The sequence below is a fragment of the Squalius cephalus genome (genome assembly GCF_949319135.1).
Source record: "Squalius cephalus genome assembly, chromosome: 18".
In the NCBI taxonomy this organism is placed as follows: domain Eukaryota; kingdom Metazoa; phylum Chordata; class Actinopteri; order Cypriniformes; family Leuciscidae; genus Squalius; species Squalius cephalus.
This window is the reverse complement of record NC_137139.1, coordinates 30579798-30651886: the sequence shown is the minus strand read 5'-3', so window position 1 is coordinate 30651886 and position 72089 is coordinate 30579798. Positions and strand designations below refer to the sequence as shown.

The following is a 72089-nucleotide window of genomic DNA, read 5'->3' as shown; positions in this document are numbered from 1 at the left end:
AAACTCTGCCTTCTTGCTGGCGTTAAAAAACAAGATAAAAACAATACAGCAGACATCAAAGCGTGATATATTATATACGCTTTGATGCAGAATTTAAAAATAGAATAGCCGCGGGTACAAATGAGTGTCTATACCTATTTGTTCTAATTTTGGGAAGTGTCATTCGTAGTCCAGATGGCAACATCTGAAATTCAGACTGCAGGGGATGCGAGTTGTCTGGCAGAATAGATTTAACCCTATTTAGCATCTGCAGCTGATAAAGTTCCTCCAGACCCTTCTGCTTAGAGCCTGTAATACTACTGCTCACCTTAATTACCCTTGAAAGGGAATGTTTTTGTTTTATAGTCGTAGATCCGTACCAGCAGATTAAAGAAAAGGTGACAACTGACTCCACAAATGACCTGTAAAACAAGGTCATCAGGGACTTGTCTACATTAAATTTTGCCAGCTTTCTAAGACAATACAGGCGCTGCTGACCTTTCTTACAGAGCAAACTAGTATTTGGCTCAAAGCACAACTTGTCGTCAATAATTGATCCTAAGTACTTGTACTGTTTGACAACTTCTATTTCCTGATCATTTATTTTAGTTGTAACAATATTAGGGATGTTTTGCCTGAAATCAATACACATGTCCTTATCTTTGATGCGTTCAGTTCAAGAAAGGCTTCCTTGTACCAACTTACAAACTGGTCAATGACCGGACCGTGTGAATTTTCCTCATTGTTTAACAAGCTGACAATCACCGTATCGTCAGCAAATTTCACGAAGTGTCTATTTTCAATCTTAGAGCGACAGTCATTTGTGTACAAGATGTAAAGGAGGGGGGAAAGAACACACCCCTGCGGTGAGCCAGTTGATATATTTGTCCGGTCGGAAAAATTGCCATTTACTCTGACCCGCTGAGATCTGTTTGTGAGGAAGTCTAATAGCCAGCCCACAAGGTTGTCCTCCAGTTTAAACTGGTGCAAAAGCTTCTCAGTCAACAGGTGGGGCTGTTTTAGTAATTTTCATATATATCATTATACATACCATATCAGCTATAATTTTTCTTTTATTTTGTGAAAATTAGTAAAAATAGACTTATATAGGCTACACTATATATTTCATGAATATATTTATTAAAAATAATATATATTTAAAATGTTATTTTATTTTATAGTTATTCTGTCAGTTTTTTTAAGTATATTTAAAATGTGTGATGCACTAAAATACAGTAAAAGTAGTTTTTAAAATTATATTTGTAAATAAATATAAATTTAAAAACTATTTTTACTGTATTTTTTATAAATAATTATAAATGTATTATTACATATTACATATATAATATATTTATTTATATTAATATCTAATTAATCGAATTCATTTTCTAATTAATCAATATGTAGGCCTAATCTAATTATTTTTAAGAATTACCTTTCACTATTAATAATTTGCCACTATAGTTCATGAATATATTAAATAAATAAATATTTATAATAAATAATACAAAATATACAAAATTATTGGATAAATAGACCAAAAAAAATATTCATTTTAGGCTATACATTTCGCATAAGACATTTAAATTGAGTTTGATGTTGTATCATCATTGTTGATTTTGTAACTCAGTCTTGACACGGTCTGTGACCTGTAGGGGGCAGCATATAAAAGAGTTTGACTGTGATTACTCTGGTTTATTTTAAGTCCCTCACATGGTCCGGGCCCTGGCGAGCTTAACTTCAGAAAAGAAAAATGCAGGACAATCGTGGTTCTTTGCAGGAAAATAAGGGACACTCAAAATATTTGTAGACTGTATCACTCAGTATATGTCATTTCAGGTTCGTAGGCCTATGTGTTTAACATTTTCTCAGATATAAACACATTTGTTTTGCTTAACCTATTTATGTACAATTTAATTCTAAAACGAATTTTAAGGTCACACAAAAAAAGTCACATTAGGCCTACATACAAACCATAGTTCAAAATAATAGCATTTATCTAAAATAGAAAGCTTTTGTAACATTATACACTATTTTAAAGAAATTAAAGAAAGTAATAGCATACTTTTCCCTCAGGAAGATTTCATGTTTTCTTACGTGGCTGGATGTTGGACTCATGAACAATAATTACGTTGTTTGAATTCACCAAAACTGATTTGCCGAAATCAAAACCCGGCCGGACAGTGAAAGGGATTTGCCGTTAGCGCGAGTCCGGATCGAACCGGGAGCGACCAGACAGCAGCAGATTCTGTTCGCAAATCAAACAATAATTTGTCCTAAAAGAATAATTAAATCTCAATTTAGAGTTTGTTATTTATTCGTATGGTCTGATGCGCGTGAATGTGGGCTGTGATTGGATGATGCGATGTCGTGATCATTCTCAAGTGTCGTGTTGCTGTTGTATCAGTCAGTGGTTAGATCAGTGTGTTGCAGTCTATTTAATCAGGACAAGGGAGGTCCCGTACGGGACAAATAAACTAGACCCAAAATACGGGACGTCCCGGCTAATTCGGGACAGTTGGCAACCCTATGGCGAGCTCTCAGTCCATCCCCATACGCTGATTTCACGCAGCCGTTATTTTGAAGCCGTTAGATCCAAGATGGCGCCGCGGATGGCTGCCTCGGTGTTGAGCTCTCCAGTTGTTACACTGTTTTTGTTAGTTTGTCCTGTTTTATGTTTGTCATACGCTATCAGTTATTCCAGGGACGAACTGCTGAACATTCGGCAGCGCACACCAACTGATCACCAACCAGTTTTTGATTCTTCTGGCGTTTTGCGGAACATTGTCGTCGGTTGCGCCGCTGCACTGTGGAAACAGTATAAGACGCGCAGGCGTGGGAAGCGAGCCGGCGCACTCGTTAAGCTCAGGCAGCGCGAATTCAGAACGGCGCTGCCTAGCATCCATCTGGCGAATGTCCGCTCTCTCCCTAACAAAATGGACGAACTACTTCTGCTCTCACGCAAAAACAAGGACTTTACCAACTCTGCTGCTCTGTGTTTCACGGAAACCTGGCTGAACGAAGCCATTCCGGACAGCGCGTTACATCTACCGGACTTTCAGCTGTTCAGAGCGGATCGCGATATGGAGTCAACGGGGAAAACGCGCGGTGGTGGGACATGCTTTTACATCAACAGAAGGTGGTGTACTGATGTAACTGTGTTAAGGAAGATGTGCTGTCCTGATGTGGAAGTGCTTTTCATTAACTGTAAGCCGTTCTACTCGCCGCGGGAGTTTTCCTCGCTCGTTCTCATCAGTGTTTACATTCCACCGCATGCACACGTGAGTACGGCGCTGCAACAGCTGGCTGATCTGATCACAGAAACAGAACAACAACACCCGGACTCTGTTCTTATCATTCTCGGAGACTTTAATCAGGCAAAACTCACATGTGAGCTGCCTAAATTCAAACAGCACATTACATGCCCCACCAGAGACAATAATATTTTGGACCATTGCTACACCACAACAAAGGATGCATATCGCTCCGTCGCCAGAGCAGCTCTAGGACTTTCCGATCACTGCCTGGTTCATCTTCTACCAACTTACAGGCAAAAACTTAAAACTGCTAAGCCAGTAATAAGGACTGTAAAGAGATGGACCAACGACACAGAGCAGGTCTTACAAGCCTGTTTTGAATGCACTGACTGGAGTGTTTTTGAAGCTGCTGCCAGCGATCTGGACGAGCTCACAGAGACTGTAACATCATACATCAGTTTCTGTGAGGATTTATGCATCCCTACCAGGACTTACTTATCATTCAACAATGATAAACCATGGTTCACACCAAAACTCAGACAGCTTCGTCAGGTCAAAGAAGATGCCTACAGGAGTGGGGATAGGATCTTGTTTAATCAGGCCAGGAACACACTGACAAAGGAGATTGAAGTGGCTAAGAAGAGCTATGCCAAAAAGCTGGAAAACCAGTTTTCCTCCAACGACCCTGCATCAGTGTGGAAAGGCCTGAAAGACATTACCAACTACAAGACATCATCCCCCAGCACCGACAGCAACAAGCATCTTGCGAACGAGCTGAATGTCTTTTACTGTAGATTTGAGACCCCCGATCAGACACCCCACACCCGCCCTGACCATCTCTCTACACAGCCATCAACACCTCCAGTCATCCCCCTCCCCTCTCCCCCTGCACTTCAGATCAGTGAGGATAATGTGCGTCAGATCTTCAGGAAACAGAAGAGAAGGAAAGCACCAGGCCCAGACGGTGTTTCACCAGCCTGTCTGAAAACCTGCGCTGACCAGCTGGCCTCTATCTTCTCACTGATCTTCAACAGATCACTGGAGCAGTGCAAAGTCCCTTTCTGCTTTAAACGCTCCACCATCATCCCAATCCCGAAGAAACCAAAGATCACAGGACTCAATGACTACAGACCTGTTGCCTTAACATCTGTGGCCATGAAGTCATTCGAAAGACTGGTGTTAGCATATCTGAAGGACATCACTGGACCCTTGCTGGACCCCCTGCAGTTTGCCTACAGAGCAAACCGGTCTGTGGATGATGCGGTCAGTATGGGACTGCATTACACCCTGCAACATCTGGACAAACCAGGGACCTATGCAAGGATTCTGTTCGTGGACTTTAGTTCTGCCTTCAACACCATTGTCCCATCACTGCTCCAGACCAAACTGACCCAGCTCTCTGTCCCTAGCTCCGTCTGTCAATGGATCACCAGCTTTCTGACAGACAGACAACAGCTAGTCAGAATGGGCAAAATCACGTCCGACAGCCGCATCATCAGCACCGGTGCTCCACAGGGATGTGTTCTCTCACCACTGCTCTTCTCCCTGTACACAAATGACTGCACCTCTAAAGACCCCTCTGTCAAGCTCCTGAAGTTTGCGGACGACACTACTGTTATCGGACTCATCCGGAACGGTGACGAGTCTGCGTACAGACAGGAGGTGGAGCAGCTGGCTCTTTGGTGCAGTTATAACAACCTGGAGCTGAACACGCTCAAAACAGTGGAGATGATCGTGGACTTCAGGAGAAACCCCCCTGCACTCCCTTCACTCACCATCATGGACAGCACTGTGACTGCAGTAGATTCATTCAGGTTCCTGGGCACCACCATCTCTCAGGATCTGAAGTGGGACACTCACATAGACTCTATTGTGAAGAAAGGCCAACAGAGACTGTACTTCCTGCGTCAGCTGAGGAAATTCAACCTGCCACAGGAGCTGCTCGTACAGTTCTACTCAGCTGTCATCCAGTCCATCCTCTGCACTTCCATCACCGTCTGGTTCGGCTCTGCAACCAAAACCGACCTCCGTAGACTACAGCGGATAGTTCGGACTGCTGAGCGAATCACTGGCACTACCCTTCCCACACTCAAAGAACTGTACTCATCCAGAGTGAGTAAAAGGGCTCGCAAAATCACTCTGGACCCGTCACACCCAGCACACTTTCTGTTTGAACTGTTACCGTCTGGTCGACGCTACAGAGCACCGAGCACAAAAACAACCAGACACAGGAAAAGTTTCTTTCCCCAGGCCATCTACCTCATGAACACTTAAATGTTCCCCTACTGTGGAACAAACATGTGCAATACTTCCCTCAGACATTTCATTATAGCACCTTATAACTTTACTTTATATATATTTATAATTTATAATCTTTTATTTTAATTTTTTTATTTATACCTATGTTACTTGTCACTTGTCTTGTCACTTTATATTGTATGTGTACTGGAAGCTACTGTCACCAAGACAAATTCCTTGTATGCGCAAGCATACTTGGCAATAAAGCTCTTTCTGATTCTGATTCTGATTCTGATTCTGAAATCGAAAGCGAGGCTCCGGTGGGAAGAAAACCGGAAGTGTCGCCTTTAATCACAGGAGAGTCGTGAATGCGATGGCGTATTGTTGTGTTTAATGTTTTCTTTTACTGTCTATGGTTTAATGATGTTGTGTCAATTCTAAAACTGTACATTCATTTCTTTCTTACATTCACTGTATATACTTTAGACTATATAGCCTACAGTGAAATTCATAAATATATTTTTTTTTAATATAATTCAGAAAGTAAAAAAAGAAGCAGGAATGAACTATATATACATATCCTATATTGATTATTAACATCCAATTGTGTAAATCGCGGCAGCAGCTTCAGGTTGGTAGTCCAAAGGCATTGTTGTTTATCTTTACTTCCGGGGTTTTTCCCACCGGAGCCTCACTTTTGATTTCAAAATGGCGGCTGCGTGAAATCAGCGTATTCCTCAAGGTGCTTCAGGCCAGGAGCGGGTCGGGAGGAACAGGCAGTCCTCTGAATGTGTAAGAAACAAGTCAAGTCAAGTCACCTTCATTTATATAGCGCTTTTAACAAGACTGTTTCAAAGCAGCTTTACAGTGATAATAGGGAATTAAAGTAACAGAGATTGTTTTGGCTTTACAGCAGCTCTAGAATAAAGGTATTGTCCAGCTAAAGTTCGTTTTGACTGATTCACTTCCGCCAACAAAACCCTTTACTGGCAGCTGTGGCTGGGCGATATAGATATTTTTTTTTGTCAATATTTGTACCTATCCCTTAAAACCAGGGTTCGTAAGGTGCTTAAAGTAGGCCTAGGCCTACTTGAATTTGACTTTTTGAAATTTAACTCCTAAACCATTGAAAACAGTCATATTTTTGAAGAGGTACTTGAAAAGTGCTTGAATTATTAAAAATAGGGATGCACCGATACCGAGCTCATGTAGCCTACTCGTACTTGTAAAAATGCCCCGATATTTTATTATAAATTTTTATATATTGATAATTCCACACCGTTCTCTTTCAAGTAGGGCTGCACGTTTTCAAGTTTTTCATTAACCGTTAACCGAGGCCCTTAGCGGTTAATACCGCAACCCCGAGATACAGACACACGAGAAAGGGGTAGTTCATTTTTAACACCTTTAATAATTGGTTGGACCACATTTGAAACTAAATTAATTTATAGAAATAAAACGCAGTGGTAAGGACAGAGCAGTTAAAGTAGGTCACTGACTTTTGCGCTCGCGGCCTGTGAACAAGGCCCTAGAATTTAATGCAGTCATATTATAGCACACTTTTTTTTTTAGAAACTTTGTGCAAAGAAACAGTCAAATAAATGCGTACAACAACAACATTTATCTACACCCATTTTTAACAGTAACAAAGTGAGTTTTGTGCCTATAGCTTACACTGCAACAAAGGGCAAATTAAATACAAAATTGATTGAAATAATTAAAACACAAGAGCATAGACCCACATTTTTCTTTTTTTAAATAAAAATCCAAAAAAATAAAATGACCAAATATGCATTTTTAGGGAATAAATTACCCAAATTAGGCACCAAATTAAATCAGGCTGCTCTACAGAAATCCTTGTATTCGAATTGCTTAGTTTTTATTAAGAAATATTAACATGTCAACGTGATCGGGAGTGAGACTGGTGCGCAGTCTATTTACTGTAAGTCCAGTCCAATAATCGTCTGGTACCTACCTTCATTCTTTCAGACAAGGAGTTTCGGACTTTAGTTTTAAACTCCACCAGAACCCTGTGCGCGTCGCCTTCGCTTTGTAGGTGTGCATTTATTAGTCCAAAGGTGATGGGATAGGTGTTTGAGATGGACACTTCCCTTTCTGCAGACATAACTGTAGTTGCACACTTGAGCGCTTTTAGAGTTGGCACAACATCTTCAATAAGCTGCCAGTGCGCGTCCTTTAACTCCAAAATCCGTGCATCTTGAACTTTCGTTACAGTGCGATCTGACAGCACCGCAGTAACTGCCCACCGCTGTTCCAGTAGGCGCTCAAACATGTCACAGACGCTGTTCCACCTGGTTTTACAGGACTGTATTAGTTTGTGGGGTGGCAGTTTCATTTGTTGTTGTTTTCTTTCAAGCGCTTTTGTTGCCACTGAGCTGTGGTTGAAATGGCTCACAAGCTTTGCAGCAGCGGAGATGACGCGGTTCAAAAAAAGAGAAAATCCATCATTTATAGCGAGCTGAAGCGTATGCGCAAAGCATGACACAGAATGCCAATCAACGCCTCTGTTAGCAGCCACAATGTTTTTTGCGTTGTCATGCACACAGGCAATCACTCATCCTGTAAGAGCCCACTTTTCCACGGACTCCCTTAACTTCTCTGCTAGGTTATCAGCTGTATGGCGAACGGGCAGGGCTTCAGTTAAAAGGATGAATGATTTTAAAACCCAATCTTCGTCAATGTAATGGCTCGTAATAGTTATGTAACTTTCCGTGTTTAGAGCAGTCCAGCAATCCGTAGTGATGGCAACTACATCAGGTGACTGTAGATCTTCTTTGAGCGAATCTCTTTTTGCCTCATATCGTTTTTCAATGCGGCGTGTGATTGCCAAACGCGAGGGGATTCTGTAGCGGGGTTGAACAATATTCAGCAGTTCTTTAAAGCCTTCGCCCTCCACCATTCTAATTGGCATCATGTCCTTTTCAATCATTCTGCAAATCCCCTGTGTTATGGATTCGGCTTTAGCACCACTGCACATGTTTTGCGCTAGCATCGTGGGGATGGTAGGCTGGGTGAAGGTACTTGCAGGCTCCGTGGCCGCCTCTCTAATGATGCCCGGGTGTTGGCTGTTGAGATGGTACAACAACGAGGTTGTACTTGAAGTATATCTAAGCACTGCATTGCAATACTTGCATTTTGCCCCGTCATTCTCGATTTTAAAGTGCTCCCACGCTGTGCTTTTCTTTGCCCGCTTCATATTAGAAAACTGGTCATGAATACTTCTTGTGGACATGTCTGGGAGCGCTCTGGCGGTCTCTGGTGGTGCAAAAATGTATTACAACTAAATTCAATGCATGCCATTGACGCCACTTAACCGAGCAAAATGTTTCACTCGGTTACGCAATTTTTAACGATTAATCGGTTATCCATGGACACCCCTACTTTCAAGCATACGTTTCGGTGTCTCACTATGGGATACACCCCTTCCGCGGATTCCTCAGAAGTCCTATTACATTACGCCAGCCCCAATTGGCTGGCAGACATGACGTAGTGTCTGGGAGTGGCTACCCCACCCCTCAGTATAAGAGGAGCAGCACTACGTCATTACGACATTCAAAAACCTCTTCTCGCTTCACACCAGAAGCCTACAAACTTTTCTACGAACTTCCGGACGAATTACTGGCCACCACGCCGTTTTTCGCCTGGCTCCTTCGATTAGCATTCCAGCCGATTGCAAGGATTGTTCGACACTACGATGGCTGCAGCAATGCAGACTATCCCAGCTAGTGAGGGAGATTCTGCGCGACTCTGTTCATGCGGGAACAAAATTTCATGCAAGGACACACACCAGGTCTGCTCTGCATGTCTCGGGCTGAAACATGCTCAATTGGCTATCGAGATCCCCGGTTTATGTGAGCACTGCGCACGCTTCACCATGAAGAGCCTTCGTCGGAGGCTAGCACGCCAAGCTAGCCTGTCGGGCCAGGATCCCCACATGACACCTAGCCCTGCGCCAGCTGCCACTCCACAGGTATCCATCCCTGTAGAGCTGCCCACCACGGCAGCTCTATCTTGGAGTGAGCAGCTCGATGTGTGCATGCCTCTGCCCAGTCTGCTCAGCACGGACGAGGAAGAGGACGCACTTGATTTCGAGGAAGAGGGACAATCGGACTTCCTTCTCTCTGATGAAGAGGAAGACTTCGAAGACTCTCCATTCCTCCCCCCTGCACAACCGGCACAGCTCCTAGCTGCGGCGGGATCCACGGAAGAAGCGGGCGGGCCACCATCCTCCCCGCTTGTCAATGTTGATCTGCAAGATGTGTGCAAACGCGCTGCAGGGAAACTAAATATTCCGTGGTTGACCGTGGTAGCAGAGACTGCAAAGTCTCGCTATGAGGGGAAGAGGCTGCCAAGTGCAAAACGGGCAGCACGACAGCTCCTTCCTGTTTTCCCAGAGCTCCTGGAGGAGGTCGCGGTTACGTGGAAGGACAAGCCGTTTACTAGCAAGATGCCAGTGCAGAGTGGCTCCGTTCTCGATGTGGAGGGGATGGAAAAGGATGCCTCCGAATGCCCCCCATGGAGCCATTAGTTGCCGCACACTTGCAACCGAAGCGCATGGCGGCTGCAAATCCGACCTTGCCATCTAAAGCTGACCGTTTCCAGTCGAACATGACGGAACGCGCTTATAAAGCAGTCGCGCTCTCTGTCAGGGCTATGAACGCGATCTCTCTGCTGACCGCATACCAAGCGGAGCTGCAGGACGAAGTGTCTACCATACCAGGTCAGACACACTGGGAAGAGATCTGTGTTGTCGCGGATCTCTCTCTGCGTCTTCAGAGATGCGCGGTTCAAGCTGCTGGGAAAGCCATGGCCACAATGGTTATCCAAGAGAGAGGACGATGGCTTAATCTGGCTAATCTCTCTGACAGGGAAAAAGAAGCCATCCTGGATGCTCCGGTTGTTGCAGAGGGCATTTTCGGCTCAGCTCTGACACTGAGGCAAAAGAGATGCGAAGAGAAAAAGAGGGATGACGAGGCCTTGCAACTCTGTATGCCGAGAAAGACACAGACTGCACCCCCTCCGCCACCCCGACAGACCTTCGCGCAGGTTACGTCACCCACCTCCCAGCTTTCGCATTCCGAAACGGCAGAGACCTATCGTGAGTGCAGTGGAGGAAGAGGAGGAAGAAGAAGGCAGTTTGACAAGGTCTTCCCCAGGGGAGGGAGTCAACAGCCCCCCAGTTTGCTAGCTCCCGACCCTTAGTCGTTCAGCGTTCGACAAGTCACGAGTTCCTCTGTTCACAGATGTTCTGTGGGGAAAACAGCGCGGTGAAAAGGAAAAGACATGGTGCAGTGGTGCACATTTATGCGTTCCCACCGATAGCGTTAATATTCCCAACACTCTACAGAGTGAGGGAGGAGGGATTAAAGCTGATATTAATAGCTCTGAGGTGGCCAGGGAAATACTGGCTGGCGGAGATCATACATAAGTTGTACGAAGACCCGTGGTCTCTCCCGTTACGCAGAGATCTACTGTCACAGGCGTGGGGGGAAATCTTTCATCCCCATACAGAACGCTTGGCACTATGGGCCTGGCCTGTGAGTGGTTCAATTTAAATACAACCGGTCTGTCTGACAATGTCATCAGAACCATACAGAATGCTAGAGCTTCGTCGACTAGGTCTCTCTATGAATGCAAATGGCGCATGTCTGAGTGCTGGTGCGCGGCCAAGCATGAGATTCCTTTTCAGTTCTCAGTGGAAGTAGTTCTATCATTTCTACAGGATTTGATAGACCAAGGGAAAGCGTTTTCAACCATAAAGGTGTATTTGGCCGCTATTTCTGCTTGTCACATTGGGCAGCATCCTTTGGTGTGCAGGTTCATGAAGGGTGCGCGTCGCGCTTTGCCAGTTTCAAAACCGTTTTCCCCTTCAGGGGATTTAGCACTGGTACTTGATGCTCTCTCAATGTCCCCATTTGAGCCACTGGAAAGGATTGATTTTAAAATAATGTCGTTTAAGACAGCGCTGCTGTTAGCCTTGGCTTCGGCGAAGCGCGTAAGTGAGATTCATGCGCTTTCAGTGCATTCAGCATGTATGCAGTTCATGCCCGGGGATGCAGGGGTAGTTCTGAAGCCTAACCCTGCATTTATGCCCAAAGTAATTAATTCTGTCACTCCTTTTGAGCTAAAAGCTTTCTATCCACCACCTTTTGCTTCATCAAAACAACAAAAGCTAAATGAGTTGTGCCCTGTGTGTGCTTTACGCATTTACACGGAAAGAACCAGAGGGTTCAGGGAGAGTGATCAGCTGTTCGTATCTTGGATGAAACCAAGAATGGGGAAGCCGATTACTAAGCAGCGCTTGTCACACTGGATAGTGGAGGCAATTTCATTGGCATATTCCAGTAAGGGTCATGCGCCCCCAGCTGGTTTACGTGCACACTCAACAAGGGGAATGTCAACTTCGTGGGCTTTCTTTAAAGGAGTCACGATACAGGATATTTGTGAAGCGGCGAGTTGGTCCTCGCCGCATACATTTGCAAGGTTCTATAAACTGGATGTTACAGCTCAAACTTTAGCACGTGCAGTATTGAGCGTTGGAGTTGAGTCATAATTCGGGACTCATCCAGCCCTAGAGGCGGTGCTGTGGTTGGCAGGAGACTTTGAGACAGGGTATCTGGCAATGCGGGAGTTAGAATATCCCATAGTGAGACACCGAAACGGATGCTTGAAAGAGAACAATAGGTTACTTGCGTAACCCTGGTTCTCTGATAGCATTAAGTGAGGTGTCTCACCAGATCACCCTCCTTACTGTGTGAAGCGAGGAAGTGTGCTTGTTTTGAATGTCGTAATGACGTAGTGCTGCTCCTCTTATACTGAGGGGTGGGGTAGCCACTCCCAGACACTACGTCATGTCTGCCAGCCAATTGGGGCTGGCGTAATGTAATAGGACTTCTGAGGAATCCGCGGAAGGGGCGTATCCCATATTGAGACACCTCACTTAATGCTTTCAGAGAACCGGGGTTACACAAGTAACCTATTGTTCTGTGAAGGGAAATGTGAGCGGTGTCGTTGCGGTTGTGTCGTCACTTCAGCACTCACATTGACGTCTGACAGTCTCAGTCACAAAAGGGGAAATCCGCCGTCTTGTTGTTCACAATGGTAACCGGAACCGAGCCCCCATCCATCGTCTTTTGCGCTCCATTTAAACCTTTTTCCACCCCCAGTCTCTCAATATACAGCTCCCGCCCCGGTGTTTCTCATTTCTCAATCAGTCTCATTAATTAGTTGCCAAGACAATATCCCAAAACGCATCACACATTACAATATTTTTCACCAGCCGCCACTGCGCAATATAGTAACACAAAGCTGTGGGGGTGCGCGAGCTGATAAGAGAAAAACGCGCTGTGGATTGAGCACGCAGTGGGCACAGACGCGCGAGCTGGTCGAGCGCATCCCTTTAAGCAATCAGTGGAAAGTTTGTAGTTCAGTCGGATATCAATGGCAAAGAAAATAAAACGAATTCACACAAAATTATACAAAATGCTCATACAATGCATTTTAGCAGGCTTAATTAAGCATGAAAATAACTGAAGGAAATATTAACAAATTAAGCCAACTACTATGATTTATATTCTTTTAGTTTATCTACTAATACATTTAAAAATTACAAATGCAGTGAAAATTCAGGGATCGGTTACGGTATCGGCGAGTACCAAAAATTAAAGTATCGGTATCGGACTCAATCTGCAAAAAGTGGTATCGGTGCATCCCTAATTAAAAATATAAATATATATTTTTTGTTGTTGAAAAAATACAATAGTTTTACGCAAAATTAACGCTGCAGCCCCTCTGAGATATAGAGCTATTTCGCATGGCTATGAGCATGATATTACATATATGATAATTATATAATACAACTTTCATTCTTCAGGTCAATCATAGCCTGGATGCCAGCCGAACATAGCCCCGCCCACAACATTTTTAGGTCGGGAAGTTCGGTCTGGACTCGATCTGTTGAGGAGCTATTATGCCCGAACAAAAATTGTTCGGACCAATCAAATTGTCAGGGTGGGCTTTATACGATGATGGACAGATGAGCAACGGTCACGTAATCATCCACGTCATCAAAGTGCGCTTGGGTTGAATTCGTTTACAACAAAGATGACTGCTGCTGGAGAATTGAGATTTCACGAGTTCACACTTACAAATAAGTCAGATAGAATAAATGCATATTTGGCGTGCTGTCCGAGGAGAGGGCTCCGGGCTCGGTATTCGGCCCGAACCCAAAGTACTCCCCCTGTATTCCAGGCTGTGGAAGGACAAGCCGAGAGTGAGTAAAGGGATGCTGAAAACTGTCAAGGAATGTTAGGTGAGTTGACAGAGTGAATAAATATATGCTTCCTCTCATGTTGATAGGGTAGACAGTAATTATTTGATGACAAGTTGATTGGATTGATTATGTGAACGTGCTCCTCCTGAACTTTGTTTATAAAACATCATGTGTAGATTCCGCCATCGCGTCTGTTATAGAAGATATCGACAGCGCATTCATTTTAAAAGAGGAACAGAGAACCGCGATCAAGGCATTTGTCGATCGGAAACATGAATGAAAAACATACGTCACTTACTCCATTGCTCTGATTGGTTGTAGGTCTATCCAATTGAGTGCAGAGGCATTTTCCTTCCTGGTTCGGTTGAAACACTCCCCATAATCACAGCCCAATGGAGCAGTATCAGACTCACTAGAATCTGAGTATGACGACGTCAGGCTAGGTCAATCATATATTCATGGGGAAAAAAATCTGTTTCAATATCCTTTCAATGGTTAAAGTCCCTGTAAAGTCAAAATTAAGTATGTGTTCTGAGTTTGTCACACAATAGAAAAATGTGTTATTAGCCACCCAGCCAAATTTGAATGATAAAAAAAGCCGGCAAGTACATAAAATAAGCAATCAAAATCTCAAAAAAATGAGCAGTAGTCTCTGCTCTCAAATGTTGGGGGCGTGTCCGCTGGCTACGCTGAAACCATGCCCACTCGCGGGAAAGCTGCCATCACCACACTCAACTGTCACTGCTACAGCTGGAATGGATGCCCCTAGCAGCTTAATTGGCCAAGGCGGGAGATAGTCGGTTCGGCCCCATTCACCAGTAACAGCGGATTATCAGCGAATCCCAGTTGTCTCCGACGAAAGTTTATAAAACTATCCTGTGTAAAATGATCACTACAGAGGCGGGTTTTGGCGGTGATCCTCAGCTCTCCATCAAGGTGGCTCTTCACAAAATTAATCCACCTCTTCTTGATGTGATCGTTTTTCGTAAAATTTAAATAAGGACACTGATCTGTTTTGTACGTGATCGCATCCAGGTAGTACGCATTTCCGTGACGAAGGCATAGCTAGCTAGCAAACTGTAGGCTGTAGTAACTAATAGTACTGACAGTAACTTGCGATTGAGCGGCAAACTGATGTGAATGTGCTCTATTTATATTGTTAGGTGAGGGGCCAGCCTCAGTGGCTCCAGTGCGTCATCAAGTAGGGGCGTGTCCAGGAGCTCAGGGACTCCTGTGCGTCATCGAGCCCCTGTTTTAGCTCTGTCCAAAAAATCCGTAACACAGCGATGGTGAAAAACTGTTTAACGGTCTAACTCCACAATTCAGTACTTCAAAGTTCACAGTCTTTGTAATATGTTTTAGCAATACATTTCTAACATTTATAATGTGTTTAGAATTTTTTTTAGAATTGCCTTTACAGGGACTTTAAGGGAATTTTCCCATGCCTGACAGCACTGGTCAATGGATTGATCTCTATGAAGTGAAACAACAGATACCATATATATGTAATTTGAGTAAAAAAATAAATAAAGATATCGTTTGATAAGTGCTGATTGAAGTCCTTGAAATCCAAAAAAAGTAGTGCTTAAAGTCCTTGAAATTCCTGGAATTTCATTTTACAGAATCTGTACAAACCCTGTTAAAACTCATCTTTGATCTCCAAAATGACATTGAAAAAAAATCTTCATTCCTTAAAATATCTTGAATGTAACTCAACACCCTTGCCTTGTTTAGTATACGCGGTTCTATGAATATGCAAATTAGCCCCGCCTCCAATCACTCACTCAGCTCAGAGATCCACTCGTTGACGATCACACATTGATCTGATTGGATACAAGGTAGTTTGTGACGTCAGAAACACCAGCGATTTCAAACCGCATTTTTGAGACTGCCTTTGGTTCACTGCAGTTTTAAGGAGAAAATACTCAGCAATGGTGTCGACTTATGAATTTGCACATGGTTTGTCTTAAAGCATATTAAAAACACTACAGAGACATATAAACAACATTAAAAGCTTGATTTTCAGCACAGGGTGACTTTAACTATAGCCTTTTAGCAAAAGTCAGTGTTTCTCAGTATTTCATTGTGTTCTCTGTAATTAATTTCTTTCGTCAGTCAATTGAACCTTAACATTGTAGGGGAATTATAGTTAGACCACATAAAGAGACCAATATGCTCAATGAAGGCCATTCAAGGTCAGTCAGTTGACAGAGTTCACCGTCATTTCTACTGCTTCTGATAGGTTAACAGTACAGATAACTTTTAGCAACATCCAAACATGGTATTCTGTTATTTACTCAAATTAGGTTATATAAGGACACAGTCTTTGACACACCTATATACGTAAGAAACTCTGGTAAGAGTCACAGATTAGTCATAGATTTCAGAATGACTCTTCGAAGGCGAAGGTTGAGTTTTTATCAGGAATTCACTGAAACAGAAGAGCACAGAGCACTGAAAAAATCTTCTACACACGATTCACAGTCATATTTTAACATATAGTGATCAATGGTACTTTAAACCCTAAAAAGAATTAAACATACTAAGTATGCATATGCGTTAGTGGATACATGTAGTGTGTTAATGACCTTAATGAACATAGACACAGTTGTCTTTTCAAGCTATCATGAAAACAGCAGAATAGAGTGAATAGGAATAAAGTTCAAACTGACAATTCTGTTTCTACAAAATATCTCTAGACTCTTGAATAATTTGGTTGTATGAGTAAATCAATTAATTACAAAACAAGTTAATATTCTCTGGAAGGGGGGCTAAATGAGTAAACACTGATATGGGTCAGAAACAGAAATATCCGAATAGAGAGACTGGTTTTAAGAAAACTATAATTTTCCAATTCATTATATAATACAAGAGAAGGGATTATAAATACATCTCCTTCAATATCCATTGTATCCAAGTAGATTTAGCTTCACTTAATTTAATTCACTTAAATACTTTTTTTTTTTAAAAAGTTTGTATTTAGTTGGATGTATACTATATTATTTATTTATAATTACAACTATTTAATTATAATTACTTAATTTATTTTTAGAAATTACTTTTCACTATTTTTTTTTATTTTTTAGAATTGTTACGTCCCTCGTTAATTAGTTGTTATTTGTCTAGGAATATTATTAGACATAAAAGTTTTGCATGTATGTGTCAATACAGTAACAGCAATTGCAAAAGAAAAGGAATGGACAAGAAACCAACAACTTAGTTGAAAGATTTAATTCTTCAGCTGCAATAAAGTGAAGTAGCCTTAAAGACATTCGTTCCAATGAACTGCCGTAGACAAGGCGACATCTAGTGTATATATATCTATGCACCAGTCTGCGTACACGTCACACACCAGGATGCGCGCGCGCCCTCAGATCACTTGGACGTGGCTGTGTATAAGAGGTAAAAACGATATAAATACTGTTCGTTTTCTCACACAAACCGCTCGTTTCGTGTCTTAGGCCATCAATGTGTACTTACGATGGGGAATTGTTTAATTTGGATGATGGGGAATTGTTTTAATTTGGACTCTGTGCATGCTCTTTGAGACAGTGACCATAGACCTGCATTATACGACTGACAGACAAGAACGGTTTGACCTAAAAATATCAAAATTGAAACTACTGCGGAAAAAAAGACACCTACATCTTGGATGCCCTTGAGGTAAGCTAAAACATACCAAAATTTAATTTCAAAGTGAACTATCCCTTTAACGATTCTGAGGTCTTCTGTTGTTTATTTCCATCTCTGTTATTACTGAGCCATTTGCTTATGGTTCTCTCTCTCCATCTCAGATCCTAATTTCCCATCTCAGTTTGGGGGTGTGAGTCCAGGCTCTCGATCCTGGGAGCACGGCGGTGCTGCTCCGTATTCCCTGTCTCCATCCTTCATGCCCTACCGTCTGCCGCCCTACATGCAGCAGCCCAACAAACCCTTCATCTCACAAGGTACCTGTTCTCTTCTGTTTGTGGGACATGTTGAGGATAAAACATTCAAACTTTATGCATGTGTATGTCCAAAGTAACCATGGAATTTTCAATTTCTGTCAACATGAAACATGTTTGCATATCTTTTTTTTATTTTTGCTTTAGCTTGGCAAATTAAACATAGCGATCAAATAAGTCAATTATGTTGTGCCAAAGACCTTTCCTATAGCAAACCAAGAAAGACAAATAAAAAAAAATCAAGAAAACGCAAACCAACATGATGTGTTGCCTTTTTATTATGTTTTATTATTTTAGAGGAGTCCTGCATAATTGTCTTAATGTCACAATATAAAATAATTTAAAATAAAGTCATCATGAAATGGAAATGGAAGTTGTGATAGTCTTTTCTTCCCTATTGTGACGTATATACCCGAGTGAAACGGCTTCTCGAACAAGAGCAAATGTAGGGCGGGGCTTGAGGAGTTGATGGATGGTTGTGGTTTGCTATTGGTGGAGCTCATGTGAGTGACAGGTTGCCCCGCCCACATCATCAGAGAAGAGAAGAGATGTCACTGCAAGAGAGATGGAAAGTTATTTTGATTCAAGATTAGGAGGGACATGAGTAAAAAAAAAAAAGATGTGCATGAATAAATACAGCAATCTTCCATAAAGAAATAAGAATTGTCAATTTTGATTTCATGTTGACTATAATGTTGGTAAAAGTTGGCTTCATTCTCTTTATGTAGAATAGTATTTAATTAACTTATTTTTGATTATGACCTGGATATGTTTTCAGGACATTTCTGTTTATGTTATTTGTGTTGTTGTAATTATTTGATGTGTACAAACTGATGTTATCCATAGACATGAAGTTAACTCTGAATATTCATTCTTCTTGATAGTTTTTTACACTGAGAAATCAGGAAAAGTGTCTGCTCATAACTGCACATTTCTTCTCCTCTTGCAGGTTCAGTGGTGGCAAATCAACATTACCCACTTATTCAACACGGCCGACACGGCAATCTCAACTACATTCAGCAGAAGAAATGAAGAAATGACACTTTACTTTGTAAACCAATGCCCAAGGTCCTTATAGAAAAAAGACTAACTTTGCATCATTTGGAAACTTTTTAAAATGGATTTTATCATTTTTGTACAGTTTTTATGTTTTATTTTCCTTTTATTTCTGTGTGTTTCATCACATTGATTTGTGATACAAAATGTCAAATATTTTAATACCCCTAATTTTGGAGGTTTTTTTTATTTTATGTGTAAAATAAGGATTTAAAATGTATTCACTTTATTTTTATTAGCCGTATTCCTATTTTGCTTGCATAAGGACAAAGGCTTTAGATAGGAAAATCAAACATAACGACCCAATAAGACAATTATGTAGTGCCAAAATCTTCCCTATAGCAAACCAAGAAAACAGACCAAAAAGAGCAGAAAAAAAACTAAGAAAAGACCAAAAAAATAAATAAAGAAAAAGCAAAACAACATGCTGCTGTGTTGCCTTTTATTTTCTATATATTTTTTAGTACATTTTTTTAATGCTTCAAAATGTATAAAATGATATTGCATGACTATGCAACAATCTGACCTGAAAACCTTGCTATAATTTTACTGTCACCGTTACACACCTTTTTTCCAGACCTTTTGCCTAATCAATAACAAAGAAGAGATTAGGGTGTGGACTTGCCCGTTTCCACTGGCATGTTGGCATGCTGGCATGCTTTGAGCTAGTCAGTTATTTACTAAACTTGCCCCACTTTGCAATGAATTAACGTCTTCCCTTAGATCTAGCTAGTATGTTTATAAAGGGGAAATTTGTGTTTTGCAGAAGTATAATCATCTTCATACCTTGATTGTTTAGAACCTTGCAGCATTAATAGTAATAACTAATATAACTATTTCACAAGCATGAGCTGGCATGTCAAACTTACTCTCTCACTGTCTCCTCCCTCTTTCGCTCTGTTTATAAAGCCCACAGTCGTCCACTGCTCTTGTGTTCGTCTTGAAAGCAATCATGTGGGCGACTCTCATGAAGTTAGACCTGGCCTCTGTAGGCCTGGCTCTGTTTCTGGGCTTGATCTTTCTGGTTCTGTTCGAGATCATCAGGATTAATTCCTACAGAGGTCGAACTCCTCCTGGTCCCAGACCTCTACCTTTTGTGGGTACCATACCATATTTTCTGAAGAACCCAATGGAGTTTCTGAGATCAGTGAGTCATTGCTTTGAGCTTATTGTACAGAGGCTTTGTTTTTGTGCAAAGGTATCTTATGTTCTCCTTGTGCTTGAGCTATGTTGACTTCGCTCGCAAGTGAGATGATGTCTAAACCACTTAAGTTGTGTTGAAGTGCTGTGAAATCTTCTCTGAGTAGATGCCTCAGTATGGAGAGATGACCACTTTGTATCTCGGGAGGAAGCCAGCGATAATCCTCAATACAATCCAGGTCACGAGAGAAGCCCTGGTCCAAAATGCTTCATCTTTTTCAGGAAGGCCACCTGTACCACTTCCAAACTGGATCAGTAATGGATATGGTCAGTAATACATTGTATTAATTGTAGGGTACTAGCACTGTACATCCAAGTTTTGATGAAATGGAAAAAGGGAAATAATTTTTGATAGTTGCCATAACTAGCCCTGCTGGAAAATGAAGCTAAAAGTTTCTTACATGGTTTTTATAGTCTTCTGAAGCTAGTCTTGATCAGTGGAGCAACCAGCCAGTGAAGTTGATATTTGAAACCTCTCAAGACCAAGGGCATAGGTTTGGTCTCAGCTTTGGTGGGGACATCTTCAGTTGGAACAATATCCTGGGTAACATACTATCACCAGTTAATACTATTTTCCACAGTAGAATCTGCATTTGAAAGCCTGGTCACTACCACTGCTAGTTTGTGTGGCTAGTTATTTTGCCTACTTACCCTCTGCTTTATGACAAAGCTTCGAATGTCCTCTTTCTTCTTCTTGGATGGCATTGCTGATCTACAAAGCACAAAAAGGGGCAAACGTACATGCTGAAGGGCAAAGGGAATATTAAATGTTTTACTCTGGCCTTTTATGGGTATTGGCAGACATCCCTGGTAACTTACCGTTGTCGTCGATACACCCGCTCGTTTGTCTGCCAGTGCAAGCACAAAGTAGTCTGTGCTTTGACACTCTCCTGTGCGTGTAGCATGTCAAGATGTTTGGGGCTGGTAGACCTATGCATCTGTTTAAGTTGTCTGTCTTTCTTTGTTCAACTTGTCTGTGTATTTCCTCGTAACTCTGAAGGTCTGTTCTCTTTCCATCAGGTATAATAATGGTCACATTTGGTCACACCTGGAGGCAGCAGAGACGGTTTGCTCTGCACATGCTCAGAAACTTTGGCCTGGGAAAGAAATCTGTGGTGGAACGCGTGGCCGAGGAAAGCAGTTACCTGCTTTCTGAAATGCTCAAATCAGAAGGTTATGGAGGATTTTAATCTGTGAATGTTTTCAATGTTTAGAGGTGCTGTACTCTGTCATGTCCCACCTCGTACTTGAGTCAAGTTCTAAACAAACTTTAAACATGCTCTTTTACGCAAGCATGTAGACATGAATTCTTAATCAAAACCTTTTAAGTCCATAGTCCCATTGTGCCTTAGTATTCAGGTTAGCTTCATATGCCATTAAAACAAATGTGTTATTCAGCAAGCCAGCTATAATTTCAACATGTGGAGTTTCTCTTTATACTATTAAAATACTCCTTGCCAAAAACTAACACAAGATTTTCTTTGTTGAAGGCAAGCCTTTCAACCCCCAACATCCAATACAGAATGCTGTTTCTAACATTATCTGTTCCATCGTCTTTGGGGATCGGTTTGACTACGATAACAAGCGCTTCGCATACCTTCTGAAAATCCTGAAGGAGAACAGTTATCATACAGGGTCACTTGTTGGGCAGGTATGAGCAAGTGTTAAAATTGTTTTTTGCTTAACTGTCCAAGTATCCAACCAGATCTTGCTCTACTGTCTGCATTCCCATAGGTTGTCGACACATTGCATTGTTAATTTTTAGCAATAATTTTTGTGTCACATTTGTGTGGCATTAGAACCTCAGCTTTCTGAAAGTTAGTGCTCCTATTGCTTTTTTGGTGTAAATGGCTGTCATTTTCATCACCAGCACTACCTACATCAAGGTTGTCTCCAATTTTGTGTATTTGCTTGTTAAAACCATCAACAAAGGGAACTACTTGACCAGAGTCCAATCCTGATCCTGGAGGTCCACCTTCGTAAGGCTGGAAGCTTACGCTGCTATTTTGAACCAATAATCGGAACAAAAGGCAGTTGAAGGATGACGTGTATAATTCAAATATTTATCTGACTCCAATATAATGAATCTGACTCCATTAAAGTTGTTGTTATTATTTAACCTGTTATTTTTTAAAGGTGAAGGTCTTTCTTAGAACTTATAGGAAAACATAGGATTTAACCTGAACGTAACGAAAGATATAATCACTTTAGCTTCAACATCATCAGTGATAAAAGGAAAGATTCTCAAAGCCTTTAAAGCATGCAAAGTTATTTATTAAGTTACATGTTTAAATATACAGACAGTAGAATGAAACAACATACTGTATAGAAAACTTTTGTAACAAATAATGCACTGTTGTGCAGAAGAGGCTGGAAAAGCCTTTCTCATAGTATGAGGTTACGCACCAGTGTGCGGGAGTGGCGGGGTTAAAGTCTTTCTCCTAGATCAGCAGTTGCCTTTCCATCTTATACCCTGAGCAAAGCATTGTTAAACATGAGTGGAATACCAACACCAAAACTGACCGACAGGAAACCAAAAGATGAGGCAAATGGGTGGTGATTAAGAGGGGGAGAAGAACATTAACAATCTCAATGTATGTTTAAGCAATAGTACCTAGATTGTATATTAGGATACTTTAATATCTCTATTAAGTTCACCACCGTTCATTTCAGTTTATAAGCTGTCAGATGAGACCAAACATGGCATAGTTACATATTAGAACACACTATTAAATAAACAGCATGTAGTTGAAAGCACATGTCCTGTGAAGCAAATGGTACAGACGTGTCATTGAGGTGCAAACGACTCTGTCTCTCCAGAAAGAACCTTCCTGTGCCTGGAGTGTCCCAACAGTCCTCCACTAGCATATTGATAAAATCCCCTTGCACTAGATAGGCATTAGCATACTGTGATGATGAAGGCCATTGTGCCACGTTTAATTCATATGTATACCTTTAAAAGGATTTCTGAAGTACTAGAGTAGTAAAGAGTTCTGTCCATATTTGCTCAGCCCTACAAGAGTTTAGCTCAAAACACTTCTTAAACTCACAAAGCTTATGAAGGGCTGCATCCAAAATTGCATACTTCCCACTATATAGTAGGTGAAAAACAGTATGTCAAATTCACAGTATTCATAGAACAAAAAGTACCTGGATGTATTTCCAGCTAGATTTTGAAGGGTGCATCCAATAGACACTTTACTATCCCAAAAGGCGACTGGAGAGTACTTGTTTAATGCTCAGAAAGTAATTACTCAAAAGAAGTATCTACTCTGAGAGTATGTGATTTAGGATGCAAAAATTGGAAGTAACTTCTAGGCAGGTGTTTTGGAGCAGGTTGAAACTAAACTTCTGCTGTTAATGCCGCATAGTTATCTGTAGCCTTTTTCTTTTCCAGGTGTTTAACTTGCTTCCCATCATCAAACATTTCCCAGGGCCACACCAGAAAATCTATCAGAATGGCGAAGAGTTGAAGGGTTTCTTCAGGGAATCAGTCAAAGCACACAGAGAAACTCTGGATCCAGACAGTCCACGAGACTTCATTGATGCCTACCTGCTGGAGATTGAGAAAGTGAGATCATCACAACCAACCATTCAAGAAACTGTTTAATCCACTCTTTGATGGTATTTACTATTTGGAAAGGTGGCAGCGATTTTGCCAAGTAACACATGTTCTTGGATGAACATCTTTTGTTACAAACTACCCCTTAAATTTGAAGATTCTTCAAGCCCCAATTCCATTTCTAACCCTTATAGGAATTTTGTTCCAGGACCAACAATATCCTACAAGGTGAAATCACGGTAGGCTGCTTGATAACTAGATATGCATGGATCAATTGAAACGCTTTTTGTTTTCCTTGGAGCAGCAAAAGTCCAACGAGGACTCCACGTTTCACGAGGAGAACATGATTATGTCAGTAGCTGATTTGTTCATTGCTGGAACCGACACCACATCGACCACCATCAGATGGGGGCTCATCTACTTGACACAAAACCCAGATGTACAAGGTACTTAGGATTAACACTGCATGTTAATGGGAATGCATGAACTGATAAATGTATATCTTGCATGCTCTGTAATTCGCTTTGGAAAAAGCATCTGCTAAGTACATAAATGGAGATATAAAGGTGATAAGTAAAGTGTTCTGTTCTTTTGCATGCATTTTAAGGGGTTTCTGCATTTTAATTCTGTCTCTTCTATCAAAGTCAAGTCAAGTATATTTGTATAGCGCTTTTCACAATACAGATTGTATCAAAGCAGCTTCACAGTATTAAATTAAAATAATACAACAAGGTTTGTTTCTAGTGGAATTTATTGATTGATAAAATTAAATTAAATATCCCCAAAATATCCGCAACTGAGCAAGCCAAAGGCAACAGTGGCAAGGAACCGAAAAACTCCATCAAGTAAACTAATGGTGACCTGAAACTCCATCAGGTGACCTAATGGAGAAAAAAAAAAAAACCTTGGGAGAACCCAGGCTCAGTCGGGGCCAGTTCTCCTCTGGCGTTTATGAACTAGAGGCCGGATTGTAGTTTGAACTGTAAGATTAAAAATACGGACCAGTGACGTTTTGCTTGACCCCAAAGGAATGTTTCAGTAAGGCAAAGTACATCGATGCTATTATCTGTGACTATTTCATTTACAATAACTGCCTTAGGTGTGAGTGATCTAATGTTTAGAAGACCTAGCTTTAGAAATTGTTTTTGTTCACTAATAGCGAGATTTTCTGTTTTAATAACAATTAGATTTTTTCTAGATCCTGCAGTAGATTTATTATTTGATCTCACTAAACGAGGAATAGACACAGTTTCTATGCAATGTTCTACACTAATATGTATATCAATTAAGTTGGTGCAGCAGAGACTGTAATTTGGACTTTTGGTTACTAGTCAAACGGTATTTAACATCTTGGAGATGTTATCAGACAGAAGATCTGCTCCGATTCTACTTGGGTGTAAGCCATCAGCGTGGAAGAGCCTAGGACGCTCCCAAAACAGATTCCAATTATTTACAAAGAGCAGTTTCTGCTCATTGCACCATGACATTAACCATTCATTTTGCGCGAATAATCTACTGAACTTTTCATGCCCTTGTCGGTACGTGGGAAGCGGTCCAGACACAATGATCGTTATTTCAGGCGATGTGCTGCGTACCGTCTCGATCAGGCTCCTGAAGTCTTTCTTCAGAACCTCCGTCTGCCGCAGCCTGATATCGTTCACTCCCGCGTGCAACACGACGGCTCCGACACGCTCGTCACCGTTCAAGATCTCGGGTACCCGCGCAGCGATATCGAAAACACGAGCACCAGGAAAGCAGTGACTGCGCACCTTACTTTTACCTAACGTAGCGTGGATGTGCCGGACGATGGAATCACCGATGATGACAGCATCGCGTTCCGTTTCGCGAAGAGGGGAGAAGCGGTTCTGGGTGGAGATCTCGAAAACCGGGAGGGGGCGGAGAAATTCTTGCTCTGGTCCTGGCTCGCGTCTTCCGCTGCGGAACCACCCAGGCTTCGTGGTGGTGTGTCGGAGCCGGAGTGAACGAAACCATGGCTAATCGTGACCTGGGTGCTCGGGACCAATGCTGAGAAACGCACGGAGTAGACGAGGTCGGGGTCAGCGGATTACTAATGTTAGTCACTGATTTGTGTGCATCGGAGCGTGATGTTTCAAGAGCTAAACGCCGGTCTCTAATCGACGCATCGGCGCGTGCTGATTCAAGAGCTAAACGCCGGCTGGCTTGTCTCTCTAAAAGGTCGCAGATCTGCTGACAGCAGACAGCACCGCGTGCAGCTCGAATGTGTCCTCACCTGCACCAAAAGGTAGACAACATACATCTGATATATTCACCATTTTAACAGATGGACAGTAAGTTAGCAATGACGCTACCAGTGATGCTATCAATATTAATACTAATTTATGACTGAAGTCTTGGATATAATCCATATTTTTAGTGGTACGGGTATAATGTAGACGCACGATAGCCGAGAAAATGTTCGTTTGTAAGTGAGTGTAAAGAAGACGCGCTCAGCCGTGACCCACAGGTGAAAACCGGTGTTGGGTCACAAATCGGCTTGAGACGCGTCTGCTCAACAGTTGTAACTATGAGGTTTGAGCAGCCGTGCTTCTCAGTGAGGAAAAGTAGAAAATGTTTGTTATAAGTGAGTTTAAAGAGAAAAAAATCATGGATTATGAATCAAATCGATAGAGCTCCAAACACAAACAATGCGTTCAGACGCGACGCATGCGCAGATCAACAGTAAGTTAATCAGGAATTAGGCGTGCCAATTGCTTTGTCAGTTAGTCAATTGCTTTGCTTAAGAAACAGATCAAATTTGAGTCATTATTCACTGAAAATCCCCTCCACAGCTCTCAAATCTCATTTGTGCATATTCAAACTTGGCTTGGCATGTCATGATTGGTTTTGAGATGCACCAAGACCTTCTTGCATACATATGCACAAATGTATATTTTACCAGTTGCAAGTTCATGGTTCCCCTGTTGGTTTTTTGTCGCAATGAAGAGTTCTGCTCTCTAATATTGTTTTTTTTATTTTGCTTCAAAGCTCTAGAGTCCAAGTTTTGCACTTTAAGTAGCCAAATGGAAATGCTGAATTGGAAAAAATACTGCATAATTTGTAAACGCATCTACGTTTATACAGATTTTCCTTGTAGCACACAGGTAGCCCCATCCCAAACACGCCATTGTTTGAGTTAGAGTAAGCTTTTAAAGCGCCACAGTGTTTCATTAAGTCAACCTTCCAGTTGCTTACTTGTTGTGTTTTAACACTGAGAAATGTACACACATGAACATTAATGATGTTACAGAGCGATGTCATGAGGAGATTGTTCGGGTGTTGGGTTACGACCGCTCTCCCAGCATGGATGACCGTGACAAACTACCGTACACCTATGCCACTGTTCATGAGTTTCAACGCTTTGGCAACGTTGTACCATCTGGCTTGATTCATGAAACAACTCAGCCCGCAAAACTAAGAGGATACGACATTCCCAAGGTAATGAATGGAGCCTGGATGTGTTGTTTTTCTTGATTGAAATTGTTCCACTAACAAACATCATCTTTCTAGGGCACCGAGATACTGACTAACTTAACAGCAATTTTAAGTGATAAGGAGCACTGGAAGTATCCAGACACTTTTAACCCAGAGAATTTCTTAGATGATAATGGACAATTCTTCAAACCAGAGTCTTTCCTCCCTTTCTCCTTGGGTGAGTCACCTGTGACTACGATACCAGTAGACCCAAGAGCAAAGCCAACTAGGTTAAAACCCATTGTGTTTTATCTCTATTTATCAGGTCCGAGGGTATGTCTCGGGGAGACTCTAGCTAAGATGGAGCTCTTCCTCTTCGTCACTTCTCTCTTACAGCGGATTCGTTTCTCCTGGCCGCCTGGTGAGCCGCAGCCAGACATGAATGGGATTGTTAGTGTGGTCCGCTCTCCTAAGCCATACAACATCATCTGCCACAGCCGAGGTTCCTAAGATTGACCATCAGTAACCTTTCCTGCATTAATGGAGTTTCCAAAGCTTCCGTAGCTGGTTTAGACAGCTTTAAAACTACTTGATGTTAATATTTTAGCTAAGGAATTAGATTAATAGTTATGGATGCTATACTATTTGTTGTAAAGTGTAATCCCTGAATATCACAATAAATTACTGCAGTGTTGTAATACTACTGTAAAGCTTTGTTTCTCTCATGATGTAATCTCTCATGTGATAGCTTATATTACTACAGACAAGCCCGGACAGGTCTACACTAGATGTATTCACGTGGAGCTGTAACACACCCTGTTAGTGTGCATGATTGAAACTGGCTGAGTTCATGCATCATGTACGTCATGGTACTATATCTATATGCCACCAGAAATCTATTCATATGAGTGGAGAAAAAACACAAATGCTTTAAAATCAAAGTTTTCATTTAATGCAGATCCTTTTTGACAATATTTTATCAAACCTACAGTGTCATTTTAGCAGGATGCATGTATTGTATTGTATCCAAATGTAATAAAATAAATCTTATTAAAAAATAAATTCTTGTGAACATTTCTTTTAAAACAATTGAAGATTTAAAATGTAAATATTAGTATATAAAGTTATAATCAATCATATAAATCTCATACTCTTAAGACTAAGGAAAACAACCCACGAGTTGCCTAATCAGTTCATACAACTTCCTGAATTTTACAGATATTTCCTGATTTGTGCGTGACCACATACAAGAATTAAGTGCTTTTGTGGTCTTCAAAGATGCAAACACAGCGATTTCTATAATATATTTTAGAGTAAAATTTTTCATCTGGTCAAAAGTAAAAAAATAAAAATAAAAAGGTAAAAAAATCCAAATTACTGCTATTGTCTGTGGTCATCCAGGCCAGGTTGCAGAGGTCACCGTTTAGTGATGGAAAATGTTCACATTTGTAGCGGCTGCTTTGGTCATCTGGTCAAATGTCCTGTTTTAGACAGCAGAGTATTGAGGGATAACTTATCTGTAAACACTGGCTACCACTCCAGAGTCTAGACTTGTGTCCTGTGCTGTAGTTTAGTGTCTACAGGGAGAAGGAATGTTTGGACACCTAATCCCTGTAGTATCACCACATCAGGCATAGATGCCAAGAGCAGGCGGACAGAAGCGTAGCGGTTCAGCACCACTGAGTCCAGGAGGAGCGGGCAGGACCTGCGCGCTTTACTCAAAGTGATGCCTGCAGGATATTGGACCATCAGATCCCGAAGTGCTTTCTTCAGCTTCATCAGGTCAGTGCTTGGTTCTGATTGATGGGTGGATGGATATGGTTACTATTGTCCCTCATTAAATGTACAGTATAACATGCACAACAACAGCATAATTGCAATTTTGTAATAAAAGTTGGTCTGGGATATTAACGTAAAGATGGTTACCTTTTTGAAAGGGATTTCAATCTACATGTATGTCCTTTTACAAAAAGGTAATCATGGAACTATTTTGATTCATAAACTACCCTCACAGACTTACTAGTGTGTAGCTAAACTGTCGAGTTAACTTCTCGAGAAGATCTTTGGATAAAAGTTTCATAAGTAGTAAAATGATCTGTAATTAACTCACTTGTATCAGGTGATGCTGGTGCTCCTTTAGCGAGCACTGCACTGTACAGTGTCATGAAACCCGAACCTCCGGTACCGTTCTGTGTCATCTTTAACGACTGCGATGTGACCGATCTTTTTAATTATGAAAGTGAAATTCCGTTCATTTGAAGTAGTCACTGACCCGTGACTATTGAATCGATCAGTAAAATACAAGCAAAATATATCAGCCTACTTTGAACGAAGTTCAAAACACCGTCTCTGGCATTTAAACGTATCGAAACTAACATGTAACTTACATGACTCATTTGTATACAAATCATTTTACTGAACCGACACGTTTGAACTTTAGTGATCTGTTAAAATGATTCTGCGATTCTTTTGAAATATCACTTTAATAATGAAGCGATTTACCACCATTTCAATGGTAGTCATAAGTGGATTTCTCGGTTTGTTGATATCACACTTACAAAAAAGCAAAGTGTGAGGCATGTTTATGGTAAAATCATGTTATTCTTTTTATCACACATTAGGGCTACTTAACATTTTACACCCTTTGTAGCTACAAAGTTTGTAGGATTTTGGTGCAACCTGCATATACGATTCCATCTGATTTGCGGTTCAACCGATTCACTACAAAGAACCGATACCAAAATATGATTCGCGAGCCAAACCTTTTGCTTTCGTTTCTAATTCGTTTCCCCAGAAAGAACTACGCTAATAGTACGGGCTTCCTTATTTTGCTGACAGACGACGCCTTTTATCAACACGGAAACTTATGTCAAAAATTAATCTAAAACGATATAAGAATTCGATAATGCTGTCCATTGACATGAGATGTAGGCTAAGTGAGAAGCAGTAGGGGAGAGCAGGGCACAAAGTAACGCTTTTTGACTTTCTCAGTTTATGTAAATCTACTTATGGTTCAGAGTATTTCTTTTTCCCCACATTCATTTCCCACATGTCTAGTACAATTATGTGGTTTTGTTTTATTAATACAGTATATACTTTTTTCTGGATATAGCCTACACCGAAAGAATGGAAGTGAAATGTGACAACATGCCCCATAGGTGGGGTAGTAGGCCTACATTGTAACGTGAGGGGCACATTGTAACATAACATATGACAGCTTAAAATGTTATCTGATCTAATAAAAAATATATACATGACAAACTAAAATATTTTCTAAATAAAATACAATTAAAAAACTTTTTCATATAAAATAATGGCAATATTTAATAAATATAAACTCATTTTTGAGTTTTGACTATGAACACAGGAAAACACAGCTATACAACAGTTCAAAAACAAATCAATAATTAGTAATTTCTGAACATTGACTCTCAGTCTTTATTCACCTCTTTCTCGCGTTTTCTCAATAAAATTAATAAAAGTATAGAATATAATAGCATATTTCTAATAGGGGCACATTGTAACGCAGTGTGACAACATGCCCCTACCTGCACAACTGGGATTTAAACCCTGCTAGTGTCTTCTGCTAGTTAGCGAAGCATTAAAGAACTATCTCAACTGTTAAATAACATATTGGAGATTAAAATAAAATAATAATTTGTCTAATTTTAAATAAACACAAAAAATAGAGATGAAAAATTAACTTAAGAAATTTACTTTTGCTATGGTTTAATAAATGTCTATGGATATCTTCCAAAAAAATTTAAAAAATTGGCGCAATTTTTTCTCTATATAGTGTTGATATGGCAACTAGTAAATGCACCAAGTTTCGTCATCCTAGCATGTGTGGAAGTATTTAAAACAAGTGTGTTACAACTAGCTCCCCTAGCTGTCATGACGATGATCAAAAACAAGCTCACTTCTCATTTACTTTTTTCCTTTACATATTTTGGGATAAGTAGCCTACTTTCACTTCTTCCTATGAGGTAAATTTATATAAATAAATAAAAGAAAAAGCACACTTGCTGATTTAATGCCTTTTATTTTGAGCAGTGACTGTCTAATTATAGCCAAATTCACCATGGTATTCTGCATGTTACTCGTTTATTGAACATCATAAAATGCTATGAATTATTGCATGAGGTTGCATCATATACAGATGTTTGATAAATGTAACTGAATGATTGCATTAATCACCATGGTATTTATTGGTGTTCCAAGTCAGTATTTTAAAACGCACACTATTTTATTACACATGTTATAATTTGCAATACCAAGGTACCGCCAAACATAAAATCCACCAAATGTGTAAATGAGGTATTGCTTGTGGTTGCATCGTTCATTTCATCATTTTGACTGAATTTTGCTTCACCTTTGTCCTAGTTGAACTGAGTTTCTCACCTTTGCACGACTTTTGCAGGCGTGTCATTAATGAGGAACAATGATCTTTTCTGATTAGATGTCATGGCAGGCCTTACTGCAGTCATCCAGTTTCTATAGTCTGACAAACCAGTTCTTGGAAACCACTGTGAACTTTAAAGCCTTCTCTCTGGGAAAGGAAAGGAAATGGGAAACGGGAGTGTTTTCCTTCTCTCATAGGTGCCTGCAAAGTCTAAACCTTCTGTTTGAATGTTCATAGATTACACCGGCCTGCATCATATTTGCTAAATGAAACCCAATAATTGTTTCTTAGTAATTTTGGGGAACTGATTCCAAAAACAGTGCCTGTCTCTCTCCAGCATGGCACTTTCTCACAACGTGATGCATTTCTTAGCATTCTTGCTTTCTACATCCATGTATAAGGTGAAGACGTCTTGTATTTCCCTTAATCACCAGAATAACTGCTACAAAGACATGATTCCTCTCTTCCTCTGAGCCAGGTAACAACTGTCTGCTCCAAATATTTTGGAATGTTGTTGAGCCTATTCATTGGTTTTCATGGTTTTCATTGGTTTTCACCATGGTTTCAGGCGTGAGGACCAAAGGTTATCAGAGATCTTGTAGAGACACCACCCACAACAGAACAGCATTCTCTTAAGTTTTGTCATGATCTCTTCGTGAAATTGAGAATAAAAACTGTACATGATGTAGAGATTTTGTTGATATTTGTGCACTCGGCATCATCAAATTAATTAATATTAGATAATTTTGCAAATCAGCAGAATTGTACTTTTCAAGATGCAGCAGGGCTGTGTTATATAGGCAAATACTTTGTTTATTTTGTTTGATATATTAAGACGCAGGTATCATAGCTGTATTCATCTAATCAGTAATACTAACACAGCTGAAAGGGTTAACAGCTTTTCAAACTCTCCCACTGTCTCCACCCTCTTTCGCTCTGTTTATAAAGCCCACAGTCGTTCGCTGCTCTTGTGTTCGTCTTGAAAGCAAGCATGTGGGCGCCTCTCATGAAGTTAGACCTGGCCTCTGTAGGCCTGACTCTGTTTCTGGGCTTGATCTTTCTGGTTCTGTTCGAGATCATCAGGATTAATTCCCACAGAGGTCAAACTCCTCCTGGTCCCAGACCTCTACCTTTTGTGGGATCATTACCACATTTGCTAAAGAAGCCAATGGAGTTCATAAGATCAGTGAGTCTGCTGTATTCTTGGTATGAGCTTATCATTGAACTCTGACCTATTTTGAAATTAGATGTTTAACTTACAAAACATATGTTCAGAAACATTTTAGTTTAAATGCACTTGTGAATGTTCTCCGAGTAGATGTCTCAGTATGGAGAAATGTCCACTGTGTATCTTGGGAGGAAGCCGATAATAATCCTCAACACAGTCCAGGTCACGAAGGAAGCCCTGGTTCAGGAAACATTTTCTGGAAGACCGGCTATGCCTCTTATAGAATGGCTAAGTAATGGACTTGGTGAGTAACATGGTATTATGATGCTTGAAATGTGGATTTTTTTTGCATGCCATAAAAGACCCATTTTGGGTTCCCTAAAGTTTAAGGAACCCAAAATGGGTCTTTTATGGCATACAACTAAAGAACCTCAGTGAATAGTATAGCCTATGTATGTATGTATGTATATATCTATATATCCTTTTTTTCTTCTTCTTCTTTTTTTTTCCACATAGCATACAGAACATTTGAAAAATCTTTTGGCACTATATAGAATATTTTTTGCAATAAAAGGGTTCATTAGACATTAAATATTCTTCATAGAATCATAATGCCAATAAAGAACCATTATTTTTAATGGTGTACGGTACGGTAACTTTGCTTTAAAAATTTGACTATAAATTTAGCAATAGATCAGATTTGAGATTCGAACGTTGGTTCTCTTTTTTTCTCAGGTATAATAATGGTCACGTTTGGTCACTCCTGGAGGCAGCAGAGAAGGTTTGCTCTGCACACGCTCAGGAATTTTGGCCTGGGGAAGAAATCAGTGGAAGATCGTGTGATAGAGGAAAGCCGCTATCTGATTTCTGAAATGCTTAAAGCAGAAGGTAGGAATTTTTCATCCTTTATTAGAACTCATTCCATGGTGTTATCTTTGTCAAATATCACCCAAAGGACTCTTTCTTAAACATTTCTTGTAGTGACATTAACATTTTTGTATTTAAATGTTAAGGATGTATATTTAGCGACTTTTTTACAAATACTTTCAAAATTTAACTCTTTGCTCGCCATGAAGCGTTTTTTTTAAGCTGCCGGCATAGGCGGAAATCGCGGGGGGGTCAGGACCCCCCCTATCTGAGGGTTGTCCCCTCCTAAAAATATAATTAAAATATGTGTATTGTAAATAATATAATGATATATACTTAAAATAATTGTTTAAGTAGTAAAACAATAAAAATGCAAACGGGGCAAATACAAATACACGTTTTAAAATTTTGAGTCCCCCCTCCCTTGCCTCAGTGCTTCGGTCCACTGCCCGCTCCCCTTTTACCTCATCACAAACAACTCCAATGAACTCCAGTAAGTCAAGGCTATTTTATTTACTTTAAACCTCGGATGAAGTGATTATTTTCTCTTTAATACAGAATATGCTGCGTCTGCGTCATTAATAAATCATTGACATAAAATGTTATGATAACCAATCACTTACTTTTGTCACCGATGTAGTCCGCCTCGCTATGTTGGCGATTATAACCTTGTTTTATACAGTCTGTGCGTTAAACGTTACCTAGATTGTTTAAAACCGTTCCCTCACACACACACCCAAAGAGTGCGCATACACCTTGTGTAGTCTTGTAGATTAGACAAGTGCGGGTGCGCATTTAGATTTTCACGCTTTCACTGTGTGATTTAGTCAGTTTATATCATTTAATATAGTTAATCTAATATAATATCACACAAAGAGTGCAGTTTTTCTCCAGATATTAACATGATAATAAATGTGATTTAATAAATTGATAATTGAAAAGTTTACTTTTAGACACCATATTGCCTGTTTTAACTCTATTTCGCCAACGAAAATAGTTGAAAACTAAGCCAAAGCACTGTATTTGCGTCTCTGAGAAACACTGAGGTATTTCCTTACTGAATTATGAATCAGCTTTTTGAACGAATCAGTTGAATCGCAATGACTCACTCATTAACAATGAATTGCTGCCACCTACTGGCGGTTTTAATTTCACATTTAAAGTATCTTTTCATGTTTTAAATAATTTTACATATCAATATTCAACGTTTTATGTTTTAAACAAAACATTATTTATGTCTGTGTAAAATCTAAATGCCATTTCAAATGCATTTGTGTTTCCTCTCAATTGCAAAGATTTTGTTGATATTATTTAATTTGATTGGTAACAGCCCTATTGTGACTTATTATTATAATTTAATTTAATGTATGAAATTGACACAAAAGATGATGCATGCATATATTTAGGTTTAAAAATACATTTATAAAGGCAAAAATGGCAATGAAGATAAAAATCTATTGAAACTTATTGGAAAAATGATTTCTGTCACTGCTGTGAACTGAACCGCCACACAGAATATGAAGAATATCAAAAACTTTAGGAGTCGGCTGTCCTCGGCAGTCCTAAACATGCCACGTTACCAGCACAATAACACACTCAGCAAAATATTGTCTAATTATCGTTATCGATAAAATCCCTGAATTAATCATCAACTATCATTTTTTTTGTCAATTTTGCACACCAATGAAGAATATTTTGGTCAATTTAGTCAGCTTTTTCAATGAACCAGAGAAACTTTGAGAAGAAGGATAATGGAATGGTCTAGCTACACTAATAATAGCAGTAAGGCTTTCCTCTGTGTACACACATATCCATAGAAAGTACAATTTTGCCTATATTATTGGTGTCCCCTTCAAAAAATTGCTCGTGAGGAATGTTATGTTTATTGTCCCCCCCAACATTTAGATGAAATTTACGCCCCTGGCTGCCGGCCACCGCCAGGTTTTTTGAGCATCTTCACAAAATTTTCATGGCCCCCAGAATATTTTGTTGTATGACTATCTGAACATGCAATTTGTCAAAAAAAAAAAAAGGACAAGCCTCTGCTTTAGACAAAAAACCAACATTTTATTCTAGCTTAATGCATTATTTTTTATCAACCCTTGTATGTAAGTTTCATTAAAAAAAGCAACACTTTGAGCAAACAATTTAGAAAATTGCGGTTTTGTCAAAGATTACCTGGATCGGTTTCAGAACAATGATCAAAAAGCTTCACAGTCTCTCGTCCTTGGCGGTTTTGATTACTGTTTAATGTTGATGATCGCGTCATTTTACACATGCATCTGCTTATGCTATCGCTTGTTTCTGCTTCTTTTTTGCCTGTGTTTTGATCAGAAGATTCAGTCTTCTTATAGATGTGTAAAAGCTGAAAAAATTCCGTCAATGGTGGGTAAAGAGTTAAATTCAAATTTCTATTATTAAATGTGTTGTGTAACACATGAGAATGAACCTCATTGGTTCTTGGAGAAGCTCAGACATGCTGTGTAAACACACTAGAATGAAAGCCGAAAAATTCCGTCAATGGTGGGTAAAGAGTTAAATTCAAATTTCTATTTAAAATTGATTGGATATTAAAAATATATAATATAAAATTGATTGAAGCACTGGCATATTTCCACTCATACTGATGCATGTTTCTTTGTAGGCAAGTCAATGAACCCCCAGCATGCATTACAGAATGCAGTTTCCAACATTATCTGTTCCATCGTGTTTGGAGATCGCTTCGATTATGATGACAAACGCTTCTCATACCTTCTGAAAATCCTGAATGAAAACTTCATTCTTGCAGCGTCAGCTATAGGACAGGTATGATCGTCACATTCTTAATTTTTTGGTAGAAAGGAATAATTATTATTATTTTAATTTGATTAATTTATTGATTAAAGTGTTAGTTCACCTAAAAACGAAAATTCTGTCATTATTTACTCACCCTCATGTCGTTTCAAACCCGTAAGACTTTCGTTCAATTGAGATTTTACGCAACTACCACTTTGACGCTTCAAAAAGTTAATAAAGAGAACGTTAAACTAATCCATATGAATTGAGCAGTTTAGTAAATTTTTTTAAATCACTTTATATGATACATATGGTATCATATTTTATAATACGAACATAAAGAGAAGCTCAACGGAACCTGATTGAGAACAAACCTCATTGGTTCTTGCAGAAGCTCAAACGTGCTGCGTAACATGAGAATGAACCTCATTGGTTCTTGGGGAAGCTCAAACGCGCTGCGTAACACGAGAATGAACCTCATTGGTTCTTGCTGAAGCTCAAACGTGCTGCGTAACATGAGAATGAACCTCATTGGTTCTTGGGGAAGCTCAAACGCGCTGCGTAACACGAGAATGAACCTCATTGGTTCTTGCTGAAGCTCAAACGTGCTGCGTAACATGAGAATGAACCTCATTGGTTCTTGCTGAAGCTCAAACGTGCTGCGTAACACGAGAATGAAACTCATTGGTTCTTGCGGAAATTCAAACGTGCTGCGTTACATGAGAATGAACCTCATTGGTTCAACATACACAACTGATGTGTGAGTTGATGAATTTTTTATGTGAATAAAAGCATAAAAAAAATCTATTCATCATATAAAGCGATCGTGTCTCTTCAGAAAAATTGGACTAAACCGCTCAATTTATATGGATTAGTTTTACGATCTCTTTATGAACTTTTTGAAGAGTCAAATTGTTAGTTGCGTAGCTGTCAACGGAGGGACAGACATCACTCAGATTTCATCAAAAAGATCTTGATTTGTGGTTCCGAAGATGAACAAAAGTCTTAAAGGTTTGGAACAACATGAGAGTAATTAATAACAGAATCTTCATTTTTGGGTGAACTATCTCTTTAATGGCTATGGCCACCATTTGAGTACATAATGCCTGATACAGTTAAATAGTATGGATGCACTGATGTTAAAATTCTGACAAATCATGTGACCTGCACTGTCTGCGTTCTCATTGCTATATATTGCATGACATCATGCATTTGCATAAAGTTAGGTTCACTTTAGTTCACTCTTTAGTTGCATTTTTAATTATTGTTTTATTATTTTATTTGACTTCAATCTATACACATTTAGTAATACTCCTATTATAATATTTTATAAACTAGAAATTGCTCTGTAATGGATGAATTCCAAGTTATGGAAGTGATGGATGAACTTCTATATGCTCCTCAACTTTTAACTGCAAGTTAAAATATTTACTTAATACTGAAATATGTTTACTTGATGATAAGAATATTTATTTTGAATGAAGTGAATAAAATGCACTGATAGGAAGTCTCCAATGTGAAAAAATTTTAAAACACAAGGCAGCCATCATCTTATTGTCTATCTTAGTTTTTCAACTTAGTGCCCTTCATCAAGCATTTCCCTGGGCCACACCAGAAGGTCAAGCAGAATGCCAGTGAGTTAGTGGGTTTCATCGGGGAACAAGTTAAAGAACACAAAGAAACTCTGGATCCAGACAGCCCACGAGACTTCATTGATGCCTACCTGCTGGAGATCGAGAAAGTGAGATCATAGTTACTGAAAGAAGGGTTCTCACATGCATATATGTAAAACAAGATAGTTTTAGCTGTAGTAAACTGATAGTTTTGTTTTACCTGGAGCAGCAAAAGTCCAACAAAGACTCCACGTTTCATGAGGAGAACCTGGTTATGACGACAGCTGATTTGTTCCTGGCTGGAACCGACACCACATCGACCACCATCAGATGGGGGCTCATCTACTTGATTCAAAACCCAGATGTACAAGGTACTAGAGCTAAACATTAGCAGTAAATAGGAATACTACAGGAATCCTGGTGTGGAAGGCAGAATCGAATAAAGAGAAATAATTAAAGAAACACTTCAGTTGTTTTTCTCAGAATTGCAATTTAACATTCAAGTCTGAGAAAAAAAAAACAGAATTGTGAGATATAAACTGGTAATTGCAAGAATTTTTCTCACAATTCAATATTATTTTTTCTCAAAAATGCGGATTTAACTTGCAATTCTGTGAAAGAATTAGTAGCATAAAGTAGCATTAGAGTAGTATATGCTAGTGAACAGATTACAGAAATCTTTTGTTCATCAGTCAGTAAAATGAATTAATCAGAATTGGGGGTCTAAGTGGACCTCAGGATTCTGAAAAATAGAAAGGACTAAATCAATGGACTGCAGCTGGTTGCGTATTTACATATATGTGTTTTTTGTATCAAGTGGTGTTTATTGTATTGTGTTTTATTATTTGATGTGGATGTGTATCGATGTGAGACCATAACCGCTGTGGGATGCGAGGCAATTTTTGGAAGATTGAGATTCCAACAATAAAATGAAAATTGAAATTGAATTTCAAATTGAAAAAAAAAAAATCTGAAAAAAAAGTGAGAATCTTGCCATTGTAAGAAAAAAAAAGTCCGAATTTTGAGATTCTGAGAATTGTGAGATTCTGATTATGCCAAAATGACCATTTTTATTTTGGAAACAAGTTTTTTTGTGGTGGAAACAAGATTCCACAGCAGTCACATTAGCAAAATTTCGCATTCCATTGTCAATAACATAGACGTATGAAGTGCTTCTCACAAAGAAATCACTTTCAAAACAAGCAGCTTTCTTGAACTTGAATATGAGCGAAATCGTCTCGGGTTAAGACTGTAACCCTTGTTCCCTGAGAAGGGAACAACGACACTGAGGAATGCCCCTTAGCTTAACACCTCTGGCGTATGAATGAAACGAATAAAATCCTGATTGCCACTGCATCATGATGTAGTATGTGACTGCATACACGGAAGGTACAAAGCAACGCCGGCACACAACAGTGTTAGCTTCGCGATGAAGCAAGTCGCTCCCAGGCAGGGGAAGACGTGGCCAAGGGACGCAGTGTCTCATTCCTTTGAATACATAATTGAATTATATTTAAATATAATTACAGTCGTAAACCGAGACGTTACACTTTAGACGTTAAACTTTCACTGTGTTGATGATGACACTTTGAGGAATGAGTACCCCTTGTCTGCCTATACCTAGTGTGAAGCTGTCTCAGGCCCTACTTAGGACGAGAGCACTCATGTGCACGGCGTAGAAGGGTGGTCCAGACTATAAAATCTTGTGAATGTGTGTGGAGTGGCCCAGCCAGCCGCGTCACATACGTCTTGGATAGGAGCCCCTGAAAGGAGGGCTCTAGAGGATGCCATGCCTCTAGTTGAGTAGCGAAGGCAAGGTGAAGGTAAGCTGCGCACCTGATAGGCCAAGGAAATAGCATTAACTATCCAGTTGCTGATGGTCTTATTGGAAGTGGGGAGCCCCTTCCTGGGTGACCCGAAACACACCAGCAACTGCACTGACTTCCTCCATTGAGATGACTTCTGTATGTAAATGCTAAGCGCTCTGACAGGGCAGAGCAGATGAAGTCTCTCATCTTCCACCATCACATGAGGGAGAGGATAAAAAAGGCTGCAGAACCATAGAGTGTGCCATATTAGAGGGCATCTTAGGCACATAGCCCGGTCTGGGGTGCAAGATAGCCTTAACTCTACCGGGAGCAAACTCCAGGCACTCAGGAGATATAGTGAGGGCCTGGTGATCTCCCACTCTATTAAAAGAAGTGATGGCGAGGAGAAAGGCTACCTTGACAGTGAGGTACTTGGTTGCAGCCAACTCCAGAGGTTCGAAGGGGGCCGCAACCAGCCCTTCGAGAACTACTGCCAGATCTCATGTGGGAACTCTGGTCTGAGTCGCAGGCCTCATCATCCATGCACTACGGAGGAACCGTACGACCAACCTTCCCAAAGGTCCATCACCAAGAGAAGTGTGGAAAGCCGCAATGGCAGGCACGTACACCTTAAGTGTGGATGGGGTAAGACCAGCGAAGAAGAGAGTTAAGAGGATCTCCGGCACTGAAGCCACTGGGTCCACGCCACGCTCTCTACACCAAGTGGTGAAACAGTGGACAGTGTTCTAATTACCAATACCACACACAGTGGACAGTGTGTCGTCTCTCGAGATGCGAATAGATCCACCTTCACCAGGCCAAAGTCTCTATTCCCCGGGCATCAGCCCCTGCCTCAACAGGATGTCTGCCCCCCGATTCTGGTCTCCTGGGACGTACATTGCTCTGAGAGACAACAGTTTATCTTGGGACCACGGGAGGATTTGATGCGTCAGTCTGGATAGAGGGCACATTCTCAGACCCCCCTGATGATTCAGATGGGACACCACCGACATATTGTCTGTTTGCATGAGAACATGGTGACCCTTGAGGTCTGGGAGGAAGCTCCTCAGAGACCGGAAGACCGCCAATATTTCTAGGCAGTTTATGTGCCAAGAAGAATGCTAGTCCTGCCACAGACCTCTCGTAAAGTGGCCGTCCATGACCGTGCCCCAGCCCGTGATGGATGTGTCTGTCAAAACGGTTTTCCGGCGACATGGCGCTGCCAGCACTGGACCTTGGGACAGGAACCAAGGTTTCTTCCACACTGATAGGGAACGAAGGCATCTGCGTGTAACCCTGATCATACAGAATGGGTTCCCCCTCTGGGAAAAACCCTTGGCTTTTAATCACCACTGCAGGGCCCTTATGTGCAGCAGGAGAAAAGGTATGACGTTGGACTCAGCTGCCATGAGCCCTAACAGCTTCTGAAACTGGTCACCATGGCCAGGATGGACTCGATACGTGCAGGAAACATCCGTGCCTGCATCGTAATCAAGTCCCAAACCACTCCAAGGTACACCGTTTGCTGGGTGGGCGTAAACACATTTTTCTTCGTGTTGAGTCTCAACCCCAAGCTCTGAATGTGGCCAAGGACGACATCTCGATGCCAAACTGCCAGCTCCTGAGACTAGGCTATAATGAGCCAGTCGTCAATGTAGTTCAGCACACGGATGCCCTGTAGCCTTCCATGCACTTGGTGAAGGTGCGAGGGGAGAGAGCTAGGCTGATCGGAAGAACCCGATATTGGAACGCTTCCCCCCTGAAAGCGAACCCCAGGTACTTCCTGTGAGATGGAAGGATGGATATGTGGAAGAATGCATCTTTTAGTTTCATTCATACTTCAGACGCATTACACTAAGGGGCATTCCCCAAAGTGTTGTCTTTGACGCAGTTTGAATTCCCTCGAAAGGAAACTGTGTGGGATCGAACTTTTTTGCCCAGCGAAATTCCCGATCGCAATGTTTCGGAATCACAGAAATTCACTAGAGGAATTTTGCAGAGCAACGGTAAATGTATCCATGCCTTTTTCTGCAGTTAATTCAGAACCATTTAGTGTAACGAGTGACTTACTGTTAATAGGTCATTTATATACTCTGTCTATTATTGGCCCTTTTGCCGTTTTCAACACCAACAGCCTTGTAAGAAACAAGACATAAATCTTTAACCCCTACTAACCTCAAGCGCCCTTTTATCTCTAACACAGAGCGATGTCATGAGGAGATTGTTCGTGTGTTGGGTTATGACCGCTTGCCCAGCATGGATGACCGTGACAAACTACCGTACACCAACGCCACTGTTCACGAGATTCAGCGTTATGCCAATATTGTACCATTGGGGGTGACTCATGAAACGATTCGTCCAACAAAACTACGAGGATACGACATTCCTCAGGTAATGAATGGAGCCTGGATGAATTAAGTTATCTAAGTGATTACGTACTAAAAATATAGACATCCACCCAGCTTTTCATTGGCAATATGTTTGAATCGTTCATATTGAGTCAGATCTTTTTGATGAATTGGCTGAGCCAGAATTATTCGTTGACAAACAACATGATGTACATGAGGCCTTAAGGATTTTCACAGCCTTTTACAGTTAACCTCACAATAAAGATGCTACCAGAGTCATAAGTAACCAATTATGAAGAGACTAGACAAAGAGATTATATTTTATATTCTTTAATCCTTCATAAATCACATCTGATATTTACTGTATACATATTGCAGTGAGCCAGTAGTTGCATTGTCATGAAACCTGTCAAAAAAAATAATATTTTTTTAAGGCCCATTAAGATTTGTTTTCATGCATTCGCAATGTGCCATTGTTTTAGTGACAATTAAGGACATTGGTATAAAACAAAAAATGCAAAATAGTTTTTTTTTTTTTTGTTGATTTGCCCAGTTTATCATTTTGTAAAAACCTGATTTAAATGCTCTTTTAGATGGACTTTGTTATTGTTTCCCAGTCATAAATTCTTGCCGCAATAAATATTCATGTACTTTTTTTGACAAGTTCTAATTTAAACTGTAAGGATAAAGAAGCTAGACTAGATATTATATTAAAATTAAAGAGTTATGTGCTGTACTTATACTACCAATTAAATGAATCTTTTATAAATATATATGTAATATTATCATGTAAAACATTAACCCTTAAATTGACCCTGGGTTTTGTGAAAAGCTTTATTTAACTCTAACATTCCTCATACAGGGAACTATGATCCTAACAAACGTGACAGCAATTTTCAGCAATAAGGAGCACTGGAAGCATCCCGACTCCTTTAACCCGGAGAATTTCCTGGATGAGAACGGACACTTCAGCAAGCCGGAGTGTTTCATCCCGTTCTCACTGGGTGAGTCAGGCATTTCTGATATTATTAAGGTTCCTGGACTAATATTACACGCAAATAAATATTTAGACCTAAATTGAAGATATATGTATTTTTGTTTTGCATATAAAATATTCATCCATGTGGATTAAACAGTTTTAACATAAGCAAACTTATAAACGCAATGTGATGCCTATTTGTCAGTCATACATAAATTAAACAGGTACGATTTCTGTAATAGTACTAATTAACTGAATGTGTTTTAAATGCACAATAAACAAGTTTATATTTGTCATCAATAATCCAATTCGTCTCATACAACTGAATAATGCTTGTTCCATGGCTATTCAGATGCATACTTTTTAACTGAATAGATTTAATTGTTTTCACAATGATTTATACTGATTTGAAAATAGGATTATTTAAATAAAATAAAATAAAATACTTACAAATAAACTATGCCATGATTTATTTATTTTTTGGTGCAGAAATCATCGTCATTTATGAATGACTAACATACATGCATCACATTAAATTTACTGGCTTGCTTATTTTAAAACTTGTAATCTGAATGAATGGAAATTCTATATGCAACTCAAATACATAAATCCTAAATTTAGGCCTAAATATTTGTGTGCTGGTTTATCAGGTCCGAGGGTCTGTCTCGGCGAGACGCTGGCGAGGACGGAGCTCTTCCTGTACATCACGTCTCTCCTACAGCGGATTCATTTCTCCTGGCCACCAGATCCACAGCCTCTGGACATGGATGGGATCATGGGTATCGTCCGCCTTCCTCAGCCTTTCAACATCATCTGCTGCAGCAGAGATACTAAAGAGTGACCGTCAGTAACCTGAAATGTATCAGACTGACATCATCATGTCATCATACATACTGAAGAACAACAATAAGAACAAAGCTGACACAAAAGAGCATGTTGGCTCATCTAAATCATCATATCTAATCAGTTATTCATTCTTTAAATGAACTGTTGTCATCTCTCGTTTGTAAAATGGCTTTTTTTCCCCAATTATTTCACTCGTCACAGAGAAACGCCCTCTAGTGGAGAATAGTTTACTACATTTTCCTTCAAATTAAGAGTCTGTTAACTACCCAAATTTAAAGGGGTTACATCTAATTGGGCTTTTCACCATTTTCCACACTGCGGCCTTTGCATTTGCTAAGCATCAAAACCTAAAGCTTTAACTAACCTTTAAGAGCCATGAAATGCACATTATCTCTCACACAGAGCGATGTCATGAGGAGATTGTTCGGGTGTTGGGTTACGACTGCTTTCCCAGCATGGATGACCGTGACAAACTACCGTACACCAACGCCACTGTTCACGAGATTCAGCGCTATGCCACAATACTTGTCAACATTTCAGTTTTCCGCGGGAGTCTCCCGTATTTCACACCCATCTCCCGCCCTCCTCCCATTTTGTCATTTCTCCCATGAAACTCTCGTAATTTGTATTCCCAAACGTCGTTATATGAATAACCACATCAATATATTATTCCAAGGTTGCCCAGTTTCCAGATCTTGTATGAAGCCCATCCTACTCGCGCAATCAACACATCATACAAATTTCAGTTTCATTAGAAACATTCTTCATAACCTTGACCCAGCAAAGGCAACGGGACCTGATGAAATACCAACAAGAGTCCTTAGAGAATGTGCAGCAGAATTGGCCTGCCCCCTCAGTCGTCTCTTTCAACTTCTCTTCTCACATGGCGTGTTCCCCAAACAATGGAAAAACGCCAGAGTGATACCAATACATAAAAGAGACTCAAAATCTGACCCAACAAATTATCGTCCCATATCCCTCCTCTCAGTCCTTAGCAAAGTGATGGAATCCTCAGTTCATAAACAGCTCCAGGGCTACCTCTTCCATCATAACCTAATTTCTAATAAACAGTATGGATTTAAACCGAACCACTGCACAGCAGACCTCCTTACAGTTTTGTCGCTGACGTGGAACAACATCTTAGACAAAGGAGGTGAGGTGTACATTGTTGCACTAGACATTAAAGGAGCGTTCGACCAGGTTTGGCACAACGGCCTTCTGGATAAGCTTTCTGCTAAAGGCATAACTGGGCCATTACATTCTTGGCTACAGAACTATCTGGAAGGAAGGCCCATCCAGGTCGTGCTCTCTGGTCAGTCCTCATCACCTCAACCAATCAATGCCTCGGTGCCCCAGGGATCCTTTCTCGGCCCGCTATTATTCTCCATCTTCATAGACGATGTTGTAGAACAGTGCGATAATAGCATTTTTCTATATGCGGATGATTCCACCATTTACGCCCCAGTAACGACACTTAATGGTCCCAATGTGGCAGCATCTCTAAATAAAGACCTGGAGAATATTCGCAGGTGGGCTGATACCTGGAAGGTCACGTTCGAGCCTAGCAAATGCAAGGCTACGGTTCTGTCGAGAAAGAGGCCTCCATCCTGCCCGGAACTTTTTTTTGGGGCAACCAGAATTGACCTTTTTGAGCAGTTGAATATTCTGGGACTATGTATCGATAAGAAGTTGCTATGGACTAATCACCTGTCAAACATCTGCAAGCATGCTGGACAGCGTCTTGGAGCTCTGCGCAGGTTGGCCAACAAGCTTGATGTCAAAGGTAGGGCCAATGTCTACAAGGCCACAAGTCAGGAGTACCATGGAGTACTCATGCCTTGCCTGGATGAACACATCACAGACCACCCTTGGGCAGCTTGACAACATCCAGAAAAAGGCACTGAAAATCATTGGGGAGGATGAGGACACTGCCCTAAGGAAATATGCAATCAGCCAGCTCAGCCATCGTAGAATTGTTGCAGCAACAACTGTGCTTTTTAAAATGCACACTGAAAACTGTCCAGAGGAACTCAAAGCTCTGCTACCCCCACCTGATCTCCTTTGCCGAACCACTCGGAGAGCACGACCAAGTCACGCCCTAAAACTCCCCAAGTCCAACACCAAATGCTTGGGGAGGAGTTTTCTTCATTCGGCTGTAACAACTTGGATCTGCCTCCCCTGTACTGTAGTAGGTGAAATCACCTCAAAGAATGTTCAGGCCTTCAAGAAGACACTAAACAAACACCTCCTTAGCAAAAAAACTGTAATCTCCTGATGCTTAATGTCACTTATCCTATATATCTAGTCCTGAGTAGCTGCAGATCACGATAGGCTCTCGGAACATGAACTGTTAAAGCCTGTATCTGCTTAAGCTTAAATAAAAAAAAATAAAATAAAAAAAAACATTTGTGAGCTCAACCTGGCAACCTACAACTCAGTAGCGTTGTTGACATGCGCAGATCGACGCCGGAAGTTGAATAACTGGTAGAAACTGGTAGTTGGCACTGGTAGAAATGGGAAGAGAAGAGACTAAATATTTAACGCAATTAACGTAGCATCCGTGAGAGAATGAGGTGCATGAGATCCGCGTCTCTGTCAGCAGCGGCTGCTCTTAATCTTAAAGGGACAACAGCCAATGAAGCTTTCTGTCAGTAAAGTTAATCAAAGAACAAAGGGAACAGAGAAAAACACTCACTGCTCTTTACTAAAGAACTTGTGTAACTTTAATAAGGATTAATCTATATATAATTTAACATTTATGCAGTGCAAACTGTTTGATAACTTTATTGAATTTCTGTATATTTCCTACCTTTTAGACCAATATTTGAAATATACTGTCTTTGTTGTTTCTACATTAATTTGGAGATTAAATGTGAAATTATTACATTATAAAAATATGTTAAAAACATTAGGTTTTTTAATGGCGATTCATCATGAGTAATCACAGAAAAAAAAGTTTTCAGTCAATAAAAATAAATCTTTAATAAGTCTCATCTTTAATAAGAATAAGTCTTATTCATGTTTACTTTTATTGAATATTATGTATTTATTTATGTTAATATCTGCACAATTAGTGTATTTAGCCTGCCTCTGCCATCCAGGACCCCCCATAATCCCCAGCACCCCCCATAAAAAAAATACCATAATATGTTTGCATATATTGAGGAAACTTGCTAAGTTCACATACTCGTTTCTCTGAAAAACACTTCTTCAGCCAGTTATTTTACTTTGAAATGTGCATTTCCAGGCTGGAATGTTTGTTTTTGTTTTGGTCAGTGATACTGCACGTTGCCAATTTGCAGATTTTTACTGTCCATTGCGCTCGTTTGTTTTGCGTGTGCTCAAACTGGCAACCCGTGTGAGCGCCATCCAGTCTGAGAAGCAGGTAGTGGGAGAAACAGCGATGTCCAATATTTTGAATTCAACTACAGTGCCTATTTTGACCACTAGTTGTCATTCTTACATACTGCACCTTTAATAATAGGCCTAATACACAATGGACCACTATGTTTGTTGACAAATTACATTGCAGTAAGCAAGTAGTTGCGTTGTCATGAAATCTATCAAAAATTGTCCAAGTTACATTAAATCCAAAAATAAAAAAAATATTTTGTTTAAAGAAAATATATTTTTAAGGACCATTAATATTTATTATTCATGCATTTTCATTATGACATTATTTTAGTGACAATAAAGCATATTGGTATTAAAATTATAAAAGAAAATATGCAAAATAGAATTTATTTTATTTTTTTATTTTTTTTTATTTTTTTTGTTTATCATTTTGTAAAAAACTAATTTAAATGATACTATAGATGGATTGTGTTATTGTTTCCCAATCATAAATAACAAATTCTTGCCGCAATAAATATTCATGCTCTTTTTTACTAGTAATTTAAACTAAGTATAAAGAAACTAGACTAGATATTATATTATATTAATATTATATAAAGTTGTGTGCTGTACTTGTCTGTCGTGGAAATTCTCTATACGAATACAACCTACTAATCTGACGACTTCACCACTGACAATTCAAAAAACGTCCAGATGTTAATATAATAAAATAATATAGTATCTCATGGCAATTCCCTTCCCGAATACTTGTAATACAATCCAATACTAAGCTGAGTAAAAATCCACATCACTCAAGTCTTCTTCACTCTGATTTGTTCTGGTGATTGGTTTGTAATGATCATAAGCAAATCATTTAATTGTTAGTTCTACTGTGTTAAGCACTTTTCAGTAAGTATAGATTCTTTGATCATGTGATGTGTACATGGTCTTTGACCTGAGCTTCCTTCGTCTGCACTTTTCTGCACATTTCATGTTAAAATGCCCTTTTGACCAGTTCTGGCCTAGGACCTCAATACATTGCAGATATGCTCACTGAAAATAAACCCAACAGATCAAGTCAAGTCATCTTCATTTATATAGTGCTTTTAACAATGTAGATTGTTCCAAAGCGGCTTTACAGAGAATGCACACATTCACTCAGATCATTAGGATCACATCAGCTAGAAATACCAAGGGCTCACTCTAAGCATGGTGAGTTTGCTTTTAGCTACTATGCCCGCCGCAGCTGGAACCAGCTTCCAGAAGAGATCAGATGTGCTCCTACAGTAGTCACTTTCAAATCCAGACTCAAAACACTTCTGTTTAGCTGTGCATTTTAATGAATGAAAATTGTGCATCCGACTGATTACACTGTATTTTATCTCTGCATTCTCCTTTTGAATCTGAACTACTGTATTCTTCCTTTTGATTCTAAACTGAACTCAAATGGCACTGATTAACCGGTGTTTTGTGAAGGGTATTGTAGTATTGTAGATGGTCCTGATGACCAAATTTGTGAGCAAGTGCTCACCTTTCTGTGGTGGAGTTTGACAGGGATTGACTCATGACGGTCGAGGGAACACTGTGGTGACTTGTACAGATTACTGGTCTGGTGGGCTCAGATAATCCACGGTATATGAAAATCCACAGAAGAATGCTGACCGTCATGGGGATAAAAAAAGATACACCGGTGTTTTGCCAGATGAGAAGTTTATTCTATGTATCATCTTTTTACCATTTTAGTTCATTTTACTCTAATTCATTTTATAACTGTATCATTTATCTCTTTTAATTCCTTTTATAACACTTTTAATTTCACCCTGTTTTTATTTAGTCTATTTTCTATGCAAAGCTCTATGAATTGCTATAGTGTGATTATTATAATTCCTTTCTATGTAAAACTTTTGATTATTTTTATTCCTCTCTATTCCTCTACTGTAAAGCACTTTGAATTGCCATGAAAATGTGCTATATAAATAAACTTGCCTTGCCTTGCCTAATGCTGTAGTATGTGCATAGATTTAAGAAAAGGTTAAAGAGGTTTATAGTTCCTTCAGCCGCTGCAGAGCTGAGGCGAGGTGAACTTTGCCCTCTTGCTGAGTGTTACATGTGATTTCATTGACCTTCAGTGGACTCCGATCAGATCAAAGATGAGGCTGTAGTTCAGTATCTTGATCTCTGTCCACATAACCTGAAAAACAGTGTTGAAAACATCATCTCTGCTTAGAAAATACTATTGCTGCTTAGTCCATCACAGTTTTAAGTAGCTTTAAAGAGGCAATATCATATCCTTTCACAAAGTCTTGATTTTGTTTTTGGGCTCTAAAACAGGTTTTAATTCTTGAATGTTTAAAACACATTATTTTTCTCATATTCTCCATTGTTGCAGGTCCTCTCTTCGCAGTCTGTCAGTAACGCTCTGTTTAATTCCTGTCTATGAAGCCCCTCCTTCTGAAAAGCACAATGTACTTTGATTGGTTGGCTGGACCAGTGTGTTGTGATTGGTCAATTTCAAGGGAATAATCAACAATTGTGATTTTTGTCATAATCGTGAAGCCCTACACTGATTAAAAAAAAAAAAAAAAAAAAAAAATCAGCTTGATTTACTTAAAAAATAAGATTTTTTTGGCATCATTTTATTACGTATTTCAAACAAGACTAGTCTTTGTACAAACTGCTTATTTTTTCTGTGTGTTGAAAGGAAATTTGCTCATAAAGTAAACTTAATTTTGGCTTTTTCTCTAGTATTTGTGTGTGTGTGTATGTAGACGAAGTTTCATACAATGTAATTTAAACCACACTTTCAAAGTGTATTTGAAACATCTTAGAAACATCTAAGTAAATAGTACAATAGATAATGAGATACTTAATAGAAGTAACATCAGATTTTGAACACAGAGACCTCAATACTTGGTACACAATATACAATGATGGTAACATTTGATGGATCGTTTTTGAGTATGAATGTGCCATTTTGAGTACAAAAGGAACTCCAGATGTCACAAAAAAGTTACTAAACCTAACAACAAAAGCAATGATAAGTGTAAATAGAGCTGGAAAACAGCGAAAAATCAACCTTATTAATTGTTCATGCCCCATGCAGTGCATAATGGGAACACCAATATCAGAAAAGTTGTGTATGTTTTACTTAATTGTATAACCTTGGTATTTACGTTTTCATTTCTACAAGCTTGAATTGAGTACTAATATAAAATTTACTTCTTCTTTAATTTATTTTTATTCTTGCCCGAACTAACTTTTTCATGTAGAAATTACATTTGTTTTTTCTGTAGTATTTAGTTCACAACAGAATCATTTTTATCAGTATAAGCATCATCACGTCTTGCTCACAGCAGCGTGTCCTGAATGTATTTGCAGTAGCGAGTCCCACACTTGCTTTGCAGCAGCAGCAGTGTAGCAAATCAATTCCACCAAGACCAAACATATCAACAATATCATATCCATTACCATGCCAAACACTCAGAGATCTTCTTCTTCTTCTTCTGATTTTTAATGGCGGTTGGCAAACAACTTTTTAATGTGCATTACCGCCACCTTCTGAAATGGAGAACACTTTTTTTTTGCCATGACAGAAAGCCTTTTATTCGTCAGGTAAAAATGTATCATGCCTGTGGCGAGCAGGACGAGGCCAAGAGCCGCGAGAGCGGCAAGAGGCCGGTGGCGTGATTACTAATGAGCGACATCTGCACGACGCACCGGTCTTATATCTCTCACGGAGGAGCGGAAGCATGAAAGGAGGAGCGACGACAGTGAAGGACGAGAGAGGACAGCCCTGGATTTATGTTGTTTTATTTTGTTACTGTATATGTGACAGCAGTCGTCCATGAGGGGCTGCTTTTGTATTCATTTTGTATTTGTTTATTTATTTTGTTATTAAAATCTTTAAATGTTCGCCGGTTCCCTCCTCCTCCTTCCCGCCTCCTCCTTCCTACAACAACAAACTGGTTACAATGCCAATTACATAATTAAATAGAAAGATGCCATTTCAGAAATAAAATGCATAACATCAATTGCTCATAGACAGATCTAGAGACACACAGCAGTGTGTGTGTTTCCTTAGTGTGTGGTTTTCTGGTTAGTGGTTACAGGATCCCAATGACTCCCTTAAAAATCCAGACCAGAACAAAAGAGCTGTAAATATTTATAAATATTTTGGAATTTCATTGGGCCTATTCATGTGCCTCAAAGGTTTTCACCTGGTTTTGGGCTTGAGGACCAAAGGTTATGAGAGATCTTGAAGAGACACCAGCCACAACAGGAGAACAGAAATCTCTTTAGTTTTATCATGATCTATTCTACTGCTGTGAAATTGAGAACATTTCACTAATCACACCCAGACAATGAAATGGTACCAGACATGAAAGGGAAAAACCAATGGATGCTCAAGATACATTATATGTGTTATATAGACATTCTTAGTGAGGTTTCAGTGACTTGAGCCAGAGGGAAAGGAAAGTAGAGCTCAGATAGGCGAGAAGAGGAGTTATTTCTTCGCCAAATTATTATTAATTATTATGGGGGAAATTATATATCCCCCAAGCATTGGTAGGTTTAGGATAAATTGTGGGGGATGGGTTGAGATTAGGATTAGGTAATCAGGTACTGAGTTCAATGAGGGAGTAATAATTTGGTGGGGGTTGAAATTCAGCACAACACCGGTACTACGTACTGGTGCTTACTATCCCACTTCAAGCATTGGTATTATATAATAATTTCTGTTAATTATTATATGCTTTTAAATTGGTATGCAGGTAAAACAGCTGCATTCATAATTTTTGCTGATTGACACATGGATTAACACAGCTGAAAGGGTTCACAGCATGTCAATCTCTCCCACTGTCTCCTCCCTCTTCTGCTTTGCTTTTATAAAGCTCATCGGTGGTCCACTGCTTTTGAGTTTGTCTTTGGAATCTGTCATCATGTGGGCGACTCTCATGAAGTTAGACCTGGCCTCTGTAGGCCTGACTCTGTTTCTGTGCTTGATCTTTCTGGTTCTGTTCGAAATCATCAGGATTAATTCCTACAGAGGTCAAACTCCTCCTGGTCCCAGACCTCTACCTTTTGTGGGATCATTACCACATTTTATGAAGGAGCCAAGGGAGTTCATAAGATCAGTGAGTTTTTGCAGTTTTCTTGGTATGAGCTTATCATTGAACTCTGACCTGTTTTGAAATTAGATGTTTAACTTACAAAACGTATATTCAGAAACATTTTCTTAGTTTAAATGCACTTGTGAATGTTCTCCGAGTAGATGTCTCAGTATGGAGAAATGTCCACTGTGTATCTTGGAAGGAAGCCGATAATAATCCTCAACACAGTCCAGGTCACGAAGGAAGCCCTGGTTCAGGAAGCTTTTTCTGGAAGACCGGCTATGCCTCTTATAGAATGGAAAACTAATGGACTTGGTGAGTAACATTCAAAAATGTGTAGGCTATAAATTTAGCAGTAGATCAGATTTGAGATTCGAACGTTGGTTCTCTCTTTTTCTCAGGTATAATAATGGTCACGTTTGGTCACTCCTGGAGGCAGCAGAGAAGGTTTGCTCTGCACACGCTCAGGAATATTGGCCTGTGGAAGAAATCAGTAGAAGATCTGGTGATGGAGGAAAGCCGTTATCTGATTTCTGAATTTCTTAAAGCAGAAGGTATGAAATGTTCATCCTTTATTAGAACTCTCAAACTAGCTCATCTGTATCAAACAGCACCCAAAGGACTCTTTCTTAAACATTGTGCATATGTGACATTGAGATTTTGGTATTTAAAGGTTGAAGATGCATATTTAGAGACTTCACAAATCTTACTGATGCCGAGCTGTCTGGACCAAGAGAGGCTCCTTTCTGAGAAAACAAAGGAAATTAACATTTGAACACCCACAAATCTATATGATTCAATGTGAACAATTATCATACAACACTACAAATGTTTGATATCATTTGAAATGTCTCAATGTGACTGGTACAATGGTCACATCCCCACAGAAGTAAGCCAAAAGGTAATAAAGATTCTAAAAGTTTAGAGATATCTTGCCTACAGATTAGAGTGGATCCGCTGCTAAGGTTTTCAAACAAATTAACCTTCTGTTCCCAAAAGGAGTATACTACCCAGGTCCAGGACCTTGATTATTGCAAATTCCTAAGTTCCTGTCTTACTTTGGGAGATGTTTTGTCTTGGTCTGAGTTTTTAAAGAAACGTTGCAAAGGGCTCAGTGCGATTCTGTAAACAGATCAGCCCATAACGTTGAGTGTCCTCCAGACACTTGGCATTGTGTATTTTTCAAATGTCAGGTATGCATCTTTTGCTCATTATGTCTGAGCATTTGATGTTATTGTATTGATTTACTTTGAATTGATTATGTAACTGGTATGATACAGTTACCTGACTAATAATACATTGTTACATTTGAATTTATTCTGACTTACTCTGAAATTATTAAATCTAGTAGATTGTGTTAAGTCTTTAACACCACAAATCTATGCTCAGGTTAGTAACAAACTAAAACGCAGATTAGGTGGAGCATTGGGGCACGTCAACTGAAGTTTTAGAGCTACACCTAACAGTTGGCATTAGTTATGTGTACTTCAACTGAAGGGGCTAATAATTGGAATTTCCATTTAGAGTAACAGAGTGTTGTTAGACCAATCTAAATAGGGTGACCGCTTCAGCGTCTGATTTTGTGATATTATTCAAACAAAGTGTACATGGGAAACCATTGCATGATTATTTAAAGTTACCATTAGAGGAAGTTAAATTGGTCAGCTTATTTCTATTGTAATGGTCATGACCTCTGGTTAGATATAGTCTTACCTTAATTAAGTGTGTACAGATCTATGGGGACTAAATAGCGTACTTTTAAAAACAAGCATGGTGCGGCATCTAAAGGTATCAGTCAATATCCTCTGTCTAATGACCAATACTGACGAGTTTGTGATTGAGATCCGTATACCTGGCCGGTGCGAGACTCAAAATGTGATAGGAATCTGAATTTAACGAGTGTTGTTTCCATAAAGAGTTAAACAGAATAATCAAGTGTCCAGATAAATTATTGTAGAAATGATAAATAAACAATTGATATTCTAACCTAAATTTAAGTTTGCCACACTAAAAGACAGAATGCACAGGAAACCTTCAACTGCTCTATTGGAAACCACCGTTGGGCCGATTGGGCGGGCCTTACAATTTAAATTAAAGTTTCTATTTAAAATGGATTGGATATAAAAGCACTGGCCTTTTTCCACTCATACTGATGCATGTTTCTTTGTAGGCAAGTCAATGAACCCCCAGCATGCATTACAGAATGCAGCTTCCAACGTTATCTGTTCCATCGTGTTTGGAGATCGCTTCGATTATGACGACAAACGCTTCTCATACCTTCTGAAAATCATGTATGATAACTTAATGCTCGCAGGGTCGCCTGCAGGACAGGTATGATCACATCCTTCATTTCTGACTGAATTAAAAAGATTTACACTGCTGAAAAATAATCAACTTTCTCTTTATTATGTGTGCATTATCCTCATCCATGTACATCCATGTACTCAATCTCCCTCAGAAACTATTTTTATTTTATTTTATTAATTTATTGATTATTGGCTATGGCCACCATTTGAGTAAATAATTAATGGCAGAATTTAAACAGTAGTGCATCCATATTGTCACAATCCCCAGTTACCAGTCCAGTCACCTCAGAACTACATTTCCCAGCATCCCTTCTGGTCCCCACCTGCACTCAGTCAGCTATCATCACACCTGCCACTGATAATCACTCATCACCCATGCGCCATATAAACAGTCACTCTTTAGATCACCTTTGTCTGGTCTCGTCGTTCAACACTAAACACTTACCTGACTACCCACCTGTCTTCAGTCTTCAGACTACCCACCTGTCTTGAACTGTCCAGTCTTCAGACTACCCACCTGTCTTGAACTGTCCAGTCTTCAGACTACCCACCAGTCTTGAACTGTCCAGTCTTCAGTCTTCAGACTACCCACCTGTCTTGAACTGTCCAGTCTTTGGTCTTCAGATTACCCACCAGTCTTGAACTGTCCAGTCTTCAGTCTTCAGACTACCCACTCATCTTGAACTGTCCAGTCTTCAGACTACCCACCAGTCTGGAACTGTCCGGTCTTTGGTCTTCAGACTACCCACCAGTCTTGAACTGTCCAGTCTTCAGACTACCCACCTGTCTCGAACTGTCCAGTCTTCAGTCTACCCACCTGTCTCGAACTGTCCAGTCTTCAGACTACCCATCTGTCTCGAACTGTCCAGTCTTCAGTCTTCAGACTACCCACCTGTCTCGAACTGTCCAGTCTTCAGACTACCCACCAGTCTTGAACTGTCCAGTCTTCAGTCTTCAGACTACCCACCCGTCTTGAACTGTCCAGTCTTCAGACTACCCACCAGTCTTGAACTGTCCAGTCTTCAGACTACCCACCTGTCTCGAACTGTCCAGTCTTCAGTCTACCCACCTGTCTTGAACTGTCCAGTCTTCAGACTACCCACCTGTCTTGAACTGTCCAGTCTTCAGACTACCCACCTGTCTCGAACTGTCCAGTCTTCAGACTACCCACCAGTCTTGAACTGTCCAGTCTTCAGTCTTCAGACTACCCACCAGTCTTGAACTGTCCAGTCTTCAGTCTTCAGACTACCCACCCGTCTTGAACTGTCCAGTCTTCAGACTACCCACCAGTCTTGAACTGTCCAGTCTTCAGACTACCCACCAGTCTTGAACTGTCCAGTCTTCAGACTACCCACCAGTCTTGAACTGTCCAGTCTTCAGACTACCCACCAGTCTTGAACTGTCCAGTCTTCAGACTACCCACCAGTCTTGAACTGTCCAGTCTTCAGTCTTCAGTCTTCAGACTACCCACCTGTCTCGAACTGTCCAGTCTTCAGACTACCCGCCAGTCTTGAACTGTCCAGTCTTCAGTCTACCCACCTGTCTTGAACTGTCCAGTCTTCAGACTACCCACCAGTCTTGAACTGTCCAGTCTTCAGACTACCCACCAGTCTTGAACTGTCCAGTCTTCAGACTACCCACCAGTCTTGAACTGTCCAGTCTTCAGTCTTCAGTCTTCAGACTACCCACCTGTCTCGAACTGTCCAGTCTTCAGACTACCCGCCAGTCTTGAACTGTCCAGTCTTCAGTCTACCCACCTGTCTTGAACTGTCCAGTCTTCAGACTACCCACCTGTCTCGAACTGTCCAGTCTTCAGTCTTCAGACTACCCACCTGTCTCGAACTGTCCAGTCTTCAGACTACCCACCTGTCTTGAACTGTCCAGTCTTCAGTCTTCAGACTACCCACCAGTCTTAAACTGTCCAGTCTTCAGTCTTCAGACTACCCACCCGTCTTGAACTGTCCAGTCTTCAGACTACCCACCAGTCTTGAACTGTCCAGTCTTCAGTCTTCAGACTACCCACTAGTCTTGAACTGTCCAGTCTTCAGACTACCCACCAGTCTTGAACTGTCCAGTCTTCAGACTACCCACCAGTCTTGAACTGTCCAGTCTTCAGACTACCCACCTGTCTTGAACTGTCCAGTCTTCAGACTACCCACCTGTCTTCATCCATCATCTGGTATCATCTCGTCTTCAGGTTTTCCTCTAATTCTTCATCACCGCCTGCAACAGACAAGAACTGTCACTTTCCTGCCAGTATCATCATTAATATGCAATCCAGTTACTCACCTGCTCAAGTCCCTTATGTCACTCAAGCTCTGTTGGGAAGTTGTTTGCCATCTTCTGTTCTGTGACACATACAGTATATTTAACTGTATCAGGTGACATACAATGTGACCTGCACTGTCTTCATTCCCATTGCTATATTGCATGACATCATGCATTTGTATAAAGTTAGGATAACTTTGCATTTTCAATTGTTTTATTTGACTTCTATCTATCAACATTTAGTTATACTCCACCTTAAATTATTTTATATTGATGACTTTTACAAACACGTGATGGATGAACTTCCATATGTTCCTTTTAACTAAGTTAAAATATTTACTTAATATTTAAATATTTACCTGATGATATGAATATTTATTTTGCATGGCATGAATAAAATGCACTGAAAAGAAGTCTCAATTGTGAAAAATTTTAAACAAGGCATACATCATCTTTTTGTCTTTCTTAGTTTTTCAACTTCATGCCCTTTATCAAGCATTTCCCTGGGCCACACCAGAGGGTCAAGCAGAATGCCAGTGAGTTAGATGGTTTCATCCGGAAACAAGTTAAAGAACACAAAGAAACCCTGGTTCCAGACAGCCCGCGAGACTTCATTGATGCCTACCTGCTGGAGATCGAGAAAGTGAGATCAGTTACTGAAAGAAGGGTTATCACATGCATATATGTAAAACTAGACCTTTTTTTAGCTGTAGTAAATGGATAAATTTGTTTTACCTGGAGCAGCAAAAGTCCAACGATGATTCCACGTTTCATGAGGAGAACCTGGTTGTTTCAGCAGCTGATTTGGTCCAGGCTGGAACAAACACCATATCAATCACCATCAGATGGGGACTCATCTTCTTGATTCAAAACCCAGATGTACAAGGTACTAGAGCTAAACATTAATTAAATATTCATAAATTGAATAAAGAGAAATAATATCTAAAAAATATAGACACCTGTTTTTTCCACACAACTGCAAGTTTATATCACGCAATTCTAACTTATTTCTGCCAATTGCGAGTTTATCTCACAATTCTATTTATTTAGTTTTTTTCCTCTCTGAAAGTGTGAGAAACTTGCCCTTGCAAGAAAAAATTTAGAATTGTGAGATTATACGAAATTCCCGATCGTGACGATTCTTATCAGAATCACAATTATTCGCAAAATTTTACCGAGCAATGGACCACACCTTTTCTGCAGTTAATTCAGAACCATTTAGTGTACTAATTTATCAACGAAAACATCTTGGAGCGCTGCTTGCTGGAAGGTTTAGTAATTCCAGTAGGTGCTCTTTGGTTGGGTATATGTTTCTATAAGTGTAGTAATCTACTGTTAATAGAGCAGCATATGATGCTCTGTCTATTATTGGCCTTTTCACCATTTTCTACTCTGCGGCCTTTGCATTTGCTAAGTATCAAAACCTAAAGCTTTAACTCTAATAACCTTTAAGTGTCATGAAATGCAATTTCCCTTTTATCTCACACAGAGCGATGTCATGAGGAGATTGTTCGTGTGTTGGGTTATGACCGCTTGCCCAGCATGGATGACTGTGGCAAACTACCGTACACCTATGCCACTGTTCACGAGATTCTGCGCTATGCCAACCTTGTACCATTGGGGATGCCTCATGAAACGATTCGTCCCACAAAACTACGAGGATACGACATTCCTCAGGTAATGAATGGAGCCTGGATGAATGTATGAATGAAGTTATATAGTAATTACGCACTGAAAATATAGACATCCTCCCTGGCTTTTCCTTGGCAATATGTTTAAATCTCTGAATTATTCGTTGACAAGGCTTTAAGGATTTTCACAGCATTTTCATACAGTTAACCTCGCAATAAAGATGCTACCCGAGTCATAAATAACCAATTATGAAGAGCAAAGATATTATATTTTTTTATATTCTTTATTCCTTCACATCACATCTTTTATATATATATTTTTTTGTCAATTTCTGGATTGAATATTGAAAATAATGTATCAGAAGTTAAAGGTGATGTATGCAACTTTTTCACTGTACTAAAGCATAAAAAAAATACTATAATATGTTTGCATATATTGAGGAAAAAACTCTCTGCAAAACACTTCTACAGCCAGTTATTTTACTTTGAAATGTGCGTTTCCAGGCTGGAATGTTTGTTTTTGTTTTGGTCAGTGACATTGCACGTTGCCAATTTGCCGATTTTTATTGTCCATTGCGCTCGTTCCTGTTGCGTGTGCTCAAACTGGCAACCCGTGTGAGCGCCATCCAGTCTGAGAAGCAGGTAGCGGGAGAAACAACGATCTCTAATATTTTGAATTTGACTACAGTGCCTATTTCGACTACTAGTTGTGATTCTTACATACTGCAGCTTTAATAATATGCCTAATAAACAATAGACCACTATGTTTGTTGACAAATTACATTGCAGTAAGCATAGTTGCATTGTCATGAAACCTGTCAAAATTGTCCAAGTTACATTAAATCCAAAAATAAATAAAACTATTTTGTTTAAAGAAAATATATTTTTAAGGACCATTAAGATTTGTTTTTCATGCATTTGCATTATATTATTTTAGTGACAATTAAGCATATTGGTATTAAAAATATTTAAATATATGCAAAATAGAATTTCTTTTCTTTCTTTTTTTTTTTTTTTTTTTTTAGATTTGCCCAGTTTATCATTTTGTAAAAACCTAATTTAAATGATCCCTCAGATGGATTGTTTTATTGTTTCCCAATCATAACAAATTCTTGCCGCAATAAATATTCATGTTTTGCGGTGTTTGTTTTTATTTATTTTATTTTTTTTAACTAGTAACATAAAGAAACTAGACTATATATTATATTATATAAAGTTGTTTGCTGTACTTGTCTTTCGTGGAAATTCTCTATACGAATACAACCTACTAATCTGACTTCTTCACCACTGACAATTCAAAAAACGCCCAGATGTTAATATAATAAAATAATATACTACAGTATTTGTATATTACAATATATATGTAATATATTACAATACTTGTAATTACAATCCGATACTTAATTGAGTAAAAATTAATGGCCCATGGCCCGTGAGACCGTGCTTGAAATCGAGCGGGTCGCTCCAATTGTGCCTCATGTGCTTCGAGCACGCTGGAAGGACGGGGAAGAGTTGTTTCCTTGGACCAGGAGGGGGTCCCAGCACTTTCCCATCATAAATGTCCCTCTCCTGGTCGGTGGCGCTCTGTGGAGCCGGCCACTCAATGTTGAGCCGAGCTGCCGCTTGCTCAAACACTTCCAGGAGGATGGACTGAGGCAAGGCCGCAGGGGCACTGGCCTGGGGAACGCCAGAGGGCGGGATGGCCTCCTCATCCTCTGAGACCCCTAGAAGGTCTCAGAGGAGACCTTCGTCATCCTCCGTCATCCTCGTCATCCTCCGTCATCCCGTCATCCTTCGTCATCCTCATCGCCGGAACCGGCCGGTTCATCTACGACAGAACCGGCCGGTTCATCTACGAGCATGAGTTTGCCCGCGAAGATGTCCTCTTCGAGGAATGCAGGATTGGGCTGGTCAACCCAAATAAGTGAGGTGGCGCCCCGGGAGGCCCCCGGTAGCTCGTCATCGTCACCGTGTCACCCATCCGAGTCAGAAAGGCCAAGCTTTGCGCACTGGGTCGCTGCAACATTAAGACAGCATCGTAAAAGCTTCTTGGGCAGCATAAGGCAATGACTGCAAGTCTCCGCGTTCTCCAAGGCTTCTTGAGCATGTTCGAGGCCTAAGCAGACCACGCAGAAGGTCCTTAGCGGCGTTGAGTGCACCACACGTGGCCGGGCAGGCCCATGAAAGGCTGTTCCCCGGAGAATTGGCATATTAAGACAGCGACATCCCGGTGAAAAACTCAGAAAAATCCGTGGCGGGCAGGTGAGAAAAGCGAGAGCGCGGGCGGCTCCGAATGCAGAACACAGCTGAACAGGCTGAAAAAATGACTGTCACGTCTGGCAGAGACTGATCAGGCGATATTTCATCCTGAAGACACGCAAGTGAGCAGCATAATCCAACCAAACTGTGTGCAGAGATCGCTTGCAGGCATTATATGCCCTCAGGTAAGGGGGTGGGGCCTTACCTGGCATTGCCTGCGTACTTCTGTCTGTCTAGCCAGACTTGGTGCAATTGGATGCTTCTGCAGAGGTCAGGTATGGTACGACCGTTTGATTGACAAACTTACTGTCCAATGATTCTAGGTGGTCTTGGAAATGATTGGCTGGAGTTTTTCGAGTCCTGCCTGTTCCACAGATGATTAAATTGCTTAATTTTCATTTCAGTGCTTCTAACTCAGTGGCTGTAAGTGGGTTAGGAATAGCATTTCAAGTGATTTTGAAAAAATGGACAAAAAAGAGAATCACATACCCCACCTTTAAGCCAGTGTAAATTATGACTGATTACACGAAACATGGGACAACATAGGAGGCAAAAAATGCCTCTGGGTTTTGTGAAAAGCGTTATTTAACTCTGCTGAACTTTCCTCATACAGGGAACTATGATCCTAACAAACTTGGCAGCAATTTTCAGCAATAAGGAGCACTGGAAGCATCCCGACTCCTTTAACCCGGAGAATTTCCTGGATGAGAACGGACACTTCAGCAAGCCGGAGTGTTTCATCCCGTTTTCACTGGGTGAGTCAGGCATTTCTGATATTAAACACAAAGGTTACTGGACTAAAATGACACGCAAATAAATATGTAGGCCTAAATATAAGATTTATGTTTTTTTTAAGTGTACATCCATTTTGGATTACACAGTTTTAGCATACGCAAAATAATGTGATGCATATTTGTCAGTCATGGGTACATGAATGAAACGGGGAAGATTTCTGTAAAAGTACTTAGTATTAAAAAAAGTAAAAGTATTAATAAACTGAATGCTTTAAATGCACAATAACCAGGTTTATATATTTATCAATTAATCAAATTCTCACACAACTGAAAATTGCTTGTTCCACAGCTAGTCATATGCATGTTCATACTTTATAACTAAATAAATGCAATTATTTTCTCAATGATTTATGCTGTTTTAAAATGATTTAAATTGAATCAATTGTATGCAATTAGTTAATAATAAACAATGCCATGATTTGAGTGTGGAAATCTTTAATTTATGTATGACTGACAAATATGCATCACATTCATTTTACTAGTTTGTTCAGTTAAATCTCTGTAATCTAAATGGATGGAAGTTTTATTTGCAACTCAAATACATAAATCTTAAATTTAGGCCTAAATATTTGTGTGCTGGTTTATCAGGTCCGAGGGTCTGTCTCGGCGAGACGCTGGCGAGGACGGAGCTCTTCCTGTACATCACGTCTCTCCTACAGCGGATTCATTTCTCCTGGCCACCAGATCCACAGCCTCTGGACATAGATGGGATCATGGGTATTTTCCGCCTTCCTCTGACCTTCAACATCATCTGCTGCAGCAGAGATAGTAAAGAGTGACCGTCAGTAACCTGAAATGTATCAGACTGACATCAGAGTGGTCAATTTGTTTCATGGTGGCAAAAAGTTTTAAACATTTAAGCACAGCTATAAAAATTTATATAAATTTATTATAAATGTATATTATAAATGTATATAAATTGTATTATGGATGCATGCATTTTATTTTATAATGAAATATATACACATGTAGTTTTACATGATTTGTATAGTGAAATGCTTTTACTAAAAATAAAAAATGACACTTCATTGAGAGAATGAAGCATTCCTTTCAAGTCTAAAGTAAGTACAGTATCTTTTCATTATTTTTTTCCCCCCAGTAACAGTGAACATTAATGTGTAAATGTACTGTCAAACTCAGCTTCCAGTTGTGGGTTTATGTGTGGAGACAAAACTCACATGTGCATTAATGTCCATGTGTTTAAAGTGGTCGAACTGGTTGATTTACTAGATCATGTGACATGAGTCTCCAAACAACATGGTCATTCTCCACAGTCTGAACAGATGTTAAATCATGTTATATCTGCAATCTTACATCAGAGTTTGATTTGTCTTGCATAACCATTAGTCCCTGTGGTAGGGAAGACTGAGTACAGTTGAGACACTTTTTGCGTTTTGATTTTTCACACAAAAATAGATACAGAAAAGAAGTGAATTTCCACATGACATGCCACGTGACATTAGATTAGCTTGTAGACTAAGATATTATCAATCAATAATACCCATAAGTAGTTTATATTTTCCACAATTAGCTAGAAACATGACGGCTGTTTATATGCGGTTTACTCGGCTTTCGTTTAAAAGCCTTTTTTACAGGGTCAACATTTATATTTTCCAGAGTGGTTATTAAGGATGACTGTAATGCTGTAGTATGTGCATAGATTTAAGAAAAGGTTAAAGAGGTTTATAGTTCCTTCAGCCGCTGCAGAGCTGAGGCGAGGTGAACTTTGCCCTCTTGCTGAGTGTTACATGTGATTTCATTGACCTTCAGTGGACTCCGATCAGATCAAAGATGAGGCTGTAGTTCAGTATCTTGATCTCTGTCCACATAACCTGAAAAACAGTGTTGAAAACATCATCTCTGCTTAGAAAATACTATTGCTTCTTAGTCCATCATAATTTTAAATGGCTTTAAAGAGGCAATATCATATCCTTTCACAAAGTCTTGATTTTGTTTTTGGGCTAAATTCTTGAATGTTTAAAACACACATTATTTTTCTCATATTCTCCATTGTTGCAGGTCCTCTCTTCGCAGTCTGTCAGTAACGCTCTGTTTAATTCCTGTCTATGAAGCCCCTCCTTCTGAAAAGCACAATGTACTTTGATTGGTTGGCTGGACCAGTGTGTTGTGATTGGTCAATTTCAAGGGAGTAATCGACAATTGTGATTTATCGTAATCATGAACCCCTACACTGAAAAAAAAAAAATTCTGCTTGATTTACTTAAGATTTTTTTGCATAAATTTTATTACGTATATCAAACAAGACTAGTCTTTGTACTACTTAATTTTTCTATGTGTTGAAAGAAAATTTGCTCATGAAGTAAACTTAATTATGGATTGTTTTTGAGAATGTGTCATTTTGAGTAGAAAATGAACTCCAGATGTCACAAAACAGCAAGTTACTAAACCCAAAAACAAAAGCAATCATAAAAGTGTAAATAGAGCTGGAAAACAGCGAAAAATCAACCTTATTAATTATTCATTCCCCAGTGCATAATGGGAACACCAATATCAGAAAAGTTGAGTAGGGTTTACTTAATTTTATAATGTTGATATTTACGCTTTAATTTCTACAAGCATGACTACTAATATAAAATTTACAATAGCCGCGTTTCCACTGTCGGGCCAGGGCCGGGCCAGGGCTTTAAACGGGCCGTGCCGGGCTAATAGCCTCGGGCCAATAGCACCGGGCCTGCGTTTCCACTGTCGGGCCAGAAGCTCCACAGCGCTTCACTAAAACACGCCCGTAACACGCCTCTCTGGAACAACGTCACACTAACCCATCCTTTCACCAACAAATGGAAGTTTTATCAGAAAACTAATCAGAAATCACTGGAAACAGCGTTGAAAACAAACACGATAAAAGCGGCCGTTTGCTAGCATTTTTTTTGTTTGTTTACTTGAATATTTAAAACCCAAGCATCGATGTTTTACCACAGATTTACAATAAAAATTGATACATTGATAATAATGAATTAATTTGTCAAAATTGCACATTAGTCACTCAGAAATAAATTACCGTTAGGTCTATTTCACAAAAGAAAGACACACTTACTTTTTCAGTCGCGTCTGTTTCTTTATCATATTTACATCACATTTAGAAAAAAATGATAATTTCTACAACTTTATGCCACGACCTGAGGAGCTTTAGCAATCTCTCGACTCCCATACAGATATTTCAGTCAGAGAAACAGAGGAAGCTCCCGGAAAAAAAGTTACTTTATTTTATGATAGTCCGGTTTAAAGAGACGAGACGTAGGCTATGACAGATAAAATAAAAACATGACTGTCATAGCCTTTATAATTGGTCTGATTTCTTCAAGCGTTCGCTATGTTTTTTTTTATATGCGCATCTTCAAGCGTTTACTATGTTTACTATGGTAACGGTTAGCGCGCATAGTCTTTTGCATCACAAACAGAAGGCATTCAAACATGAACGCGAGTTAAATTATTTTATTTTTAAGTCTTTAATGCTGACAGAATCATCCGGCGCTGGTAAACTCCTCCTCTGTTGGTAACCACTCCTCTAGCCCGAGCTGGCCCGCTTTGGCCCAAGGTATTCGACGGGCCAGAAATCCTGGCCGTTGGCCTCGAGTAAGCCCCGATCCAGCCCCGGAAGTGACAGTGGAAACGCGACTGGCCCTGGCACGCACTAGCACGGCCCGGCCCTGGCCCGACAGTGGAAACGCGGCTATTGTTTTTTTTTTAATTCTTGCCCAAAGTAACTTTTTCATGTAGAAATTACATTTGTTTTGTAGTATTTTGTTCACAACAGAATCATTTTTATCAGTATAAATAGCAGCAGGCCTTACTTGCTCACAATAGTGTATTGTGAGCAAGTAAGGCCTGGACGTGGACGTTTTACACTAGAAACAAACACTGATGTACTATTTTATTTAATACTGTGAAGCTGCTTTGATACAATCTGTATTGTGAAAAGCGCTATAAAAATAAAGTTGACTTGACTTGACTTGACTTGTCTCTTCAATTTATTTGCAGTAGCCTAGTGAGTCCCCGCGTTTGCAGCAGTAGCAACAACAGCAGCAGTGTAGCAAATCAATTCCACCAAGACCAAACATATCAACAATGTCATATCCATTACCATGCCAAACAGTCAGAGTTGCCATGACAGAAAGCCTTTTATTCGTCAGGTAAAAATGTATCATGCCTGTGGCGAGCAGGACGAGGCCAAGATCCGCGAGAGCGGCAAGAGGCCGGTGGCGTGATTACTAATGAGCGACATCTGCGCGACGCACCGGTCTCGTATCTCTCACGGAGGAGCGGAAGCATGAAAGGAGGAGCGACGACAGTGAAAGACGAGAGAGGACAGCCCTGGATTTATGTTGTTTTATTTTGTTACTGTATATGTGACAGCAGTCGTCCATGAGGGGCTGCTTTTGTATTCATTTTGTATTTGTTTATTTATTTTGTTATTAAAGTCTTTAAATGTTTGGCGGTTCCCGCCTCCTCCTTCCCGCAACAACGAACTGTGTTACAATGCCAATTACATAATTAAATAGAAAGATGCCATTTCAGAAATAATAAAATACATAACATCAATTGCTCATAGACAGATCTAGAGACACACAGCAGTGTGTGTGTTTCCTTAGTGTGTGGTTTTCTGGTTAGTGGTTACAGAATCCCAATGACTCCCTTAAAAATCCAGACCAGAACAAAAGAGCTGTAAATATTTAGAAATATTTTGGAATTTCATTGGGCCTATTCATGTGCCTCAAAGGTTTTCACCTGGTTTCGGGCTTGAGGACCAAAGGTTATGAGAGATCTTGAAGAGACACCAGCCACAACAGGAGAACAGAAGTCTCTTTAGTTTTATCATGATCTATTCTATTGCTGTGAAATTGAGAACATTTCACTAATCACACCCAGACAATGAAATGGTACCAGACATGAAAGGGAAAAACCAATGGATGCTCAAGATACATTATATGCGAGGAGAGGAGTATGAGCAAGCTGCAAGGCAGTGACCTATGCTCTTTCTTTGACATCTCTCTAGATAAGTAGGGTTTTATTACAATTCAGTCTTTTTACTAGTGGCTGTTTTAAGATCATGTTCGACTTTCTCCGTTGCATTTTACTATGTTCTCAAAAGAATTCAAATGAGTTGCACATTTTATCCAATAGGAACAGCTCGCACAAATAGGCTATCTCACAATTTCGCACGCCATTCATGCAAAATTAAACAATTGGGCTTCAGTCACAGTCATACTGGCAGATAATTGATCCGTGCAGTCCGTACAACTTATAAAATCCCAGAACGCACAATGTATACAATTAATTAGCCTGATTCTACGTTTCGGTGTGGGTGGTACCGGGAACATGTGAGAAGTGCCGGTAAGCAAGAAAAAGTTGAGTGTACGCTACAGACTCAAATATACAACTGCCGGTACTACGTACTGGTGCTTACCGTCCCACTTTGAGCATTGGTGTTATATAATAATTTCTGTTAATTATTATATGCTTGATAAATTGGTATGCAGGTAAAACAGCTGCATTCATCATTTTTGCTGATTGACACATGGATTAACACATGCTGAAAGGGTTCACAGCATGTCAATCTCTCCCACTGTCTCCTCCCTCTTCTGCTTTGCTTTTATAAAGCTCATCGGTGGTCCACTGCTTTTGAGTTTGTCTTTGGAATCTGTCATCATGTGGGCGACTCTCATGAAGTTAGACCTGGCCTTTGTAGGCCTGACTCTGTTTCTGGGCTTGATCTTTCTGGTTCTGTTCGAAATCATCAGGATTAATTCCTACAGAGGTCAAACTCCTCCTGGTCCCAGACCTCTACCTTTTGTGGGATCATTACTACATTATATAAAGGAGCCTAGGGAGTTCGTAAGATCAGTGAGTTTTTACTGTTTTTCTTGGTATGAGCTTATCATTGAACTCTGACCTGTTTTGAAATTAGATGTTTAGTTTACAAAACATATGTTCAGAAACATTTTCTTAGTTTAAATGCACTTGTGAATGTTCTCCGAGTAGATGCCTCAGTATGGAGAAATGTCCACTGTGTATCTTGGAAGGAAGCCGATAATAATCCTCAACACAGTCCAGGTCACGAAGGAAGCCCTGGTTCAGGAAGCTTTTTCAGGAAGACCGGCTATGCCTCTTATAGAATGGACAACTAATGGACTTGGTGAGTAACATGGTATTATGATGCTTGAAATGTGGATTTTGTACTATTTCATTCTAAACTTTAGAGTCACTCTTAAAGGGTTAGTTCACCCAAATATTAAAATTCTGTCATTATTTACTCACCCTCGAGTCATTCCAAACCTGTAAGACATTCCATCATCTTCGGAACACAAATGAAGATATTTTTGATGAAATCTGAGAGCTTTCTGTCCCTCTGTTGACAGTCTACGCAACTACCACGTTGACGCTTCAGAAAGTTCATAAAGAGATCATAAAACTAATCCATATGAATTGAGCGGTTTAGTCCAAATTTTCTGAAGAGACTTGATCGCTTTATATGATGAACAGATTGAAGTTAGGCTTTTATTCACATATAAACATTCATCAACGCACACATCAGTTCTGATTAACGGAAGCTTAAGCATGTTCGCTTGACGTACGAGAACAATGAGTTTTCTTCTCGTGTTATGCAGCACGTTTGAGCTTCTGCAAGAATCAATGAGGTTCGTTCTCGCGCGTCAAGTGTGTGTTTATGTTCGCTGATCAGTATTTAAAAGTGAATTAAAGCCTAAATTCAATCTGTTCATCATATAAAGCATCTCTTCAGAAATTTTGGACTAAACCGCTCAGTTCATATGGATTAGTTTTACGATCCCTTTATGAACTTTTTGAAGCATCAAAGTGGTAGTTGCGTAGCTGTCAATGAAGGGACAGAAAGCTCTCAGATTTCATCAAAAAGATCTTCATTTGTGCTCAAAGATGAATGAAAGTCTTGCGGGTTTGGAACGACAGGAGAGTAATTAATGTCAGAATTAAATTTTTGGGCGAACTAACCCTTTAATATCAAAGGTCCCAAAAGGGTGTTTTCACAGTGATGCTGTAGAAGAACCATTTTGGGGATCCTAAAGATCCTCAGTGAATAAGGTAATAAACCTGAGTAAGGAATAGTGTAAGGAACATTTGAAAATATTTTGCCACTACATAGAATCTTTTGTACAATAAAAAGGTTCTATAGACATTAAAGATTCTTCTTGGAATCATAATGCCGATAAAGAACCTTTAATTTTAATGGTGTACGGTCGATCTCGAGTTACTTTGCTTCAAAAATGTGTAGGCTATAAATTTAGCAATAGATCAGATTTGAGATTAGAACGCTGGTTCTCTCTTTTTCTCAGGTATAATAATGGTCACGTTTGGTCACTCCTGGAGGCAGCAGAGAAGGTTTGCTCTGCACACGCTCAGGAATTTTGGCCTGGGGAAGAAATCAGTAGAAGATCTGGTGATAGAAGAAAGCCGCTATCTGATTTCTGAATTTCTTAAAGCAGAAGGTATGAAATGTTCATCCTTTATTAGAACTCTCAAACTAGCTCATCTGTGTCAAACAGCACCCAAAGGACTCTTTCTTAAACATTGTGTATATGTGACATGGCATGGCATGATTATTTAAAGTTACCATTAGAGGAAGTTAATTGATCCGCTTATTTCTATGGTAATGGTCATGACCTCTGGTTAGATATAGTCATACCTTAATTAAGTGTGTACAGATCTATGGGGACTAAATAGCATACTTTTAGAAATAAGCATGGTGCGCCATCTAAAGGTATCAGTCAATTGCCTCTGTCTAATGACCAATACTGACGAGTTTGTGATTGAGATCCGTATACCTGGCCGGTGCGAGACTCAAAATGTTATTGGAATCTGAATGAACGAGTGTTATTTCCATAAAGAGTTAGAATAATCAAGTGTCTAGATTAATTATAGAAATTATAAATAAACAATTGACATTCTAACCTAAATTTAAGGTCGTGTAGCAAATTAGCCCTAAAGAAATATTAATAATCAATCATAACTTGTTATAATTGATTATGAATATTTGGATCAGTTAATAGAATTAACTTAATGTAGTCAAATTAATATTATAATCAATCCACCTGTTCGTCCCTTCGTGAACACTCAGTGTTAATTGTTTATTAATTCTAAGAATTGTTCATTTCCTGGGGAGGGAAATGTCTTTCTTACTGTACAGTACTACTAAGCGATTTATGGCTCTGTCTCAAGTGTGGTTAAACATAGGCCTTGCTGTTACTCAGATAGATATAACAAACACACACTGCATTCTATGAGAAGGTGATGTCTTGCCCTTATTGGGGGGATGGGACCATAGATCCAAGATTGAGTTTTAAAGATTATTTGTTAAATATAACAAATAATTGTGTCTGATTTGTCTCAGTCGTGATAAAATGGAGTTAGATAAAAGTTTAATTGGAATTTAAACTAGAAAGACAGAACGCGCAGGAAACCTTCAACTGCTCTATTGGAAACCACCGTTAGGCCGATTGGGCGGGCCTTACAATTTAAATTCAAGTTTCTATTTAAAATGGATTGGATATAAAAGCACTGGCCTTTTTACACTCATACTGATGCATGTTTCTTTGTAGGCATGTCAATGAACCCCCTGCATGCATTACAGAATGCAGCTTCCAACATTATCTGTTCCATCGTGTTTGGAGATCGCTTCGATTATGATGACAAACGCTTCTCATACCTTCTGAAACTCCTGAATGATAACTTAATGCTTGCAGGGTCAGCTGCAGGACAGGTATGATCACATCCTTCATTTTTGACTGAATTAAAAAAAGAAAGAGTTACACTGCTGAAAAATAATCATCACTGGCTTTATCTGCATTATCCTCATCCATGTACTCAATCTCCCTCAGAAACTATTTTATTATTATTTTTATTTGATTAATTTACTGATTATTGGCTATGGCCACCCTTTGAGTAAATAATGGCAGAATTTAAACAGTAGTGCATCCATATTGTCACAATCCCCAGTCACCAGTCCAGTCACCTCAGAACTACATTTCCCAGCATCCCTTCTGGTCCCCACCTGCACTCAGTCAGCCATCATCACACCTGCCACTGATAATCACTCATCACCCATGCACCATATAAGCAGTCACTCTTTAGATCACCTTTGTCTGGTCTCGTCGTTCAACACTAAACACTTACCTGACTACCCAACTGTTCTGAACTGTTCTGAACTGTCCTGAACTGTCCTGCAACAGATAAGAACTGTCACTTTCCTGCTAGTATCACTATATTAATCTGCAATCCAGTTACTCACCTGCTCAAGTCCCTTATGTCAATCAATCAACTCTGTTTGGAAGTTACCTGTGTTTGCCATCTTCTGTTCCGTGACAGCAGACCAGACCAGACCTTAACCAACATCAACCATGGACATCATATCTTTTGACCCAGAGAACCATCTCCTCTCCATTTCACAAGATGGTTATCCAATTGAAGATTATGTTGAGGAATTTCTTAATCTTTCCAAACTGGTTCCATGGAATGATGGAACCTTGTAGACAATCTTCTGGGGTGGATTAGAGGAGCACCTTTATCAACAGATTCTGACGTCAGCTACTACCTGTTCCCTAGAGCGCAATTTATTTTTGATTTATTGAGTTTGATTATGCACTGTTGCGAAGTGGTTCGTCCTTCACTGTGGGAGAGGTTAACGTCTTCCATGTGGGTGAAACCAATGCCAGCTTCCCTCCTCACGACTATGCAATGTCAGCTTTCAATTCCATCATGGCAAGTGCTCCAGTTTTTCTTCAGGCAAAGAAAGCTGTCTCAAACAGTGCGGTCCTGATGGAAAAGCTAGCGCTACCAATTATCATGGCCATCAAGACAGCTCTTAAGAAGATTTTCAATCTTCGGTCCTCATGTCCAGATAGTGTTCCAGTGTGTCATCTTCCCCAAGTCCAGGGTTTAATTCCCGAGTGAAATTCCTCAGTCTGTTCCAGTAAGAGAAATGTCCGTTCCTACCCTGAGACTCAGTCCAGAGTCCACTCCGGTCACTGTGAACCAACAAGTTCAGGATTTAACTACAGCATGCTTCTGTTTAATCCTCCTCACTCAGGATGACTGTCCTTTTGATGCCCACACTGCAAACTTTTCCCTGCACCACAGATACCTTCCAGGCTCCCTGAGCAACTGGCCCCTCCATGGCTCCGTCCATGGCTTGCCAGTACCACCCTCAAGGCTTCCCATCCTGCCGGCACCAGGGTGCCCTCCTTCCCTCCCTCCTTGGATGGATTCTATTAGGCGTGAGTTCAAACCTTCTGGGAGGGGAGGAGTACTGTCATAATCCTCAGTCACCACAGAATGTCTCGGTTACGTATGTAACCCTCGTTCCCTGAGTAGGGAACGGAGACGTTACGTCGGATGACGACGAATGGGGTTTTGCTTAGAAAGCCTCTCACCTTCGAGTATATAAAACTAGCCAATGGCAATGAAATGCCATGGGTCTGCGGAATTTGCATAGCGTATCTCCACCCCACCCTGGGGGTATATAAGGAAGTACACCGGCAACATGCAGATATGTCTTCGCTGAGGAGCCGAGACTGAACTCAGGCGTTCCAGTGGTACAGCGGAAGAGGCAGGGAGACGTAACGTCTCCGT

At 39.9% G+C, this 72089-nt stretch overlaps 4 protein-coding genes across 5 annotated transcripts in view; all 4 read left to right on the top strand.

The window, feature by feature from the left end:
- Positions 1 to 19669: 19669 nt before the first annotated feature.
- Positions 19670 to 27475, top strand: LOC307146150 (cytochrome P450 2B12-like). The gene is made up of 9 exons (XM_079850008.1): positions 19670 to 19914; positions 20075 to 20234; positions 20988 to 21140; positions 21458 to 21618; positions 23365 to 23538; positions 23834 to 23975; positions 26798 to 26985; positions 27058 to 27199; positions 27287 to 27475. Exons 1-9 carry the CDS (start codon positions 19720 to 19722, stop codon positions 27469 to 27471), a joined length of 1500 nt encoding a protein of 499 aa, XP_079706134.1. The 5' UTR covers positions 19670 to 19719; the 3' UTR covers positions 27472 to 27475.
- Positions 27476 to 32056: 4581 nt separating this feature from the next.
- On the top strand, positions 32057 to 47402 carry LOC307146131 (cytochrome P450 2B15-like). 2 transcript variants are annotated; one of them, XM_079849983.1, is made up of 9 exons: positions 32057 to 32549; positions 32682 to 32835; positions 33267 to 33419; positions 36043 to 36203; positions 37741 to 37914; positions 38016 to 38157; positions 41798 to 41985; positions 42805 to 42946; positions 43572 to 47402. In XM_079849983.1, exons 1-9 carry the CDS (start codon positions 32355 to 32357, stop codon positions 43760 to 43762), a joined length of 1500 nt encoding a protein of 499 aa, XP_079706109.1. In that variant the 5' UTR covers positions 32057 to 32354; the 3' UTR covers positions 43763 to 47402. The 2 variants fall into 2 exon arrangements, with proteins under 2 accessions (XP_079706109.1, XP_079706110.1); XM_079849984.1 differs by having other exon boundaries at positions 32333 to 32569.
- A 4629-nt stretch (positions 47403 to 52031) lies between these two features.
- On the top strand, positions 52032 to 62331 carry LOC307146130 (cytochrome P450 2B15-like). Its single transcript, XM_079849982.1, has 9 exons — positions 52032 to 52235; positions 52373 to 52526; positions 52613 to 52765; positions 54382 to 54542; positions 57255 to 57428; positions 57530 to 57671; positions 58275 to 58462; positions 61289 to 61430; positions 62058 to 62331. Exons 1-9 carry the CDS (start codon positions 52041 to 52043, stop codon positions 62246 to 62248), a joined length of 1500 nt encoding a protein of 499 aa, XP_079706108.1. The 5' UTR covers positions 52032 to 52040; the 3' UTR covers positions 62249 to 62331.
- A 4457-nt stretch (positions 62332 to 66788) lies between these two features.
- LOC307146149 (cytochrome P450 2B4-like) overlaps positions 66789 to 72089 on the top strand; it is an 18847-nt gene continuing 13546 nt past the window's right edge. The window contains exons 1-5 of the mRNA XM_079850007.1: positions 66789 to 66821; positions 67089 to 67331; positions 67470 to 67623; positions 68798 to 68950; positions 70061 to 70221. Of these exons, the coding sequence (XP_079706133.1) occupies positions 67137 to 67331; positions 67470 to 67623; positions 68798 to 68950; positions 70061 to 70221 (663 nt within the window). The 5' untranslated portion in view covers positions 66789 to 66821; positions 67089 to 67136. The remainder of the gene's footprint in view (positions 66822 to 67088; positions 67332 to 67469; positions 67624 to 68797; positions 68951 to 70060; positions 70222 to 72089) is intronic.

What these genes read in the sequence shown, in the direction of transcription:
- LOC307146131 (XM_079849983.1), top strand. Translation starts at nt 32,355, where the DNA reads ATGTGGGCGCCTCTCATGAAGTTAGACCTGGCCTCTGTAGGCCTGACT. An exon ending in CAATGGAGTTCATAAGATCA is followed by an intron (nt 32,550 to 32,681) that starts GTGAGTCTGCTG and finishes TTCTCCGAGTAG; the next exon opens with ATGTCTCAGTATGGAGAAAT. An exon ending in CAGCGTCAGCTATAGGACAG is followed by an intron (nt 36,204 to 37,740) that starts GTATGATCGTCA and finishes TGTCTATCTTAG; the next exon opens with TTTTTCAACTTAGTGCCCTT.
- LOC307146130 (XM_079849982.1), top strand. Translation starts at nt 52,041, where the DNA reads ATGTGGGCGACTCTCATGAAGTTAGACCTGGCCTCTGTAGGCCTGACT. An exon ending in ATGGAAAACTAATGGACTTG is followed by an intron (nt 52,527 to 52,612) that starts GTGAGTAACATT and finishes TCTTTTTCTCAG; the next exon opens with GTATAATAATGGTCACGTTT. An exon ending in TTTCATCCCGTTTTCACTGG is followed by an intron (nt 61,431 to 62,057) that starts GTGAGTCAGGCA and finishes CTGGTTTATCAG; the next exon opens with GTCCGAGGGTCTGTCTCGGC.
- LOC307146150 (XM_079850008.1), top strand. Translation starts at nt 19,720, where the DNA reads ATGTGGGCGACTCTCATGAAGTTAGACCTGGCCTCTGTAGGCCTGGCT. An exon ending in TGAAATGCTCAAATCAGAAG is followed by an intron (nt 21,141 to 21,457) that starts GTTATGGAGGAT and finishes TCTTTGTTGAAG; the next exon opens with GCAAGCCTTTCAACCCCCAA. An exon ending in ACAAAACCCAGATGTACAAG is followed by an intron (nt 23,976 to 26,797) that starts GTACTTAGGATT and finishes ATGATGTTACAG; the next exon opens with AGCGATGTCATGAGGAGATT.